Genomic DNA, 71,275 nt, shown 5'->3' with positions numbered 1-71,275 from the left:
TGTGATGTCCTTAGGTTAGTTAGTTTTAAGTAGTTCTAAGTTCTAGGGGACTAATGACCTCAGATTTTAAGTCCCATAGTGCTCAGAGCCATTTTTTAGGACTCGAACACGGATTTTCCGCTTATCGCGAGCGGTCTCCTAAGCCACTTCGGCTATCCTAGCAATTTTCCCGTCCAACCCAAAGTCCCACTTGTCGCACACTACGTACATAGTGACCAACGTCCATTATTCTCAGCCGCGCGTGATTAGCCGCACGGTCTGGGGCGCTGCAGTCATAGACTGTGCGGCTGATCCCGACGGAGGTTCGAGTCCTCCCTCGGGCATGACTGTGTGTGTTTGTCCTTAGGATCATTTAGGTTAAGTATAGTGTAAGCATAGGGACTGATGACCTTAGCAGTTAAGTCCCATAAGATTTCACACACATTAGAAATTTTTTTTGAACATTATTCTCATGCCTTACAGCCTCCCGCAAGAGGTCGAAAGACGGTGGCATCCACACTGAAGTTATTATCATTTGTCGTCAAGGCGCATATATTTATATGTGTGGTGTCTGTTACTTCGGACACGTTCGACAGAACAGACACTACACCTGTAAACAGTATTCTATGTTAATTTAAAGACATATTATCTTTGTATGTATGTTACAATAAGTTACAATAAGTTACGATTGCAAGCTTAACTTACATCGCCACTTTTAAAACCAGTGTAAGTTCTTACCTACCGAAAATTAATCACTGCTTTTACTTACATCGAGAAATGTCGTATGCTTGTAAAATTTTTGAGGTATTGTTTCCTGTAGCACTGATGCTTTGTGCCTAATCTCAGTTGATTTGGAGCACTAAAGATTTCTTGATGTGTAATACGACTACAGTCTAAACTCTCTTCTCTCTCTGATTGTAAAACTGATTAATCACCACGTCTGTTTCCGGATTAGTTCGTACAGTTTCACAAAAGTTTGTGAAACTTGTCACCACCTAGCATGATCTACGCTACCTCCGAATGAAAGAAGTACGATCTAAATCAATATGCTCTCCTCATGCTGTGTATTTTAACTCTGTTAGCAGGAGTACACTATGAGGTCGCAGACACCTTATGATTCTCTATAACACGTTGACACCATAACACCGCACTGACTGACTACTACTCGAGATGGCACGTCTCTTGTGTCTACTTCCACTCAATACGGAACATGAGCGTTCCACTCAATACGGAACATGAGCGGATGTATTAATTCAAATATCGGGCAGTTAGCTTAAATCCTTACAAATGACTGATGTGATTAACGCGACATACAGATTCAGCCACATTTACAGGAAAAAGAATATTATGACACATACAACAGATAAAATACACTAAGTATTATAGTTGCTGCTGAAGCGTTGTCAGCTATCAGTTAGCAGTAGGTGCGAAGCTGTAGGCTGTGGCTAAGCCATGTCTCCGCAATATCCTTTCTTTCAGGAGTGCTAGTTCTGCAAGTTTCGCAGGAGAGCTTCTGTAAAGTTTGGAAGGTAGGAGACGAGGTACTGGCAGAAGTAAAGCTGTGAGTACCGGGCGTGAGTCGTGCTTCGGTAGCTCAGTTGGTAGAGCACTTGCCCGCGGAAGGCAAAGGTCCCGAGTTCGAGTCGCGGTCGGGCACACAGTTTTAATCTGCCAGGAAGTTTCATATCAGCGCACACCCCGCTGCAGAGTGAAAATCTCATTCTGGAAGTTACTTCTTCTCTTTAATCAGAAGCAACCGGGACTCTCTACATTGCCTAGCCGTGTGGCAAAAAGTGGTTGCAAGTGAAGTAGATCCTCGAATGATCCAGCACAAGACACAGAATGCGCGAGTAAATTACACTGAGTGCAATCTGTACCATTACTCCAAAATTGAGAGAAATCGACAGGTTCTCCTGGTTTCGTAAATGTAACTTTCGTAATATCATGCCCTATAAAGTTCGACCCCATTATTACCACCACATTACAACAAAATAGTCTCTCTCACCCCAATGACGACACTGCTGGCTTTCGGGCGGACGATGTGCTGTGAGAGTGGCACACACACCCTCCACTGCCGATTCCTACAATGTCGGCCCTCCTGACACCATTCTGTATGGATCACTCTGTAGTGACACTTCTGTGTGGGGTGCTGCGTGTGTGGTGATCCCATAGGTGGTGAGGAGCCAGCGTAAATGCTGTGTACAATTTAACAATATAACTATATTGTTGTTGTTGTTGTGGTCTTCAGTCCAGAGACTGGTTTGATGCAGCCCTCCATGTTACTCTGTCCTGTGCGAGCATCTACATCTCCCAGTGCCTACTGCAACCAACATCCTTCTGAATATGTTTAGAGTATTCATCTCTTGGTCTCCGACTACGATTTATACCCTCCACGCTGCCATCCAGTACTAAATTGGTGATCCCTTGATGCCTCAGAATATGCTCTACCAGCCGATCCCTTCTTCTAGTCAAGTTGTGCCACAAATTTCTCTTCTCTCCGATTCTATTCAATACCTCCTCATTAGATATGTTATCTACGCATCTAATCTTCACCATTCTTCTGTAGCACCGCATTTCGAAAGCTTCCATTCTCTTCGTGTCTAAACTGTTTATTGTCCACGTCTCACTTCCATACATGTCCACACCCCATACTAATACTTTCAGAAACGACTTCCTGACACTTAAATCGATACTCGATGTTAACAAATTTCTCTTCTTCAGAAACGCTTTCGTTGTCTATGCCAGTCTACATTTTATATCCTCTCTACTTCGACCATCATCAGTTATTTTGCTCCTCAAATAGCAAAACTGCTTAACTACTTTAAGTGTCTCATTTCCTAATCTAATTCCGGCAGTAGCACCCGATTCAATTCGACTACATTCCATTATCCTCGTTTTGCTTTTGTTGATGTTCATCTTATATCCTCCTTTCAAGACTATTACTTTATTATATCTTCAATTCTACGTGAGACAGGAACCCTCTTCTCATGAACTCTGGACGGTGCCGCTAGCGTCCGCTACTAAGGCAGTGCTGGGGAATACAGCATCAGGACTCTGGCCTTGCGGTAAAGACAAGGCCATGGTGAGTTGTCACACAACGCTTCCCAGCGGAGCGACACAGCAGACGGTGGCCCTGCTGCTCCTCGCGCCATGGTTTCGTAAGCGGCTGTGCGTGGGTCTCAATCCGCACCCCTCGGACAGGTGGCCAAATGTGGCTGGCGTTGTGATGCCGAGTCCGTCCTTGGACCTCAGCGTCAGTGGCAGCAGGCACGGACTGCAGGACAGCGGGACTGTGGTACTAAGTTTCGTGAAGGACCCAGTGTGACAGCAGACGCAGCCTGGTCTCCTACCGTACGCTGCTGCTGGATCTGTCCAATCGTCTCGCCATATGGCGGTGCTCCAGTATGGTGGTGCAGCTACCAACCTTAGGCCGGAATGGGAGCACGTTACATGGCATGCATTGCCGTCCATGGTACACTTGACTCAGAAGCAAGTCACGCATTTTGTAGTGTCCAGGGTGCCAACGCGAATCGTGGTACTGCTGTCTAAGTATGGTCTATGAATAAAAGTGTCATTTCTATTCGTATCATTGCGTATTTCCTTGAGTTACCTTCTGTTCGACACTATAGAATTTGTTTATGTATGGTCCAAGTTTCATAGAAAAAGGTCACATTCGTCTTTTAGCTTTTCACACCACGCTAATTATTGGTCGGGTAATGGCAGCATTCGAAACGAATGATAATACACTATGTGATCAAAGGTATCCGGACAGCTGGCTGACGCCGGCCGGGGTGGCCGAGCGGTTCTAGGCGCTACAGTCTAGAACTGCACGACCGCTAAGGTCGCAGATTCGAATCCTGCCTCGGGAATGGATGTGTGTGATGTCCTTAGGTTAGTTAGGTTTCAGTAGTTCTAAGTTCTAGGGGACTGATGACCTCAAAAGTTAAGCCCCATAGTGCTCTGAACCATTTCAACACCTGGCTGACAATGACTCAAAAGTTCGTGCCTCACTCCATCGGTAATGCTGGAATTCAATATGGTGGTGGCCCATCCTTTGCCCTGATGACAGCTACCACTCTCGCAGGCATACGTTCAATCATACGCTGGAAGATTTCTTGGGGAACGGCAGCCCATTCTTCACTGAGGAGAGGTATCGATGTCGGTAGGTGAGGCCTAGCACGAAGTTGGCGTTCCAAAATATCCCAAATGATTCTTAAAGGATTCATGACAGGACTCTGTGAGGGCCAGTCCGTTACAGGAATGGTATTGTCGGGTAACCACTCCGCCACAGACCGTGCATTGTGAGGAGGTGCTCGATCGTGTTGAAAGATGCAGTCGCCATCCCCGAATTACTTTTCTACAGTGAAAAGCAAGAAAGTGCTTAGAACATCAATTTATGAATGTGCTCAGATAGTTCCACGCAAAACAACAGGGGGTGCAAGCACCCTCCATGAAGAACACGACCACACCATAAGACCACCGCCTCCGAATTTTACTGTTGGCACTACACACGCTGGCAGATGACGTTCACAGGGTGTTTGCCATACCCACACCCTGCCATCGCATCGCCACGTTCTGTACCGTGATTCGTCACTCCACACAACGTTTTTGCACTGTTCAATTGTCCAATTGTTTCCGCTCCTTACACCAAACAAGGTGTCGTTTGGCATTTACGGGTGGGAGGTGTGGCTCATGGGCAGCCGCTTGACAAAGAAATCCAAGTTTTCTCACCTCCCGCCTGTCGTAGTACTTGCAGTGGATTCTTATAGAGTCTGGAATTCCTGCTTGATGGTCTGGATAGATGTTTGCCTTTTACACATTACGGACCCCTTCAACTGTCGGCGGTCGCTGTCAGTTAACAGACAAGATGGGCTTGTATGCTTTTGTGCTGTACGTGTCCCTTCGCGTTTCCACTTCACTATAACATCGGAAACAGTGGACCTATGGATGTTAAGGGGTGTGGAAATCTCGCGTACAGACGTATGATACAAGTGACACCAAATCACCTGACCACGTGAAGTCCGTGAGTTCCGCAGAGCTCCCCATTCTGCTCTCTCACGAAGTCTAATGACTACTGAGGTCGCTGATACGGAGTACCTATAAGTAGGTGGCAACACAATGGACCTAATGTGGAAAAAGTATGTTTTTTGGGAGTTTCTAGATACTTTCGAACACATAGTGTACCTTAATTGTCTGCAAGACATCATTCATAAAATTTGGCGATTATAGCGAACTCATTCAAGTAATATGTGGTTATTCAGGTAAATTATTCAAATTAATTTGTTGTTTCTGAGACTGAGTAGACGGCCAGAACAGACAAGAACGAGTCAGCCTATCACTACTTATGCGACTGGCGAGAGATAGCTTGTCTGCGGCTGCCAGTCTCGAAACATTACATGAATATAGAGATGGGCACTTAGGCAGTTATGCCCAGTCCAATCCTCTAATTTACGATAACTTTGATGATCTGTTGAGTTTTGCCCTAGCTGATCCACAGGCCTATACACTGAAGCTCGATTCCAAAGTTTACTCTGTGATTGTACGATACCAAGTATGTCATGGTATACCATGTGTCAGTTACCTTGTACGTGATAGTAACAGTAATTTTAAATATCTGGGAGAAAGTTCTTGCTCAAACTTATACACTCTGTAATCGCTCTATAAATACCAAGTCAAGAAGGGTTTCCAGAAAAATAAAAAAAATTGTCTAAGTTGCGTAACATAGATGGAGACATGGAACACCAGTCACTTTCACCGGTTGGGTATGTGGTCATAAACATTCAGAAACCGCTGATGTCACGGTTGCTGGTAGCGAATGTAAACAAAAGGCAACGCAGTCACGCACCATCCTTAAGCAAACAGTCCCAAATGCAGTACTTAGATGACACCAGGAGAAATATTTCGCAGAATTCCACCCAGCGGAAAAGTACCCAGGAAGACATCGAAATCAGCATCTCAGATGATTACCAGCCGACAGCAGGAAATATGTGAGTGAGAAGAATTATACTCGGTTGAACTTGTACACTAACAATGCCTTGTAACATTTGTCTACCTCTACCTGTAGGCTGTAGTAAACGCTTTCCTTAGTAGATCTGCCTATATGTACCTATACCGGGCCGCCAAACCGACTGCAGTGTACATCGAAACGCAAGGAGGCACTATTACCTGGTTCATTTCATCATTCGTGGTCTGAAATGTCTGACGTCATTGAGGGCACCGTGGTCTTAGTAGAGCGTTTGGCTAAGGTAGCTGTTGTTTTCAGTAATGGGTTGGAGCATCTAACAACAGTGTAAGGCTTTAAGCCTCATCTCTGTTCTACCCTCGCATTGATCCGGACTAGTGGGAGATGAGTATGGGGATGCGTTTGAATGTCACTTTCGTATTTTTCCCCTAGGTTGGTTGGTTTATTTGGGGAGGGGACCAATGAGCGACTACGTGGTCTTCTATGATATCAGTATTCATTCTCCTGTCAGCGAGTATATACGCTTGTATTCATATACGCTTGTATTCCTATACGCTTATATTCCTTATTCATTCCCTTTTTTTCTTCTTCTTCTTACAGTCAACAATTCATTTCCAAATGTCATAGTTCGTTTGACATCCTTTTGTAAAACTTAGGTAGAGTTTCCCTCCCACTTTATTTTAGAATGTTGTACACATTTTCTGTCAACGTAATTAAATCTATCGTTGTTCTTTTTATGTCCATTTCTGTCACGAATGAGATAACATTTATTAAGAGATTGAAAGAATTTATGCTTCCTATTTTCTGATCATTACTATTTTTCTGGAAATTGACTTCCAGCACTTGAAAGATATGACTCGAACGAGACAAATATGTATCTGAGACATATGCCTGGGAACAGCGATCCCTCAAACCGATCGAAAACCAGAAAATCGCTGCACCCAACGCTATACCAACTTGATCTGAAAATATTATGTATCCCAGCTACATCAGTGCCCTGTGAGTGTATCTCTCCAAAAACAGGACGGTTGTGCTCTGAGATAAGAAACCGACTCACTTCAAGTGAAATACATTAAACTTAATTTATAAATCATAGCACTGATGAATATTTCCATTTTGGGTACATATATTGTCATAGTGATAGTAAATGAAGACTGTAGATACTTAAATTAATTACAGTTATTATGTGTATCTTATACTGCATTTACTCTCGAATAAGGTATGAAAACATAAGAAAAATTGCTCTTAGCATTAAAATTTTTTTACTGGATGAAAAATGTTTAGGATTTTGTTGTAATATTTTAAATTTTTACGTTAGAGGAAATGTGAATGATTTAAATCTCAAAACTACTAGGGACTGAACATAAACCTACTACTTCCCTTTCTATGACATTTGAAATCAGGACCAAACCACATCATTCCAGCGAGTGGGCAGTTCTGATCCGATCTCTGGTTTCTGCCCATCTCTACAACATAGCATGGAAACACGGCCCAAAGCTCTGGAAAAGGGGGAAAAGTTCTATAATATGAATCTGGCTTCCTTCAACTTTTGGTGCAAATAAAGATGAAATTAAAGAGATAATTGACTATTATAACTTAGCATTATCACTATCGCCAAGCCAAAGACATAGTGTGCTACAGAAACTTGTATTATGGGAGTAGCATGAAGTAGGGGTACTCGTACTCGATCTTACCACGGCTTGTGCATATTTGTTCGATTCGATGACTATGACTCATAAAGGACTTTGTATTTCCAACTGTGTGTATTATTCTCTAGTAGACAAAAGAGTGCCGAAAGTACGACAGAATGAGCAACTCATATTGACAGATCACAGCACCAACGCAGGGAAGCCATCCAGGAAGTAATAAGAAAATCAAATAATCTAGGGAGCCAAGCTCTAACTGGGAAACTGGCGTAAGTAGAATCCTCACGTGGAATCGAAGATGAGAGGACTAAAACAATAAAGAGGGCAAGAGGACAGGGTTTAACGTTAGCGCAAGCGGTGTATCTTGCAATGGCAGAAGAGGCCTCAGGCCCCTCTATTGAGGTGAAGTTTGGCAAACCCGGTCACCTGAGAGATTACAGTTGTAAATGTAAGAGAGGAGGCCTTCATGCAATGAATCGTACTATGGAGATACACGTCAGGAAAATCACCACCATGAAGTAGAGATGTAGGGGAGCAGAGAAAAGGATACCCAGGCACTCGCTGAGAATGTTAGATAAAACACTATGCAGGGGTCTTCAGAGTGAAACCGAAGTATATGACCGTGTGTCGTCGCTGAAATCATCAAGGACAGAGCCGTGTGATATAGCGAGACCCATTATACACTGAAGAGCCAAAGAAACTGGTACACCTGCCTAAAATCGTGTAGGACCCCGCAGGCACGCAGAAGTGCCGCTGTATGAAATGGCATGGACTCGACTAATGTGTGAAATAGTGCTGGAGGGAACTGATACCATGATTTTTGCAGGGCTGTCCATAAATCAGTAAGAGTATGATTGGGTGGAGATCTATTCTGAACAGCACGTTGCAAGGCAACCCAGATATGCTCAATAATGTTCATGTGTGGGAAGTTTGGTGGCCAGCGGAAGTGCTTAAACTCGGAATGGACATGAATAGATACAGGTGATGGACGGAATGCTTACGTACATGTCATATGTCAGAGGCGTATCTAGACATATCTGGGATCACATATCACTCTAACTGCACATGACCCACACCATTACAGTACCTTCGCCAGCCTGAACTTTCCCCTCCTGACATGCAGGCTCAATGGGTTCATGAGGTTATCTCCTTACCCATACACGTCCTTCCTCTCGATACAATCTAAAACGAGACTCGTCCGACCAGGCGACATGTTTCCAGTCATTTAGTCGTCAACAGTCCAATGTCGGTTTTGACGGTCCAGCGAGGTGTAAAGCTTTGTGTCGTGCAAAGATACACGAGTGGGTCTTCGGCTGCCAAAACCTATATCGATGATCTTTCGTTGAATGGTTCGCACGCTGATATGTGTCGATGGCCCAGCATTCAAATCTGCATCAGTTGGCGGAAGGGTTGCACTTATGTTACATTGAACGATTCCTTTCGGTCGTCGTCGGCCCATTCTTGCAGAATCTTTTTTCGGAAACAGCGATGCCTCGGAGATGCTGTGTCCCATCGCATGTGCGCCGACTATAACACAACGTTCAAACTCACTTACATCTTGATAACTTGCCATTGTAGCAGCAGTAACGGATCTAACAACTGCGCCAGATCCTTGTTGCCGACCGCAGCGTCGTATTCTGTCTGTTTACATATCTCTTTATTTGAATACGCATGCCTATACCAGGTTTTTTGATCCTTCAGTGTATGCAGCGTTTGTAAAGAACCAGTTGCCCCACAGTGCAAAGCCAATGCTAGGCTAGTTAGTATGAAGACACAGAAACATGGAAATGTCAGAACAGGGTGAGTATGCAGTTGATCCATGCCGAAAGTTGTAGACTGTAAGGGCATGAATTACTACGTTAACAATAGATGCGCTCAGAGAAGTGTGAGAATCACAAATTTCATAATATCTCATTGCGTTCTGCTTAGAGCAATAGTGGACTCAGTACTGAAAAGAACGATGGGCAGTAACACAGATGAAAGAATAAAAATAAAGGCATCGCGAAAGAAATAGTAGATATATGTAGAGCTGCGATACAAACGTTGACAGTAGACGACTACGTGTGTTTGGAACGCAAGCTTCATGTAGTAGGGTATGAGTTGGGCGTCGCATATGAAGCAATCTTAGGCAGAGTTTTCTGCGAGATTTTACAGGTAACCATAGATTATACAACAAATATTCTGTGGTTCTAGGATAGACCATTGCAGATGTTTACAGGCAGGTTCCGCACCGTCAAATCTTCCAGACCAGGTCGTAGTACAAAGAGAGAAGCATTGACTCGTGGAATGGACATGACGCACCCAAGAGAAACTGGTGGCTATGGGAAATATGGCACCGAAATCTTCAGTAGGAATCCAGGTGTAATCGGAAAAAGATCCGGAAGAGAAGAGGTAACACCGGAGTGTGGAACCGAAAGATATAATAAGCAATAGCGCGCTAGATCTAAGGAAACAGAGAAATATAGTTGTGCAGCTGACAGAAAGGAGAGAACTTGAGTGACTTTATACTCAGAGGGACATGAGAGAAAAAATCTCCAAGGATTAAGGTGCAGATCTGACCGTATGAATAACAAAGGTGCCACAGTTGTCCACACACGTGAATACACCTGCAGCATTGGTGACCATGCAGACATGATCTTGCAACTTGTGTTTTCTGGATACCACAGAAGATGAAGTTATATAGGAATCACCCAAGAAGAAGAAAGGCACAGCACATATCATGGGAGAAGACAAGCTATGCCACATGTATAGTACAGTTTGAGTGGATACAAGACTAGTCGCAAATCAGCAGATCAAAGGAAATGGTCTGAGTTGACTACTGAACACTTTGACTACCTCACGACGTATGTGTCCACGATAGGAACCGATTGGAATTTGGTGCTTGTTATTGTTATGTGTCAGTGTCCCACTAGTAAAAGGAAGCCCACTAACGGTTACAAGAATTATTAGAGTTGCTAACTGCACCTGCACGTTGTACTGTCCTCAGGTTGCACAGTCTAAAGTTGTAGGTTGACAAATTTGAAGACTATGGAAGAAAGTAATTTACGTAGTGCACTTAAATACGATCCAAATCCAGAGAAGGAAGGCGCGAAAAAGAATGTTTGAGACCTTGTACTACCAAGCAGATGAAGAGGTTCTTAGGGATAGTGTCATTTTATCGATGGATTTTGAAGGACTCCAGCTGGATGGTGAAGCTGTTACATGGCGTATTGACGAATGGAGGAACTACGAGCGGTCAACGTAGCAAGAATAAAAAAAGATTCTTAGCCCCAGATCTTATAGTTTCCTGATTTTACGAACTAGTTCATAATTACAGTGGATGTGAGCAAGGAAGCTACTGGTTCCTTACTGAGTCAAGGATGTTTAGGACAGGGTTAACTAGCAGTCTTCGTGCCTATAACAATGAACCACACTGACAAGGGATATAGTAAGATTAGTAGGAGAATTCTTAGCCATAGAGAGGGCAGTGAAGCACTAACGACTTTAAGAATATAGAAGATAAATTTATTATACACATTGATCGCACAACCTTGAATTTGTTGGCGCATATCTGTCATTAAGATGAATGAAATTCAGGATTAAGCCGGCTGAATACGATGTTGTGATACGTACAAAAAGGGACTGCAGATCACATTAGCAGTTGGGTTGTAGCGCGGACCAGAAAACCCAGTTGTAGTCAATACGACTGTTGAGGAAGCGCACAAGGAAGAACAAGATCACCAGCACTCAGTGCTTAGTGAAGAAGAGAAACAAGCTATTTTGAAACAGTTTCATGATTCGCCCACAGGTGATCACTAAGAGGTCAGCGCCCATATGACAGTCTTAAAAGGTGCAGATCATGAAGAGGCATGAAGAAATACATAGAAGAATACTTTCTAAGTTGCAAGTGTTTTCAGAAGTACAAAATTACGCACAACAGGTAAAGATGCTTTTAGTACTGATAGAAATACCTAAAAGGGTATTCTCTCATTGTGACATCGACGTGGGTAGTCCACTTTGGATAACAGAGAAACGGAATAGATACATTCTAACATTTCATGATACCCTCATGAAATTGATTGTAGCAGAACATATAGATCAACAATATGACGACAAAAGTGAGAAATGTTGGTACAGAAGTTAAGTTGCAAATTCAGGATTAGCAGTCCTGGAAGAAAGAATATTACGGAGACATGGCTTAGCCAGAGATTGGGGGATGTATTAAGAACGAAATTTTTACTCTGCAGCGGATGCTCACAAGAAACTTCCTCGCAGATTAAACCTGTGAGCCTATAAAGTGTTTGTCCTATACTGAAGACTGGGAAGATTCAATTTTGTGCATACCATATGCATACAAACGATACACTCGAAAGAATGCATCAAACAATAGCAAATTATCTACCCCATTATTTAAGAAAGAAGCAGGAGAACGAGGAAACAGCATTAATCTACTGGGTCCACCCCATTGAGCTGTTTTTTTTTTTTTTTGGGTGATTGTGCAAGATTATCGGGACCCTATAGTGGGATCTGGCCATAGTACAATACAACTACGATGATTATGCAATAGAAGTAAAGGAGGAAATGAACCAGATGCTTCAGATCGCAAGGAGTTTTAATAAATAATATAAGAAAAAATTATGGAATATAAAGACTGCACGCAAATCACCAAGAAAAATAAGGCAGGAGATAGAGAGTTATTACTTAATGGAAGTGTCAAGAGAGGGAGGTCAAAAAATTTAACAAGTTCCTCGATAGGAACTTCCCGTGTTGTAAGTACCCAAGGACCAAATGTAGGTTCCAATTAATGATTTTTGAAATGTAAGGAGAAATAACAGGCTAAATTTCATGTTAAATCTGGCAAAAGTGGATTTTACATATTGGAACACCAAGGATATAAGTGAGATAGACGTCCTCATTGATTCTCAAAGACATACGACCTCAGGGGACTTTGCCTCCATCTGCCTACGCCTGGCAGCATTGGTGTAAAAAACAATGTATCTCTGCGCGTACATGTTTACACCAAAGTAAGTTGTTATTTGAAGGCTTATAACAGAAGTGTTGTCAATCAGTTGCTAAGATTTGAAGATAGATCTTGTTCTGGGGCACGAGGGGTTGCCACATTAATAAAAAAAGAAAAATACTTGTGGTAAACCCGGTAACTTGAATGGAAGCAAACAGCGCCACTCGCTTTCGCCAATTTAGTACCAAAACAAATAGGCTTAAACGCATTATACAGAGGCCGCTAATAGACAAGCAGGGCAGAATTTCAGCCAGCTGCAAACTACGACTCCAGATAACATTAAAACTGGAGCCTCGGATGATTATCAATCAACAACAGGAACTATGTCACTGAGAATAATTACTTCACTGTGTGTACCTAATTTTAAAGGGTGGTGTATTCTTTTGTTCCAATTACTGTTGGGAGTCTCGAATAAAAGCGTGAGGCAAGAAGCCCCGTCTATGTTTTACCCTTAAGTTGATTGGGACTTAGAAGCCTAGTGATAAACCACAGACTTTTTTCTTCGGTATGTCCAATAAGCAAGTGATAAAGCATTAAAATCATACCAAAGCCCAACGCAGAGTCTCGTTTCCTGTTACCATCATATATGACTCCTCAGCCATATATCAAGTCATTTTATATTGTGTCCAGCAAAAGAGACTTGAACAATCTCAACTTGACATTGTCACCTCCTCACCTTCTCACAAAGCTGTTCGCATTGTAAATATGGATGACCCAAAATTTCAAGTGACCTGCAAGCTAGACGTGAACTCAAACAAAGTATGTTGCGATCCACGTTGGAATAGGACAACTACCTCTTTTGCCTAGCAGATTTATGGTGAATATATTTTTAATGGCAAGGACGTACTATTCAATTAATGTTTCTCTATGGCAGTCTGTTCCGACCGTCCCGTCCTCCACCTTCTGAGGCTTATAAGTGATGAATAAACTGATGATTAAGACGCAAAACATCGAATAAAACTCAACAAACATGAAGCACTAAAGAGATGTTCTCATCACGTTATTTTGTCAACTGGCGTAGCGTAACGAATGTGTTAGTTTTTGAGCTTCGCGAAAAATATTTTGGTTACAAGTGATATTCACTCCATATCAACAACTGTAAATACGAGCTGTTATCTTCTGGATAGCCGCTTTCAGTACGATCAAGCTATTGATTATGGAATGATGCATTTTCTTGAATCTACACTGGAGTCAAACTGATTCGACAAGTCAGACGCACAATAGTTTCCGCCACAATCCTAAGTATTTTACACGTAGATAGAATAAAAATGTACTATTCTGCCCTCGTTTCGTGGAACGAAATATAGTAATTCTACGCTCGTAATATGGAGCTACATGCTTCTGTAAGCCGCGGACCTTACAATCGTAATTTTGAGTTGTGTCGCGTGTCATGGATATCGCCGAATCCAGCTACAGCTGTATCTGTTGTTCTTCTCACATCCAGAATAAATGTCTCGTGACAGATTTGTCTGTTATCCAACTCTAAAACCTAAAGTGCTGATTCTGGTTTGCAGAAATAGTTATTGCAGCGAAATACACTGACAATATCGGGACAACAGGTCGAGGTCTCGTCACAACAGGGACACCCTTCGTTTCCTCTGTATCATAGTGCATCGTGCCTCTCCCAGAGATACATCTACAGATCTTCCGCATTGTTCGGTGGAACGGTTGATTATACTGAGGAATTCGAACAGTAGTCTGCTTGATCTCCTTTAAGACTCCGACGTTTTACCCTTACGTTGTCAGTTTGTTTAAACGCGAGCGTCTGTACAGTGTCTATTTATGCTTTGTAGGGATACATTACGGCATATGGATTGAAGGGAAAGTAGTTTAGGGAGTGAAAATATTTAACCAAGTTTCGTTTAATTTACGTCTATGGTCAGAAACTTTTTGTTAACAGATTACCGGTTTCGGTCTATAATGACCAACATCAAATATGTTTTATAAAAACAATGTCCTAATGTATTGCAGCCATAGTGACTTTGTTTTTATAAAACAGATCTGATGATAGTCATTATAGGCCGAAACCGGTAATCTGTTAGCAAAACGTTTGTGACCATAGACGTAAATTAAACGAAACTTAGTATATATACGTGTCACTGATTTATTCGCCACAACATCGCAGCTTGTGGATTATTTCAACACTTACCTTTGAGCAGTATCTTTGTTGCAGTCGCTCAACGACCTATATCTTTTGGATCTCCTCTTTCACAATCGAACGGTCCCTGCTCTTCACTGCAAATCTTAAATGTATCCTTTACTTCTAGGATCAAGAATGCCATTCTTGACTGTTACAGCTTTTGAACATTCTTCTACAGTTGATAAGACGGCACATGGATTCGCTCTGATTATGGTCGAACGTTTAAGATACTGTATTTCCAATTTAATATTATCCGTTTCAGTTTTCGACTCTGTCCGAAATCAAAATCTACCTCACACAGAGCCGGGCGAATAACAGAGACGTATCTCTGGATGGGCATACTGTGCAATGATGGAGTACACTCTCGGTGGGACCAGCTGAGCGTCATTATTCCGCATCTACTATAGCTGTACTTCATTTCCGCTTCGGTTCGGTGTAATAGAACTTAGACACTAAAGGAGTTAAAACAATGACTACTTAGAGTGTATAAAGAGCGCTACTAAAAGCAACTAGAGGTACTAACAGAAAGAAATGAAGAGGAATGGGATTTTATGGAGTAACATAGACCAGGAAATACTGGGAACAAGAAGAAATATTTGATAGGGGTGAAGAAGAAAGCAGTGCTGGAAAATAATATATGAGATGAACTCGTGCAAACTTGTCTCGTACCTTAAACAATTATAAGACTCTTATGTGTTTTAGTCTATGTTGCTACATACTTGGTATTAAATTACAGTTTGTGATTACAAACAAATGTCCAGAAACCAGTGGTTTTTTCAGTAAGACATATGCACAAGTGCATTCATCACTGTTTTATAACACTATTAATGATTATTACGAAACGCTGGAAGTACAGAGTAAGCGAGGCGTAAGTGATAAATTCCCCTCGTTTGACTTTATCGTCGTACTAGTAAATAGCGTTGCAACAACAAGTAGGAGTATATTGGTCGAAGCTAGACAGTACGTTGCTGTTGTTGTTGTTGTTGTTGTTGTCTTCAGTCCTGAAACTGGTTTGATGCAGCTCTCCATGCTATTCTATCCTGTGCAAGCTTCTTTAACTCCCAGTACTTACTGCAACCTACATCCTTCTGAATCTGGTTAGTGTATTCATCTCTTGGTCTCCCTCTACGATATTTACCCTCCACGCTGCCCTCCAATGCTAAATTTGTGATCCTTTGATGCCTCAGAACATGTCCTACCAGCCGATCCCTTCTTCTTGTCAAGTTGTGCCACAAACTCCTTTTCTCCCCAATTCTCTTCAATACCTCCTCATTAGTTATGTGATCTACCCATCTAATCTTCAGCATTCTTCTGCAGCACTACATTTCGAAAGCATCTATTCTCTTCTTGTCCAAACTGTTTATTGTCCACGTTTCACTTCCATACATGGCTACACTCCATACAAATACTTTCAGAAACGTCTTCCTGACACTTAAATCTATACTCGATGTTAACAAATTTCTCTTCTTCAGAAACGCTTTCCTTGCCATTGCCAGTCTACATTCTATATCCTCTCTACTTCGTCCATCATGAGTTATTTTGCTCCCCAAATAGTAAAACTCCTTTACTACTTAAAGTGTCTCATTTCCTAATCTAATTCCCTCAGCATCACCCGACTTAAATCGACTACAATATGATGGGCTTAAATATCCCCTGACTTGGAATTGTTGGATATCCTTCTGTGGTGATACGTAACAGATTTGTAGCATTCATGGATTTTTGATAATGTCGATCAACTCTCGGAACGCACTGTGAGTGATTTTCAATGCTTGCGCAACCCACCTGCGATTTTTGAACGTTTGCGGGCGTCGGTGTGGAGATATCTGAGGCCAGGCTGCATATGAACGGCGGCCATGTGGTACGACTGTTTTATCGTGCTCGTCCAGAAGTGCAGTCTGGATCATCAGGACTGTGCTATAAGGTGAATATGTACTCAGAGACAGTCGTACGTCATAACGGGAAAACAACTGGCTTCTGAGCCCATGACTGTTTCGCTGTACTCCATTCGCGCATTTCGTGTGTATCCATAACATATAACGTAAACTCTTAGCCAGGATTCTTGAGACAGATATGTTTTTACCAACGTGTTGTTTACGACTTCATTCACAACGGTAAGGAGAGGTGGCCCACAGGATGGTGGAGCAGCTCTCGTCGGAGGAAAGCTAGACAGGAGGAGAAATGATTAGCGAGCAAATTAACACTGTAAACAGAACATTTACTTAACTTGAATTTCCGGTGTACAATGAATCATTACAAACAAGCAGCAAGAAGTGAGTCAAGCTATTGCAGTAGCAACAAGGATGCGGCTCTCTGAACAAAAGCACGAAGCAAGGTGTCAGAGCCACGCCAAGTAGCAACAAGGATGCAGCTCTCTGAACAAAAGCACTAAGCATGGTGTCAGAGCCACGACTAGGCAGCGTGTGCTTAGCGTCATATAGTGAGTACGAGTGGGCTGAGTTCTGTATCGCGCCGGCAGAGGGCGCTCGTGGTATGGATACATTGGAGGTGTGGCTTAGTGGGTGTGGACCATTGGATCCACAAAATCCCCCGCGACTGCTATTAGCGTCTGACGGAAACTTGCAATTTCATTGACAACTTTATGACACTTGTGGTTTGGTACCAATACATGGTACTACAAAACGGAAGTAAATATTCTTTATCTTATAGAACATGAAGGTTAATATTTGGTCAGATCTTCATCTAACTTTCATATCCTCTTCGAAATTTTATTACTATCATACTCAATATTATTACTATAAGTACGTATTATTTTTATCATAACATGTGATAGAGAATTGAATTCTGCTCCAGTATTACGATTAGGAAAGATAAATTTTTGGGCAATGGAGCAATTCTGTATTTACTACAGTATACAATTTAGGAACTCATTACGTAATTGATATGGACAGAAAACTAGCCAGAAAGAAAGAAAGAATGTGAGACTCTCACCTGTTCTCAACGTCATAGCAATAACAGGTCAGTTCTTGGCTCTTATAGAAAATAAATCAAGAAGGAAATGTCATCCCCGCCTTGCAGACTTCTCTCTTCGTCTATAGTGGATTACCAAAATCAAGAAAATCTTAAATCAGTTTTACACGAGATATCACAGAAAAACCTCCCTTAATAACGTAAAATACACTTTTTCCGGTACAGTGGTTTTCGCTATATATGACATAAGATATCGTTGATGTATAGGACAGAAAAATGAGTAAGAGTGAGTACAGATGGAAGCTGGCATAAGCTGTCGATTGGATTTATGGAGCATGGTCTGCAAACTCTGCGCTTATTGCACCGAGAAAAAGAATGTATCTTTGATAGTAACAGTATTGACATCAAACAACACAAATGCAACAGGATCAGTAACATGAAGATATGGTAAATGAAGAGATGTAAATTATTCGATTAGTAGATGTGTCTTTCATAAATGGCAATGAAAATATAAGGTAGACACTGTTATTGTAGTTACACTCCGGTAGTGTTGGTAACCCAAGAGCGAAGTTCGCCGACGTTTGTGAACACGGCGCCGCTCTCCTGGCACGGAGTATTTCCCCAGGACACGATGCCGATCTGCGTCGAACCACTGACGAGCGGACCGCCAGAGTCCCCATCGCAGGTGGACTTGCCTGCTTCACCGGCGCACACCATCCGCTTCGTCACCATGTTGACGCCTAAGAAGGTATCCTGGCAAGTAGTGCGGTCAATGACATTGATGTCCACCTTCTGCAGGACTGTCGGGGCGCTGCCACCGCTGGCTATCCGTCCCCAGCCCGTCACAGTAACTGCAAGGCCACTCGGAGGGTCGTATCCAGCCTCTGGAAGGCTCACTGGCTGCACGTTTGACCCCAGCGGGAACGGCTCAGCAGGCTGTGAAAGTAGACACCGCTGCTCAGTTAACTTACCAGTGCCCATACCTCCCAACACTTTACTACAGAAATGACACTGACAGCAATATTCGAGTGTCACTTAAAAGCTATTCCCTGAAAGAGAAGGATGTACTGGTGTGTGTGTGTGTGTGGTGGTGGGGGCGCGGGGGCGGGGGGGGGGGGGAGTTGGGGAGGGGGGGAGAATGCGGGAGGGGAAGTTTCGACAAGTACCTGTTTTATTCAGGCTTGCAACACACCGTATTATCCTCCACTCTTTTGGTTACAAAATCCTATTGTTCAATATAATCTCCATGCATTGCGACGGTTTTACACCACCATACTTAGAGGGCCTGTATGCCCGCATGGTACCACTCTCCTGGACGACGTCACAGCCAGCGTCTTTCTGGATCAATAACCTCTACATCATCAAAGTACTGCTTCCCGAGGAGTATATCCATCATTGGGCCAAACGGATAGAAGTCGCAAGATCCGAGGTCCGCGCTGCAGAGTGGATGAGGAGTAACAGTCCAAGAAGTTGCTGTTACTTACTCGTGGCCTACACCACTGTAGTGAGGCATGTTTAGACATAGTTTTAAAATTTTGACTATATCTGTAACGAATCAAGAGGGAAAATGTTTTAGTTGTGGTTTCAACGTCTTGGCTAGAGCGATGTCGCTCATATCTTCCTTTTAACCACATGTAAGGTAACAGTTTCTTCTGAAGAAGGCGATCCTAGTTCGCGCTGGAAACTAGTTAAGGAATGTTAAATTCTGTTTGCAGCCGGTTGGCTGAAAGTTTGTAACACTGTAATTAATTACGGTTGCTGAGAACAGCCACGTTCAAAATATTCAGTCCAAGAAAGTTTAGTGCGCTCCTCTCTGGCACGCAGACTTGTGTAAGGCCTTGTACTGTCATGGAAAAGGACAAGATCGGTTGCGTTTTTATGATGACGAATACCCTGAAGTTGTTTATTCCGCTTTCTGAGAGTAGCACACTACATTTCAGAGTTCATCATTGCACCGTGAGGGAGGACATAAAAATGAATAACTTATTTGGAGAAGACCGTTGCCATGAGTTCAGTTTTTTCCTTGCTTAGTTAGTTGTATGTTTAGAAAATGGCCCAAAATACAATGTCAACACACACATTGGACACAAGACAGTGTAGAACCATATCACAGAAAGTGAATACATCATAAATCAAGAAGAAAGAAGTAGTAAGCCAAACCTCAATGCAGCTTTGACGAGAGAAATAGTTGTAGAAAAAATAAGATGCGTAATAAAGCAAACCAAAAACAAAATATTGACAGGAATAAAAAGTGAATAAGAAAAACCTCCAAAAAATAAAGAACATTCTTAGAAACAACGGGGAACTCATTCCGAGATCAAATGCAGCACCGTGACAATAAGAAAATGATCAATATAAGTACAAAACCTTAAAATTTCTAGAAGACAGTAACATAACAAAGCTAACCAGCGACGCAACAGAAAGATACCAGAAAAACCCACCAACACTTCTAAAAGGTGCCTCACGCATATACACAAAACAGAAAGTGAAACGGCTGAAACAAAAGAATTCCCTAGCATTCACAGTGAACAGCCTACTACAACTCCACAAGGAGGGCATTCCGATACGCCCCGTTGTTAATTTCAGAAGTGCACCAGCATTTCATTTAGCCAGAGAAATGTACACAAACTTACAGAAACTTAACATATAGACAAATGACAGAAGCATACACAACACCGAAGAGCTGATACAAAAAATCAAAGACATCAACATACCCATAAAAGCCATGCTAACACCATTTGACATCACGAACATGTACACCAGTATCCCCACCACAGAAAGCATCAAAATCAGCAAAAAAACAATCAGAAATGTTCAAATGTGTGTGAAATCTTATGGGACTTCATTGCTAAGGCCATCAGTCCCTAAGCTTACACACTACGTAACCTAAATTATCCTAAGGACAATCACACACACCCATGCCCGAGGGAGGACTTTAAAGTCCGCCGGGTCCAGCTGCAAACAATCAGAACAGGCAGATATTCCCAAGTCCCACATAAAAGAAATAGCTAGATTTGTAAAACTAATCACAGAGCGAAACTACTTCTTATTTGACAGTCAGTTATACACACACTCCGAGCAAATGTTTTTCTCAATCACATTGAAAATAAAGTATTTGAAACAACAGTAAGACTCACCGAATACCAGATAATATATTGGTATCGTTGTGTAGATGACATCATATGCCTCCACATTAAAATCCCAGCCGCATCCACCAACTCCACAGTGACATAAACAAAGTCCAACCAAAAATAAAAATCACCATAGAAACAAAAAAGACAAAATATTATATTTCCTTGACCTCACAATATACAGACTCAACGACGAATACCAGTCCTCCGTATTCAGGAAAGTGACCACCACCATCACAGCCATTCACAAACATTCTGATCATCCAATTGCGCACAAACTAGCCAGTTTCTAATATATGCTGCACAGACTGAGCAAAACTCCACTCACTGACAACAACTATAACAATGAGTTACAAACAATGAGACAAATAGCTGCAGAGAAAGGATACGATACAAACGCTATAGATAAACAGAACCACAAAAAAAAATTAGGAAGGACACCCGATACACGAAAACAAAATCTTTCTCACCAACTTACAAACACACAGAAAACACATGAGCACATATGAACATGAAACAGCCACAACAACAAACAAGTGGTTCATTCTCATGTACAACAACAAAGCAACCAAAGAATAGGCAACATACTAAAAAAAACAAGGCCTAAAAATTACCTACATGATAGACAACTCAATGCAGAGAAAATTATTGGCTCTGTGCACTATGGGACTTAACTTCTGAGGTCATCAGTCCCCTAGAACCTAGAACTACTTAAACGTAACTAACCTAAGGACATCACACATATCCATGCCCAAGGCAGGATTACAACCTGCAACCGTAGCGGTCGCGCGGTTCCAGACTGTAGCGCCTAGAACCGCTCGGCCACTCTGGCCGGCAGAGAAAATTGAGGACAACCAACACAAGCACAGAGAAACACAACACATTTGGTTCTTACTAATTAACATGTCAGTACTGCAAATCAGTTTATATAGGACAGACAAGGAGAAACTTTAATACCAGATACAACTGAACACAGAAACATTAAAAAGTAAGAGCTGTCATTCCACATTCGCTGAACACCTTATGGACAACAAACATGTCCCTACAGACATCAATACTGACTTGAAACTTCTGAAATCCAGCAACAGTCCCCCACAAAAAACTAATAACTAGAAAAAAGCTATCAAATATAAAAAGCAACAGGTGAAGGAAAGCAAATAATGAATGAAAACACAGTTCTCTGCAATGGATCTCTGTTCTCTGCCTTCAAAGAATTATAACACCGACGTACAGAACCGCCTCCCCCCCCCCCCTAAATCACCACACGCACACACACACACACACACACACACACACACACACACACACACACATACATCCCTGAAAGATTCGAAACAACTGCCAGGAACACCTTCAACTGTTCCACTGTCCGCCATCTTCTTTTTACAGCTGGTAAATTGTGAAACAGTGGCAGTGACAGCTCGAAATACATTTCTAGTAGCACTATTCTTACGATAGCAGGTTTGGATGGACCTTCATTCACTGCCTGCAGCAATTCATGTCTGGAAGCAGTTTTGATTCACAAGCCCTTAAAAGCGTCTCCTGCAAGTCTTATTCACGTTTTCTTTCGAGCACAGTTTTGACTTCGAGTCTCGTGGCCACGTGCGTTACATCACTGCTTGCTGACACTTTGACCGCTCCACCGCGCGAAACTCCAACAAATCCAGCTCCTTCACGCACCGTGTGGCTTTGGGCACGGCCAAACGTGGTTACGTCTTTTTGCCACTCTGTCACGTCGTTACATTTACGCATATTTACGTGCAATATCAGCTTGAAAGATGAATGTTCCAATGATTGCTGTTCCGTTCTACTCCTACAGAGGGAATGCGAGCGGGGTCGGACGTGTAACATGATCGCTGCGCCATCTACAAAGGCTTAAGGATTCGTGTGTGCGTGTGCACTGGGCTGGCAAATTTTTTGTCAAGGAGCTTACGTTCCTCAGCTTTGTATGCGCCCGCACCGGTACCAGGGACCATTCAATCTTGCGATAGGTGGCAGTTACAGGGTTTTGGCTCATGATTGTACCAATAGTCTCAAATTTCTGAAGTACAAAGCTCCTATAAAATACTCTCGGCAAGCTTAGTGCGCCTAATTAGAGTAAAAAAAGAAAAAAAGGATGTTACTTGTTGTAGATTCACTTAAGTCGATCCTATCCTCAGAAAACGGAAGGAAGTATTACAGGACCTGTTGAATGGTAAGTCATCCGAGCACATCCTGTGGACTGACGAGGAGAATAGAGCAAGTGCCATAACGCCATTTCCCAGAAACGTCGCTCAGTGGAAGAGAAGTCAAACTGAGCGAACAAGTGTCTCGGCTTACCCGTACATACTCGACCGTTTCTGAGAAAACGACGGTCAAAGTAGTCGACGTAATATAGATGCCTTGTAGAGCTACAGCTCTGCCGAAATGGTGCAGAGTGGCTAGCGTTGCGCCCAGTGTTGGGAACCATATTATAATTTTCCATTATTTTATTTGTTTCAGTAATATACCAACGACAGTATAAATGTTTGTTATCAAGTTAGAGCGTAAAATGACCCTCAGTTTATTGCAAAATTACTTTGATTTTCACAATATACACTCCTCGAAATTGAAATAAGAACACCGTGAATTCATTGTCCCAGGAAGGGGAAACTTTATTGACACATTCCTGGGGTCCGATACATCACATGATCACACTGACAGAACCACAGGCACATAGACACAGGCAACAGAGCATGCACAATGTCGGCACTAGTACAGTGTATATCCACCTTTCGCAGCAATGCAGGCTGCTATTCTCCCATGGAGACGATCGTAGAGATGCTGGATGTAGTCCTGTGGAACGGCTTGCCATGCCATTTCCACCTGGCGCCTCAGTTGGACCAGCGTTCGTGCTGGACGTGCAGACCGCGTGAGACGACGCTTCATCCAGTCCCAAACATGCTCAATGGGGGACAGATCCGGAGATCTTGCTGGCCAGGGTAGTTGACTTACACCTTCTAGAGCACGTTGGGTGGCACGGGATACATGCGGACGTGCATTGTCCTGTTGGAACAGCAAGTTCCCTTGCCGGTCTAGGAATGGTAGAACGATGGGTTCGATGACGGTTTGGATGTACCGTGCACTATTCAGTGTCCCCTCGACGATCACCAGTGGTGTACGGCCAGTGTAGGAGATCGCTCCCCACACCATGATGCCGGGTGTTGGCCCTGTGTGCCTCGGTCGTACGCAGTCCTGATTGTGGCGCTCACCTGCACGGCGCCAAACACGCATACGACCATCATTGGCACCAAGGCAGAAGCGACTCTCATCGCTGAAGACGACACGTCTCCATTCGTCCCTCAATGCACGCCTGTTGCGACACCACTGGAGGCGGGCTGCACGATGTTGGGGCGTGAGCGGAAGACGGCCTAACGGTGTGCGGGACCGTAGCCCAGCTTCATGGAGACGGTTGCGAATGGTCCTCGCCGATACCCCAGGAGCAACAGTGTCCCTAATTTGCTGGGAAGTGGCGGTGCGGTCCCCTACGGCACTGCGTAGGATCCTACGGTCTTGGCGTGCATCCGTGCGTCGCTGCGGTCCGGTCCCAGGTCGACGGGCACGTGCACCTTCTGCCGACCACTGGCGACAACATCGATGTACTGTGGAGACCTCACGCCCCACGTGTTGAGCAATTCGGCGGTACGTCTACCCGGCGTCCCGCATGCCCACTATACGCCCTCGCTCAAAGTCCGTCAACTGCACATACGGTTCACGTCCACGCTTTCGCGGCATGCTAACAGTGTTAAAGACTGCGATGGAGCTCCGTATGCCACGGCAAACTGGCTGACACTGACGGCGGCGGTGCACAAATGCTGCGCAGCTAGCGCCATTCGACGGCCAACACCGCGGTTCCTGGTGTGTCCGCTGTGCCGTGCGTGTGATCATTGCTTGTACAGCCCTCTCGCAGTGTCCGGAGCAAGTATGGTGGTTCTGACACACCGGTGTCAATGTGTTCTTTTTTCCATTTCCAGGAGTGTATGTGTCTCTGGTACTTTCAAGGGTAGAAATCTTTTTAAATTCTCATGTTCCATTCTTTTATCAATACTTATATTAATACCTATATTTCACCTTTATCTATATTCTTGAGGAAGAAATGGTGCATTTCCTTGCACGATACCGATCGTAGCAACATTCGAAAAAAAAAAGAAACATCATCATTAACATTGATGAAGGTCTCACACGTCGGTAATAATGGCGCGGCAGACCACGCGTAGTGGACCACATTACCGCAACTATTGCTTGTAATTAATTATGAATTAAAATTTATGTGTAATGGTGTGTAATTCCTGTAGTTATTTTATTATATAGTGGCAAACGTATATGTAGGAATCATCTACGGAGATGGGCAGGTAAATGAAGAACAAAAATAAATACAATAATCGGGCTTAGAACACGGGACGCAAAAGTGTGACGTCGCGATGCTAGCCACGGCGTCCACAGCTTCCGTTAGACTATTCACTCCCTAAAAGGCGTCTGAAGTACTTCGATAACTTGGACCGCTATTTTCTCAGAAATGGCCGTGTGCTTACAAACAAGCCGAGAGATGCATTCACTCACTTTGACCCTTCTTCCGCTGAGCGAAGTTTCTGGGAAACCGAGTTGTGGCTCCTGCCGCGTTCTCCTCATTATAGCAAGCCAAGTGAAGATGGAATTATTGAGCAAATTCTGCAGTGAGGTTTTCGATATACGTAGATTTAAATTTAAGGACAACATAATATCCAAAGTGAAGGAATTGTGACTCTTTAGAAACAAAAGAGCGCATAACCGAGGAAGCAGCTAAATGTAATAAAGAGAGCATGTTTTGTCTAAAGAAATGTGCTAGTATAGAATACGGCCGCCAGCCTGCGGAAGGAATATCTGAAAACGTACTTTTGCAGCACAGTATTGTGTAGAGGTGGATCACGGACTACAGGACAAACAGGAAGAAAATTTTAATCGTATGATATAAGGTAAGTGGTGCCCTGAAGGATGCCAAAAATTAAGGAGCTGATAATAAGGGAGATGTAATCGGCGAGGAAAGGAAGACATGGAAAACACTGACCAGCAGGAAAGACAGGAACGTGAGAAATTTGTTGAAACGTCTGGCAATAACTTCCATTATGCTAGAGGAAGATAACTGAGAAAACCTTCGGCAGATGAATATACTTTGATACATGCAAAAAAACGTTGAACAGGTTGTGGGCAAGTGCTACTCCGGCAAAAAGAGATGGACATGGGGACAAAGCCTTGTCAGGCTCCAACAAATCGGTCTGAAAACTGACTACACTAAAGGGAAAGTGATAACTACTCATCATTCGAAGTGGGCATAGACACGAACGGGAAACAATGAATAGCGTAATACACTCCGAATCTGTTGGTGTCCATAATGGTGAAACTCTAAACTGGACGCAAGAGATTGTACAACTTCTGAAGCAGATGGCGTCAACGAATTTTGATCTACACTTATATCAGCCAATGACTGTTTGATATTTCTGTCATAGTTAGCGACTTATGAAGAAAATATTACTATCGCGAAAGCGAGCAGCAAGGTAAAAGGGTAGCGTTTAGGCAAAGAAAACTAATAGGCGTTTTTGCAAGGAATCAGACATTCAAAGTAGACTTTCGTGTTAGCGAAATTTTTTGCTCACAAGACATTACAAATTCTTGAGGGCTAGTAATGTCCACAGCCACAACACCACAATTTACAGTTACCTTCGGTACTCAGTTTTAAAAGTTGTCCTTGACTCAAAAGGGCTTCAGTTTGTAGCCACAAATATATTTGACCATTTTTGTATAATACGTAATGTCTGACTAGTTTTTAATCTAATCTTATACAATTTCCTGTGGACAGCACCCGCTATTCCGTTGACGAATATTTCACTAAACAATGGTAAAACGTCAAGTATATCATATACGGATTCCTAAATTGGATTTCGCTTGGACGAAGAGTTACATTCTAATTTTCCTTGAACTCAAGCCGCTCTGTCGTTTAGTACTCTGTAATGGGCATCGTGAAGCCGTACACAGAATCAAATCGTCTGCACATAACATGTACGCCGAGTCGTTCCACATCAACACCAAAAATGGATCAGACAGAGGGAAGCGTGATTTAAACAATGTTGCTTTCCAAGACACAATATGAGCATCGTACTCATAGGGAATATCATTTATGTCAACCTTTACAGTTCATCAGTGTACGACACATAAAATGTATTTATTTATATTCACCATTAAATTTTAATATTACCTGTGTGAAGAGTAACTGAAAATATTGTCTATAAAATACGTTAACAATGATAATTCCTCATACAGTTACATCAGGCACATTTCTTTCCAAATACGAAATTAGAAAACGTCGAAGCTTAAGTCATTAAATTACAAAAGTTATATTTGCAAAACTATGGAAGAGACCTAAAACAGGATAGATAGTTAAGCCCTGAAACAAATGCGCCATATGAAGCACCAAGTTACTCCCAGTAAGTCTTTTATACATAGAACCAAAGATAGTGGATAAGTTTTTAATGAGTTGTGATTCTCCAACAGAAAGGGGTTTCCACTCAATGGTCTGAAGATGACCACAGCAGTGGTCGAAACCGGTCACCTTATAAAATAAATTGTGATCAAGACTGTTTTTAATAGTAATTATTTACAATTTTATTGATCACTGCTGTTCCCATAATGCATTCAAAAGTAAAGTTTTTAATAAATCAAGTAATGCACTTCATAGACTCCAGATATCTCCATAAAACTCAATGCGGTTTCACCTGACAAACAGACACGACTGACGTGTTATTGAGAACAAAAAATTTGTATTTAGCAGTCTCACTGCCATAATGTGTATAATCATGGTGATGTACAAGGGACCTCTGGCGCAGCTTGGTGGCCTAATATTTTAAAAACGTAGCGTGAGTTTTAACGTCCTGAAAATCCGTACAACGAGACATGCATCTTTTTTAGCAAAAGAACTCCAACATTAACCGTCAACAACTTTCTAACAGACAAAACAGCAGCCAAAGCATGTCCAGTAGGCTCTTGTTGCGGTCCAAGTCTATCGAATATCACCAGCTGCAACATAGACGCGAATATAGACAGTGGACTAGTTACCTTCAAGTATTTTTTCCTTACTCCAGTCTTTGATCACAATATAAAGTCCTTCGACGATGACCGGTTTGAGTCAGTAATGACCATCTTCATATCTGTTCTACAATTACGGCTTTATCACATTAGGACATGGTGTAGAACAGATCTGAAGATGGTCATTACTGACTCAAACCGGACATCGTCGAAGGACTTTATATTGTGATCAAAGACTGCAATAAAAAAACCTTTGTATACCGAATATATTGTGTAACTTACGGCTAACCTTGCCTCAAACAAGATATTCCCTCACATTTCCTTTTGTGGATGGTCGAATTCTAATAATAAAAGGAAAAGCGGAAAAACGCTCCACCAAACCACACCTTCAAGTTGTATGCACTGCTTTGACACTAGTAATTTATGTAGTTCTCCTATCAGCGGAGCTATGCAGCAGAACAGTAGCTTAGATTAACGAACTAACAACCACTAATTTCTTTCAAAATGAAGCGGCAAATTTCTAAAAGAAACCACTAAAATATGTCATTTTAATAGTCACAGTTACACTCGACTGTAAAAGCAGATAATTTCGAAATCTGTAGTAAAAATGGTTCAAATGGCTCTAAGCACTATGGGAATTAATATCTGAGGTAATCAGTCCCCTAGACTTAGAACTACGTAAACCTAACTAACCTAAGGACATCACTCACATCTATGGCCGAGGGAGGATTGGAACCTGCAACCGTAGCAGCCAATGGTTCCGGTCTGAAGCGCCTAGAACCGCTCGACCACAGCGGCCAGCCAAATCTATAGTAAAAGTATGTCATCTCTCGCTTATACACAATAGTAAATAAACTGCGTCATTTACTTGTAACAACGGAGTGAGATTACAACTCGGAAATCACCTGCTGTAGCGAAAGGATTGCACCTTGGTGTATGAAAACTGTAGGTACATCACAGCGCAGCCGCAGTACATGCAAATCTACAGCAGGAGTCCACAGTCTTTGACTGTGAAGTTCCAGAGGAGAGGATCCGAGGAGCCTATTGAACTAATTTTTCTTCGATATTGGATGAGGGCTTCTCTATAGTCAAGACAAGCATAAGTTCTCATCATGATACCTACACTATTATTTCTACAGGGCCTATTCTGGATCTACTTTTGGACAAAAGGAAGGAAGATTAGGATTTATCTATCGACTGGAGACGAAAGCTCTCAAGTAAGAGCTCATGCTCTGAGTGGGGAACGATGGAGAACAAACAGCTCCGTAGCTTTTCAAGAAACCATCCCGGAACTGCAAAAAGCGATTAAGAAAATTTTGGAAAACCTGAATCTAGGATTAAAGCGAATGCTATTCCAGAGTGATACTAATGGCCACCTCCTTTGGATTACTTTCGGAAGCTATCTGATAATCAGCCAACGCTGTCTCAAGACAAGGCACCAAATGACTGTTGAATTTAATTTTATTACAATCAAATAGAGAATCTTGGATCGTCTACCGCTTATCGCTTGAACTAAGTTATGAACTAAATAAGAGTACATAATTTTCTTATATAGATTCGTATACATTTCAACAATTGAACGTGGAGGAATCCCTGAACACCTGATCCAAGTCACAAAAAGCCTGTGTTTGAACACCAGAAGGAGAACTGACGCAGGTGAAGAGATAATACCTGAAATACAAATTAATCAAGGAATAAAATAATAGTGTAGCTTTTCACGAATATTAGTCAATCTCTATTTAGACGACATGCTCAGGAAATTTATAAGTGAGTTAGAACACCATGAAGTATGAATATTGGGAGGAGAAAATATATTAACACGATGTTATTCGCGGATTTTGAAGTTATCATACAAGACAGCGATAATAAATTACAGATTGCATTACTCGTAAACAGTCAGAGGTGGAGATGTGGTTAGCGCAGTAGACTCGCTTTCGGGAGGACGACGGTTCTATCCCACGCCAGCCATTAGCATTTACGTGTTCCGTGATATCCCCAAATCGCTCCAGGAAAATTCCGGCATTGTTCCTTTGAAAGGACACGTCTGATTTCCTTCTCCATTCTTGACGCAATCCAGAAGAAGAAGAAGAAGAAGATACAGTTGAAGTGCATTTTAACCGAAGCAAGATCTTTATATCTTTTACTCTTGTTTACATATAGATGTATCCCTGAATCTCTAACGCTATGAAACTGTTTGGATCATAAATAAATATTTATCATAAAGCTGAGACGGCTTTTTCCATCATCATCTGTAAATACGCCTTGCCATAAATAATATACTCTATGCGTCATTCATCGACTAGACGAACGGTCTCAGGCAGCACCTGATGAAGATCCGAATAACGTTGTCGAAATATCGAGCATGAACGGCACTGATATCGTTCAGATTCCCGACAGCTCAAGACGTCAAATACTCTGAATGTTAACTACGAAAATTTGAACCACATATGACAGTACTTCGATAATCAGTAGTGTTGATGTTCTATACTGTCGTGTTTGCTGTTCCTGTGTGAGATTCGTTATCTCACACTTGATGTAACCTTCGGACTCCTATCTGAAAAACTCTAGCCAACTGCAGGCGAGTGGCCGAGCGGTTCTAGGCGCTACTGTCTGGAGCTGCGCGACCGCTACGGTCGCAGGTTCGAGTCCTGCCTCGGGCATGGATGTGTGTGATGTCCTTAGGTTAGTTAGGTTTAAGTAGTTCTAAGTTTTAGGGGACTGATGACCTCAGACATTAAGTCCCATAGTGCTCAGAGCCACTTGAACCAACTGCAGGCCACTACCTGTTTCTGTCGCTGGGATGTTAGAATTTATTATAAAGAGAGAATATTTCTATAACGCAAAAACAAGTCCAAACAAAATCGATTCTTCGTATGTAATCATAATCCAGCTAGACTAATTTTCCGTCCGAGACTCATCTACTTAGCAGTACCTCTAGAAGGAAAACAAGAGGGTGATTAACTGAAGAAACGGAGAGCCGAGAATGAGTGGTAATATTTCTCACAAATGCAAGGAAGACTGGTGTTTACGATGCTATTGAGCACAACGTTGTTAAACATGGAGAAAGACATCATGATGAGCATGTAAAACATCAATGTTATTTTCAGCTGCGCGGGATTAGCCGAGCGATCTAGGGCGCTGCAGTCATGGACTGTGCGGCTGATCCCGGCGGAGGTTCGAATCCTCCCTCGAGCATGTGTGTGTGTGTGTTTGTTCTTAGGATAATTTAGGTTAAGTAGTGTGTAGGCTTAGGGACTGATGACCTTAGCAGTTAAGTCCCATAAGATTTCACACACATTTGAACATTTTTTGTTATTTTCAAAGGAAACATTCAAACATATTCCTTGATTATAACATATTCCTCAACGATTTAAGAAAACAGAGGAAAAGCTACACGTATCAGTATGAGCATATGTGGTTTCTAGCTCCAGTCTTACCGTATCCCAACCTAGTGCCTGGACGATTGTGTTTTGTCCTTCACTTTATGTAACGAATGTCTACCCCCGATTAAAACTTACTTTTTTCCTGCATGGTGGATTCCGACTCAAATTAACTGCAGCATGACAGCAACAGCTGCGAAAAGTAGAAATAATCCTTCTGAACACGGTGAAGACCCGAGAAAATCGCCAAAACGTTGCATAAAAGAGTGTCTGCTGATGAAAAACAACGATTCCAGTAGGAACAACTCATACTGCATTGCATGTTATGTTATCAAAAAAACGGAGAGAGTTACTGAATTAATAACTGTTAGATTTACAGTTAAATGGACTCACTTATTAAACCATTCCGAGCTATTATACCGAGACCAAAAGAATTTCATGTAAAAACCCAACGTTTTGTCCCCGCCTGCGGAGGATACTTTCTTGGATGGTTCTTTGTAGGGCTGAAAGAATATTTTCCTCCTAGGAATTTATTTGAGCACCGCATAAAATCATGGAATATTTTAATATCATTTACAATTAAGTGGCACAGGAAGTCTTGTCTCACCTGCAGCACTGCAATGTCGTAGTCAACGTTAATTGCGTAGTACAGTTTGTTTTTGATGGCCTGTGCAACATCGAGCACAGTTCCGCCACTGTTTCTGTACGAGGAGCCAGCACGCACGGTCAGCATTGACGCTGAGAGGCCGTCGATGCAGTGGGCGGCAGTCAGTGCCCAGTTGGAGCTGATGATGGAAGCGCCACACCTGAGGGAACCTTCGAAGATGACAGACAGCTGCCAGGGGTACTCCGTTATGGTGGTATCCGTGCCACCGACTAAGCGGTCCTCTCTCCTGGACCACAGCCTTAGAGAACTTGGCACCGCAAAAGCTGGCACCAGCAGGCACAATACGAACACTGAAAACCTCATCATCTCAGAACCATGTATCACACTGCTGGACACCAGCACCTCTTTACAACTACTGCAGCCGCCTTCGTTGTACCAGTGTTGATATCGTTGGCATGCACATGGCGTCAGCAACTGATCTCAAGGAGAAAATTTACGCAAGTACGTTGGTTCTTCCAGAGGATGAAACCCCTCCAGTGAAGGGTCGCATTACTGTGATCGTGATTATCAGCAGCATCTCTTCTGGATAACATATGCTTCGTAGTGGCGTCGTATGTTTCGTGACAACTTGTTCCTAAAGGAAACGCGAGTGCTGTTTCTAAATGAGACTGAGAGCGATAAGTAGGATTTAGTATCTCAACAAATGCAGAAAGTACTCTCATGCCATTTGACAAGCCGATCTTTGTACGCCCGTTTTATTCGATAAGATTAGAGTTTTAAGTACAGTGTTGCTCGTAATCTGGCAGCGTGCATAAAATAGCACACACGGAAACTTCTGTTTGAAACAATTATTACACACTGAAATTCCCCATTGACAGTAATACCAACGCTATGTGGAAAATCGAGAACTACAGTTACAGTAAGTATGAAGATTTCTTAGGACAAAATCTGGAGCCTTATTCGGTAAGAAGAGATACTGTAAGTTGTCAACGGGAAACACATCTACTCTGTTCCAGTATCAGCATGACAGAGGAACTGATTCTGTGCGTCCAAATCTCGCCAACAGGAAAGAAAATACTGGGACACGAATGCCAATACCAGAGAACAGAACTTGAGATTATCTCCAAGAGCGTACTGGTGCCAATGCAGGGCAATAAATGTTCTTATCGCGTTATATTGAGTAAAAGGCATCACTAATAAGAAAGCAGACCACCAAATCAAAGTCAAAAAACTCATACTGAAATGTGTGTTAGACAACAAAACAAGTCTGAAATTTTAAATTTTTTTCAATTGGTTTCTGAAAAATAGGTGGTTTTGAAAAATGTGTAATCCTGAATGCGAAAATTACGTTCTTGCGGTTTTATCTGGTCTCGATTTTTAATAAAATGATATATCAGACTTCACTGATTTAAGATATTACAATGAAATTAAAACAAGGTCAGCATTTTCATGGCTCTTTTATATTTTTCAGTCACATACTCAAATATTACAAATAGTGGTCTTAGCAAACGCAGAGTGCTCATCTAATTTTTTAAATTTATCTTTCTGTTTTCCTTCACTTTTACTGTCTCTCTTTAACATCGAACAATAGTCAGCCACCACTAGAAGAACAATGAAATAATGTAGAAATATTTTTTTATGCACTAGACATGTTACAAATTCCATATGAGGGTAATAAACTGAATTTATACTAAGTTGACAAAAGTTATGGGATACCTTCTAATATCGCGTTTGACCTCCTTTTTCCCTGCGTAGTGCAGCAGCGCCAAGTCTCATGGACTCAACAACTCGTTGTATGTCTCGAGCAGAAATACTGAGCCATTTTGCCTCTATAGCCGTCAATTACTGCGAAAGTGTTGCCGGTGTTGAGTTTTGAGCATGAATTGACCTCTAGTCCGCAGCTCGTGGTCGTGCGGTAGCGTTCTCGCTTCCCACGCCCGGGTTCCCGGGTTCGATTCCCGGCGGGGTTAGGGATTTTCTCTGCCTCGTGTTGACTGGGTGTTGTGTGCTGTCCTTAGGTTAGTTAGGTTTAAGTAGTTCTAAGTTCTAGGGGACTGATGACCATAGATGTTAAGTCCCATAGTGCTCAGAGCCATTTGAACCATTTGAATTGACCTCTCAGTTTAGTCCCATAAAAATTGGGTGGGATTCATGTCGGGCGATCTGGCTGGTCATATCATTCACTGTCCAGAATGTCCATCAGACCGATCGCGAACGACTGTGGCCCGATGACATGGCGCATTGTCATCCATACAAATTCCATCGTTGTTTGACAACATAAAACCCATGAATTGCTGAAAATCGTCTCGGAGTAGCCGAACATAACCGAGGATCCAGTCCATTCCACATAAACACAGCCTACACCATTAGAGAGCCACCACCAGTTTGTAGCCGGCCGAAGTGGCCGTGCGGTTAAAGGCGCTGCAGTCTGGAGCCGCAAGACCGCTACGGTCGCAGGTTCGAATCCTGCCTAGGGCATGGATGTTTGTGATGTCCTTAGGTTAGTTAAGTTTAACTAGTTCTAAGTTCTAGGGGACTAATGACCTCAGCAGTTGAGTCCCATAGTGCTCAGAGCCATTTGAACCAACCAGTTTGCACAGCGCCTTGTTGACAACCTGAGTCCATGGGTTAGTGGAGCCCGCGCCACATTCCAACCCTACCATCTGCTCTTACCAGCCTTACAAGGACTTGCCTGACCATTCCATCGTTTTCCAGCTGCCTAAGGTCCTATCGATATGGTCACGAGACCAGAAGAGGCACTGCAGACGATGTTGTGCTGTTAGCAGAGGCACTCGCGTCGGTCACGTGCTGGCGTATTCCATTAACGGCTAATTTCACCGCGTTATCCTAACATATACGTACGTCCCACATTGATATCAGCGATTATTTCACGCAGTACTGCTTGTGTGTTAGCACTGAAAAACCTACTCAACCGCCGCTGCTTTCTGTCGTTAAGTGAAGGCCGTGGTGACAGATAATGGCTGGTATTTGGTATTTTCGGCCCACCCTTGACACTGTGGGTTTCGGAATATTGAATTCTATAACGATTTACGAAATGGAATGTTCCATGCGTCTACCTCCAACTACCGTTCCCCTTTTATACGTTATGTACCCGATAAATCCACCATTTGTATATGTGTATATCGCTATCCCATGACTTTTTGTTACCTCAGTATATTTAAGAAATAATTAAGACACATGATCAAGGAAGAAAAAAAATTAGAAGCCGGCTAATCACAAGAAGAAATCCCTTGTGACAATGAAGATGCCATTCTTCAACCATCGTTGAATCGTCCCGATAATAATCCCTCCCAGTGATAAGATACGTCGTCTACAGAAAGACAGACACGCCAAGGAATCGTGGTTTCGTTACACGCAGTCGCCTGTGGGACTGTGTGCCATTACATGGTTTGTACTACTCCAAGTACAAAGGAAATGATGAAATGTGTAGTTTTACTTCCTTTTACCGTTTACAGCTCTCTATACTCCGAGTGCCGTTCGAGAGGTGTTCAGCAAGTAATTCTGAAAACACGCTGGTTTGATTCAAATTCCTAATACGCCACCGATTTTTCTAAAAAAAGCCGCCTTCGGGCCGTTACACTCTGATGGTATCAACTGTGTGTGTCCGAGTACTTCTAGTAGAATGATGGCGTTGACGCAACGTCGAAACTAGTAGCCAAATGAACATGAAATCTTAAGTACAGCTGGAGGAGTTTCATTTTTACTAAAACTTATACCAGCTGATCTCCCACCACTGTCCAATTTAAATATGGATGTACGAAGATTAATGTACAAATATTTACTGTCTTATCAGGATATTCTCTGCTATCTGTTCTTTGTGCAGTAATATTTGAACGAAAGGGAAGCAGCGGTTGGGAAGGGAGTAAGACAGGTTTGTAGCCACTCTCCGATGTTGTTCAATCTGTATATTGAGCAAGCAGTAAAGGAAGCAAAAGAAAAATTCGGAGTAGCTATTAGAATCCATGGAGAACAAATAAAAACTTTGAGGTTCGCCGATGACATTGTAATTCTGTCAGAGACAGCAAAGCACTTGGAAGAGCAGTAGAACGGAATGGACAGTGTCTTGAAAGGAGGATATAAGATGAACATCAACAAAAGCAAAACAAGGGTAATGGAATATAGACGAATTAAGTCGGGTGATGCTGAGAGAATTAGAGTAGGAATTGAGACACTTAAAGTAGTAAAGAAGATTTGCTATTTGGGGAGCAAATTAACTGATGATGGTCGAAGTAGAGAGGATATAAAATGTAGACTGGCAGTGGCAAGGAAAGCGTTTCTGAATAAGAGAAATTTGTTAACATCGAGTATAGATTTAAGTGTCAGGAAGTCGTTTTCTGAAATTATTTGTATGGAGTGTAGCCATGTATGGAAGTGAAACATGGACGATAACTAGTTTGGACAAGAAGAGAATAGAAGCTTTCGAAATGTGGTGCTACAGAAGAATGCTGAAGATTAGATGGGTAGACCACATAACTAATGAGGAGATACTGAATAGGATTGGGGAGAAGAGGAGATTGTGGCACAACTTGGCTAGAAGAAGGGATCGGTTGGTAGGACATGTTCTGAGGCATCAAGGGATCACCAATTTAGTATTGGAGGGCAGCGTGGAGGGTAAAAATCGTAGAGGGAGACCAAGAGATGAATACACTAAGCAGATTCAGAGGGATGTAGGCTGCAGTACGTACAGGGACACGAAGAGGCGTGCATAGGATAGAGTAGAGTGGAGAGCTGCATCAAACCAGTCTCAGGACTGAAGACCACAACAACAACAATGTGAAAGAACGGACAGAGGTCGGCGGGATACAAGCAGAGAAAATAATGTCATCGATATGAGTTGTTAACGTGCCTTCACACTAATGTTGATTAGGCTGTCTTGTTCTAATGATGTGTCTCATACTGTATAGCAATAATGCAGTGGAGTACGTTATAAGGGGAACCCCAATCAACGAGAGAAATTGAGGCGTTGGCGCACAGTATTCTGCTGTGAAACTGCGTTGGTAACAAGTGAACTTTTGTGAGCGAAAACTGCTGTTCCTCTGGCGACGTGTTTGTCATTGCTAATCGTATTGCATTACAACCCGGGAAAGCTGTATCTCGATAAAAAATAATATTGGATCATATTCAAGCAATGGTGCAGTTTCCGCGCTATTGCATAACTTGGACAACACATGCCTTCTTTGTAAGACCTGCCGTTGCAAGTGGAACCTAAAAAATATCACAGTTTGGGAAGAGTGTAGCAATCTGCAGCAAGGTCAGTGCCAAAGTTCACTATGATATCAACAGATTAAAGTATTCTTTTCAATAATTGGCTTTAATAAGCCTTCATTACATGCAGTATTATTTGTGGTAGTATTTCTTAAAACTGAGTAGCTAAGTTTTCTTCAGTTTGTGTGTTATATATACAGGGTGTTTCAAAAATGACCGGTATATTTGAAACGGCAATAAAAACTAAACGAGCAGCGATAGAAATACACCGTTTGTTGCAATATGCTTGGGACAACAGTACATTTTCAGGCAGACAAACTTTCGAACTTACAGTAGTTACAATTTTCAACAACAGATGGCGCTGCGGTCTGGGAAACTCCGTAGTACGATATTTTCCACATATCTACCATGTGTAGTAATAATATGGCGTAGTCTCTGAATGAAATTACCCGAAACCTTTGACAACGTGTCTGGCGGAATGGCTTCACATGCAGATGAGATGTACTGCTTCAGCTGTTCAATTGTTTCTGGATTCTGGCGGTACACCTGGTCTTTCAAGTGTCCCCACAGAAAGAAGTCACAGGGGTTCATGTCTGGCGAATAGGGAGGCCAATCCACGCCGCCTCCTGTATGTTTCGGATAGCCCAAAGCAATCACACGATCATCGAAATATTCATTCAGGAAATTAAAGACGTCGGCCGTGCGATGTGGCCGGGCACCATCTTGCATAAACCACGAGGTGTTCGCAGTGTCGTCTAAGGCAGTTTGTACCGCCACAAATTCACGAAGAATGTCCAGTTAGCGTGGTGCAGTAATCGTTTCGGATCTGAAAAATGGGCCAATGATTCCTTTGGAAGAAATAGCGCCCCAGACCAGTACTTTTTGAGGATGCAGGGACGATGGGACTGCAACATGGGGCTTTTCGGTTCCCCATATGCGCCAGTTCTGTTTATTGACGAAACCGTCCAGGTAAAAATAAGCTTCGTCAGTAAACCAAATGCTGCCCACATGCATATCGCCGTCATCAATCCTGTGCACTATATCGTTAGCGAATGTCTCTCGTACAGCAATGGTAGCGGCGCTGAGGGGTTGCCGCGTTTGAAGTTTGTATGGATAGAGGTGTAAACTCTGGCGCATGAGACGATACGTGGACGTTGGCTTCATTTGGACCGCAGCTGCAACACGGCGAACGGAAACTCGAGGCCGCTGTCGGATCACCTGCTGCACTAGCTGCGCGTTGCCCTCTGTGGTTGCCGTACGCGGTCGCCCTACCTTTCCAGCACGTTCATCCGTCACGTTCCCAGTCCGTTGAAATTTCTCAAACAGATCCTTTATTTTATCGCTTTTCGGTCCTTTGGTTACATTAAACCTCCGTTGAAAACTTCGTCTTGTTGCAACAACACTGTGTTCTAGGCGGTGGAATTCCAACACCAGAAAAATCCTCTGTTCTAAGGAATAAACCATGTTGTCTACAGCACACTTGCACATTGTGAACAGCACACGCTTACAGCAGAAAGACGACGTACAGAATGGCGCACCCACAGACTGCGTTGTCTTCTATATCTTTCACATCACTTGCAGCGCCATCTGTTGTTGAAAATTGTAACTACTGTAATTTCGAAAGTTTGTCCGCCTGAAAATGTACTGTTGTCCCAAGCATATTGCAACAAACGGTGTATTTCTATCGCTGATCGTTTAGTTTTTATTGCCGTTTCAAATATACCGGTCATTTTTGAAACACCCTATATTACTGAATAATAATTTCTTTCTAAAAGTTGGATTAACGCACTCTGTTCTGATTCTGAACAACTAATTCAATATAGCGTCCATTTTATAAACTGTGCTAAACCACACCCAATTTCCAGTGGTTCCTATGCAACTGGATGCTATAGCAAGTAGCAACATACGCTGAATAAAACATGTACACAAATTCTTGTTTAGCTTTGTTCTCGACAATATCTTCTAGCGTATATTATTGCAGTAGATCGAAGACTATGGGTGTTGTGCCACAACTTGATAATAGGGTAACGAGTATTTAGTGATCGTAACTGCAACAGTGACAACTGGTGGTACAAGTAAGGTAAATATTGTTTGGTAATCAAATAATTTGCAAGCCGCCACTTTGCACACTGTGTTTTCAGCACAACGCAAGCTAAGTAGTACATTCTTTATGAATTTGTCAATTGAATTAAGAGCCTTCAGATTATGCAAAATCCGTTGTTGTCATTTGTTTTTAAAAGTGCATGAAACAGCAAGGAATTCGTGCCTTCAGCACATTTACAATCAAAGGGTAATGTAATGTTATGAACCTTACTACGTTTAATCGTACTTTGTGTAATATTATTCTACGTATTGTGAAATGGCATGTTTTCAGGAACTCAGGTACCTATTTATGTGGTAACAAATCCTTAGGTTTCTCCCCTTGTCCAGCCATCTCAAAATGATTAGTCGTTAGTCAAGTCTGTTCCAATCCTCGCTATTGCCCACCAAATTATTAACTCTTTTACAAAGTCTACCGCGTGTTATCTGAGCGAAATTAGCAAAAATATTCCGCCATTACACCCTAGGCCTCTATCCTGAAATACAGCTAAACATGGTTATATGTAATAGCAGTTACTTTAGGGTGGAGCATCGCATTACATTTTTCCATGACAGGATTCGCCACCTTTAGCCAGTTTGGTGGCGTTTGATTGCCAAGTGACGGCCTTAGGAGAAAGGGACATCAATCTTAGTTTCCTGAAGTTTGCAACTAAATAGAGTACATTTTTAGTTGATTAACAGAATCAAAACTGTACTTCAAGGTGGACGATAAGCGAAGGTTATTAGGCGATACAGACTATACAAAACAATATGGCAGACTCCCAAGCAGCAATGGTGCAGAAGATAGCACAGTTGAACCAGAGATACACAGTATTTAAGAATAACGCATTATTTGCTTGAAAGGATCCAAATATTAGAGGTGCAGAAGGTGATCTACTAGTTACAGAGAAGGTTAATTACGTAACCATACAGCAGCACCTAGAAGATAGCGACCAAAGCTACTACAAACTAACACCTTCATATCCAGTACAGGAAGTAAAGATAAAAATGGAACCTGAAGTGAAAAAAAATGGGGAATACGACAGGCAATATGTTTCAGACAGTGACTCAGACGATAACAGATACAGTAAATAAGTCAATGAACGGAGAGACAGGGTTAATACGTGGATACATAGGGACAATAAATGGGAGACAGGGTCGTTGAAAGAGGAAATTAATGGAGATATCGGCTCACTAGGTAGGAGAAGTAAAAGGAAAGATAGGAACGATGACTTAAAAAATAGATTCAGTAAAGAAAAATTTGGAAAGATCGGTAAAAGCAATAAAACAGAGAATATGTGAGTCCAGAGAACATGTGACTTTAGTTGAAAATAATATAGAGCAGGTAAAGCGTGAAGTTGAAAAAATGAAAAAAAGGCATAAGGTAACTAAAGATACAAGACTGAACTATATAAATTTGCATTTGGATTAGAAACTAAAATTATACAAGGGCAATCAAACACCGAAACTGAAATGAAAGAAGTAGCAGATGCAGTAGATAACAAACTGGCCAAGACTATTGCTGTTGTAAAAATTGATGTAAATGATGCGAATAAAATGTTAGCTACACATGTACAGCAACAAATTTCAGAACTAATAGTAAGTGAGGTAGTAGAATTGATAACAGTTACTTCCAAAATCGCTCATAGGGTTGAAAGTGTGGAAAATTTTAAGATGTTAGTTACTGTATACCTATTTGGAGTGGTATGGCATAACCAAATAGTTGGTGAGTTATAAAAATTTCACCCAAAAGGTAAAATAAATCTAGTAACATTTACGAAAGCCTTTATGAAATTTATACCCAAAGAACTTCCTGAGAATGAGAGAGTAATGATTGCAGAAACCAAAGTCATTGGGGATGCTAGGAATTGGGTAAGTAGAGCCACAGATCACAGTGTGAAACAAAGCGAGATTTATCAGGATTTCTATCCAGCTTCATTCAATCCAGGAGATAATAAGACTATTCTAAGAGAGTATTCTGAGAACTTATGTAGGAAAGTTGAACATGAAAAGGATCTTATGACTGAAGAACACTTATTGCATGTGTTACTTAGAAAACTACCATAAAATATACAACGTTACATTAGTTTGGGAAATTATGATAAAAAAGTTACCTTGATTGAAGTAGATGAACTTGATGTTTGGAGCAGAGCTAATGAAAATAGGTCCTACAAAATTAACCAGTATGGAAGAAAAATGATTGAAGCGATTTCACAGCTCTACAATAACTTTATCATTTGAGATAAATTCACAATGCTTTGCACACACATACAAAAACTCAAAAAGTTTTTTTAGGCATTCACAAATGTTCGATATGTGCCCCTTTAGTGATTCGGCAGACATCAAGCCGATAATAAAGTTCCTCCCACACTCGGCGCAGCATGTCCCCATCAATGAGTTCGAAAACATCGTAGATGCGAGCTCGCAGTTCTGGCACGTTTCTTGGTAGAGGAGGTTTAAACACTGAATCTTTCATATAACCCCACAGAAAGAAATCGCATGGGGTTAAGTCGGGAGAGCGTGGAGGCCATGACATGAATTGCTGATCATGATCTCCACCACGACCGATCCATCGGTTTTCCAATCTCCTGTTTAAGAAATGCCAAACATCATGATGGAAGTGCAGTGGAGCACCATCCTGTTGAAAGATGAAGTCGGCGCTGTCGGTCTCCAGTTGTGGCATGAGCCAATTTTCCAGCATGTCCAGATACACGTGTCCTGTAACGTTTTTCCCGCAGAAGAAAAAGGGGCCATAAACTTTAAACCGTGAGATTGCACAAAACACGTTAACTTTTGGTGAATTGCGAATTTGCTGGACGAATGCGTGAGGATTCTCTACCGCCCAGATTCGCACATTGTGTCTGTTCACTTCACCATTAAGAAAAAATGTTGCTTCATCACTGAAAACAAGTTTCGCACTGAACGCATCCTCTTCCATGAGCTGTTGCAACCGCGCCGAAAATTCAAAGCGTTTGACTTTGTCATCGGGTGTCAGGGCTTGTAGCGATTGTAAACGGTAAGGCTTCTGCTTTAGTCTTTTCCGTAAGATTTTCCAAACCGTCGGCTGTGGTACGTTTAGCTCCCTACTTGCTTTATTCGTAGACTTCCGGGGGCTACGCGTGAAACTTGCCCACACTCGTTCAACCGTTTCTTCGGTCACTGAAGCCCGACCCGTTGATTTCCCCTTACAGAGGCATCCAGAAGCATTAAACTGCGCATACCATCGCCGAATGGAGTTAGCAGTTGGTGGATCTTTGTTGAACTTCGTCCTTGAAGTGTCGTTGCACTGTTATGACTGACTGATGTGAGTGCATTTCAAGCACGACATAGGCTTTCTCGGCTCCTGTCGCCATTTTGCCTCACTGCGCTCTCGAGCACTCTGGCGGCAGAAACCTGAAGTGCGGCTTCAGCCGAACAAAACTTTATGAGTTTTTCTACGTATCTGTAGTGTGTCGTGACCATATGTCAATGAATGGAGCTACAGTGAATTTATGAAATCGCTTCAATCAACTGTAATAGCCCTGTAATAACAATAATAATAAATTTATAAATGAAATAACCAAGAATGAGATCAATGAGAATCAATAGAGGCAGGTGAGTCCGAAGAGTTTATGGAAGCAGTAGCACTCACAATGGCACACTGTGGCACCAGTCAGAGAACAAGGGTCCACCACAGTAAAATGCTGAGCTGGAGCAGAACATAGGGGTGGGCCTCAAAAACAGTATCAAGAGAACCAACAGTATCGCCAGAATAATAGTTTTCAAACCAATGGGCAGTACAACAGACGTAGAGTGAACTGTCGTAGTAGAAATAGGAATAGTTAATAGTGTGCTTGGTGTGAGAAAGATATAAATCAAAAAGGAAAAAGAGGATGGGAGTATAAATTAAAGTGGATACAAGGTTTACCAGAATTTTGTCGAGAAAAGGAGGTGGAGAGGTACTATAAGTTCAGAAAAGCATATGAGGTAGATGGCGTTGATATTTAGCCATTTTATGAGTGGGAGGAACAGAGTAACCTTACCAATAATAAAGAGGGAATGCCCAAAGAGGAGAAGGTTGCGACTAGCAAATCTGTAGGGAAAGCAACTGACAGTAAGACAGGAAAAGAAATACTAGAGGTACTTATAGAGAATAACTGTCATGAAAATACAAGTGAAAAGTAAGCATATGGTCAATGGGTGAGTGAAAAAAATGAAATGATCGTATGGCATTCTTGCCCGGGAGGCCCCATGCGGGGAAGTTCGGTCCCCGTATTGCAAGTCCTTTTTAGTTGACGCCAGTTCGGCGACTTGCGAGTCAATGATGATGAAATGATGATGAAGAACACACAACACCCAGTCATCACGAGGCAGAAAAAATCCCTGACGCCCGCCGGGAATCGAACCCAGAATTCCGCGCGTAGCAAGCGATAACGCTACCGCAAGACCACGAGCTGTGGACAATGGGTGAGTGACTTATGGGAATTAGCCACAGGTGTAATTGAGTATAGGATGAAAAAAGGAGAAGATGTGCGAAGTATAAATGAAAGGCACGAGAAAAGGGGTAATAATAAATTACAGATGCATACTGAGAATTTTCGTAGTGAGGAGGAAGGATCAATAAGTAGTTCCAGAGATCAAAGTGATGATAATGAAACGAAATGAGTGCTACTGTTGTTACTATTGACATGTCTAGTGAGAGTATTCACAACAGGCAGGAAACACAAGAGGAATCTTCAAATGGGTATGATTCAAGTGAGGACCAGGACTATCAGATATGGCACAAACGGGTAATGAAAGCGTCGGGTTCGAAGGGCTAGAATTCAATAATGATTACGATTGTGCTATAGTAGAAGGTGAACCTACGAAAGAACAGAAGATATTAGAGGATGCCCGGAGATCAGAATTAGGCCAAAGAGATGATCCCATAAATGTTGAACAAGAAACGTAGGTTTTTCTAAGTGTAATAACGAGACTCAAGAGGATTAAGACATGGTAAGTGATATGAAGATTCAGCATTGAGTAGATTTGAAGTAGGAGAGACAAACAAAGAAATACTCGGGCAACAGTTTGTCTCAGAAAGGAAGGATTAGAGTATCAAGCTTGTCCAAGGTATGTTATCAGTTTGGAGTAAAGAAGATATTGAACAGGACCTTCTAAGAGAAGAGGAAGATGGATTCTCAATTAGGTTAGGTCAACCATTAATTAGAATACAGTTATATCGTATGAGTGAACATGCATTTCTACATACTGGTACTGAAATAACATGAATTTCTGAATCTTTGTGGAAAGACATAAGTAGCGAACGTGAAATTCAGAAATGTCTGTATCTGGACTTAAGATAGTGTATACCACAGGAAAATTAAGTAAACCTGTGAGGAAACAAGGGCTTTTGTCTTTCAAAATTGGGAACTGTGTGATGGAAAGTGTGTTTTTCGTAGTTCGTAATTTAAGTATAAATATTTTAAATAAATATTTTATAGACTCAGTCTTGATGATAGAAAACCAAGTAAATATTGAATGAGATGAAAGACTAATAATATTTAAGTAATTAGGTGTGGAAAACCAAGTCAGTTTTGTAAGACATGTGATGGATGAGAAAGGAAAACTAACTAAAAGACAGATATTAGACCAACAGAAATCTAAAGAAATTACTTCAGAAATTTGCAAGTCGTTTCATATATATGCGTCCAAGGCAGCTTACATACCTCAACCCAATGTATATTACTGTTTTCTAAATCAAAGAAAAAGTATGGGGTAGGTAGCACAGAAGATTCTATAAAACAGGATACTTTAATTAAAAAATAAAATATTAATACAATGAAATAGGGTTCATAACCTTGGCAGGATCCAAAAAACAGTTCTTCAGCTGACAAAAGCACGGAGGAAAGCTCATTAGATGCTACTCCCCCCGGCGGTACAAGGCCCACCGTCGTCTTGGACGACGCATGCAGATCTTCGGAGTCTGGGGAGCCTGCACCAACGGGCTTGGAGGTATCAGAGACTCCTGCAAAGATTAAGCACAAACGCCCAAATTACTTTGCCACATTTAACGTCAACTCATTTCTGAAGGCAGGTAAACTAAAAAAAAACTTACAGATGCCTTGCAGCAATAGAAGATACTAATTTCAGCGATTCAAGAAACAAGATTCACAGATGAACACCCCTTTGAGTCAGAGGGCTGCAGAATATTCAAAGGTAAAACTGGCAGACGCGTTCTAAAAACCATTCCTCATGTTATCATGGGATTTATACTCAACAAGAAAACTCTAGATTCCATCATATACTTTATCTCACCAAATAGCCGAGTACCTACTATTTCTTTCCGAAGCACAAACAAAGTTTACAGCATTTTAAATGTTCATGCACCAACCAACCAGACAAACAAGAGAGATCCTAAAGGAACAGACGAATTTTGGGAAGAACTAGAGGACCTCCTATCCAAGATCTCAAACAAACACATCAGCATCCTGGTCGAAAATTTCAATGCGCATCTTGGCAAGCAGAGCAAATTCCATGACATTGTTGGAAATTACCCAGCACATAAATGGACCAACTGCAATGGAGAGAGACTGGTGGAATTGTGTAAAGCTTCTATCCTAGTCATTAAATCAGCAGCATTCAATCACTTGCCAAGAAAACAAAAAACTTGGCCATGCCTACATCCGAATCTTGAAGAATATAAAACTGATCACTTATCATCACCCGAAAAGCACAACGAGAGATCCAGAATGTAAAGTTCTGAGAATGCCAATCGGGATTCAGATCACTATCTTTCAAAGATTAAAATGAAGCTAATTCCAAAAAATTCCAGAATAACACAGGCAAGGAAGATAGACAGATCTGACAAGGAAAAGCTGATGTCCAATCGAGAATTCACTCATAAACTTGAATCCTTAGATCCAGTGTGCTGGGAAGAATTGCAACACGCCCTGGTCAGAACAGCAAAGGAAACAGGCAAGGAAGATAGACAGATCTGACAAGGAAAAGCTGATGTCCAATCGAGAATTCACTAATAAACTTGAATCCTTAGATCCAGTGTGCTGGGAAGAATTGCAACACGCCCTGGTCAGAACAGCAAAGGAAACAGGCAAGGAAGATAGACAGATCTGACAAGGAAAAGCTGATGTCCAATCGAGAATTCACTCATAAACTTGAATCCTTAGATCCAGTGTGCTGGGAAGAATTGCAACACGCCCTGGTCAGAACAGCAAAGGAAACAGGCAAGGAAGATAGACAGATCTGACAAGGAAAAGCTGATGTCCAATCGAGAATTCACTAATAAACTTGAATCCTTAGATCCAGTGTGCTGGGAAGAATTGCAACACGCCCTGGTCAGAACAGCAAAGGAAACAGGCAAGGAAGATAGGCAGATCTGACAAGGAAAAGCTGATGTCCAATCGAGAATTCACTCATAAACTTGAATCCTTAGATCCAGTGTGCTGGGAAGAATTACAACACGCCCTGGTCAGAACAGCAAAGGAAACAGGCAAGGAAGATAGACAGATCTGACAAGGAAAAGCTGATGTCCAATTGAGAATTCACTCATAAACTTGAATCCTTAGATCCAGTGTGCTGGGAAGAATTGCAACACGCCCTGGTCAGAACAGCAAAGGAAACTGTTCCGCTTCTGAAACCGAAGAAGCATGCTTGGTGGAACAGTGATTGTGAGGCAGCAGTTAAGCAAAGGTGGCATGCGTGGCAGAGATGGAATGCCAAGAAAAATGAAGCTAACAAAACTAACTTCCTAGATGCTAGAAAACACGCCGCAAAGATGATACGGGAAGTGAAGCGTACATTTGAGAAAATACAGTTGGCACAAAGTGAACAAGACTTCCAGAAGACAAATACAGGCAACTCCAACAGATCTTTTAAGGCCAATCTCTCCAAGTACAATACTCCAAGCCTACACTTTAAAGCTTCAAACAGAAAGCTAGTTCACAATGACAAATTACTTTAACCTCCTAACTCCACATTTCCCTTTACAGACTATTGAGAAGGCCACCTGAATTCATCACCACCCACGAAAGAGGAAATCAAGATAATTATTCATTCGCTCAAGAACAACAAAGCACCATGGGAAAATTCCATTATTTCTGAGCTTGGGAAATATGCAGAGGATAAACTAACAGAAACTATCAGCCAGATTTGGGAAACTGAATGACTCCGATATGGCTGGAATTTATCTCTAATTCGTCCTCTTCATGAAAAAGGTGATAGAACAGATGTAAATAACTATCGTGGTATCTCTGTCATATCAACAGCATATAAGATTCTGTCGAATGTTCGGCAAACTAGGACAGAAGAACAGCTAGACCCACAGCTGGGAGAGTATAAAGGAGGTTTCAGGAACGGGCGATCATGCATCGAACAGATAATGAACCTTAAATGCATCCTTTGGAACCTGAAGCTCAGGAATAGGAATTTTGTTCTGACCTCTGTGGATTTCAAAAAGGCATACCACTCGATTGATCGAAAACCCCGATCAGAGTTCTAGAACAACTTGGCCTAGACAAGAAGACCAAAGCGATAATCCAGCAGACGATAACCAACACAATCTCAAAAGTGAAATTTAGAGGAGAAACTTCAGAAGCTTTGAAGTAAAGATTGGAGTGAAGCAAAGAGATGGGCTCTCACTTCTGATCTTCAACTGTGTCGCCGCACGGTGTAGCCGCGCGGTCTAGGGCGCCTTGTCACGGTCCGTGCGGCTGCCCCGGTCGGAGGTTCGAGTCCTCCCTCGGGCATGGGTGTGTGTGTCGTCCTTAGCATAAGTCAGTTTTAGTTAGGTTAAGAAGTGTGTAATCTTAGGGACCGATGACCTCAGCATTTTGGTAGTATAAGATGTTACCACAAATTTCCAAATTTCCAACTGTGCCCTCAAAATGGTGATTCGTGAGTGGCGCAAGGAACTGAAAAACCCAGAAATTAAAAATGGTGTCACGCTGGGTTACGAGAAACAAAATCTTCAAATCGATTGTCTCGCTTTTACAGATGATCTTGCAATTTTTTCTGATTCCATGGAAACAGCTGAGAGACAGATTAATGAGGTTAACGTACAAGCACAGGAGACTGACCTTCAAATTTCATTTGAGAAAACCGAGTTTATAATGAACATATATGCACTACGAAGGGAGCTTGTAGTGGGTCAAGGCAAAATTAAGCGAGCTGAAATGGTTATATATCTTGGAGAATGGATAACAGCCACCTTTTTAGAGAAGGAAGCGTTCATATCACACGTGAATAAAATGGAAATGGCATTCCATTTAACCAAAACATCTACAACGAAAGATCAATATCGTTCAATGTAAAGTTAAGGCATTACTGCAGTCTTATCCGTCCGGAGGTCTTGGACGGTTCTGAATGCCTAGTAATGAACAGAAGAAGTCTAATCGAAAACTGGAGGGCCAAGGAAAGGAGTATTTTGTGAAACATGTTAGGTCCCATGAAACAGAATGGGGAATATAGAAGACGTCATAATCATGAACTGTATTCCCACATAGAGAAGATAACCGATACCATCCAGAAAAGAGGGATTATGTTTTATAGACATATGACCTTGACATATGAGCCGAATGGGCCCTAGAAGACTCACCAGTCGTATGATCACCTACTTTCAGGAGAAGAAAACAAAATGGTCGCAGTCTACAGAGGTGGGGAAAGATCTTAAAGAAGTGGGGATCACCCATGACGACATCTTGGAGCGTGTCCCAGTCAAGGAGAAACTTATGGCGTGGCAGGATTTTCCAGAAAAGCCAAAACTATAAACAGGAAAGGCTTGGACCCAGGAGAGGAAGGAGCAACACCGAGGACGAATGCGGGAGCACTGGGTAGACATCAGAACACGTAAAGCAAGACAGTGGAACTAACGTGGTCCAAAGATTGCCTATACGAAATGAATGAATGAAATGTATCAAAAATTCATGGAGAGTTGGTGCTTGGAACACCAGTAAGAACTGTGGTAGTATAAGATAGATTTGGTATTGTGGTGGTATTTGTAGATAAAAAATGTATTGTAATTATTTTTGAAATAGAATTATTGAAGTTACTTCTAATTGTTAATGGGATGGGAGAGCGGTTTGAAGTAAATCAACTAAAAAATTGTCTTGTGGTTCAGATGCTTGATGTAAAGGAACTACGAACATTTTCTTACTGTTAACCATGATGAAAGTTTTACACTAGGTACACTCTGTTACAGAAATATAGTGTAACTATTATACGAGTTAAGATGGTGTTTCATCTCGTGTATCTTTCAGTAACCCGTAAAGAAGTAGAGGGACATATGTAATATGACAGTGTCATTTTCGAGTAATTCTCTAAAGATAGAGGAGGTGAAATGTTGAGTGGTGGTAACTCGTTCAGAGCTGCAAAAGCATGGTGGGGAGCAGTGTATGCTCCCGAAATTTACCCGTGTGAACATGAGTCACACTAGAGCAAGCTGGTGGCAGCTGGTACACGAAACCACAGAGGGGCAAACCGCCTGCTGAGCGATGCCAGCTAGTGGCTAAATATTGAAACTAATAAACTATTTCATATGTTGTGTACAAATAGATTCTTGTAATAATGTTTGAATATGTGGAAACAATATCAGTCGTTATTATTAAATTAACTAACTCATTAAAGGTATTCAGATAATTTGGCTTGACGTAAAGAGAGTGTATTATACGGGGAACCCCCATCAATTAGAGAACTTGGAATGTTGGCGCGCAGTATTCTGGCGCAAAGTATCAGACGTTAGAGTGATTTTTTTTCACAGAAGCAGTAGGTACCACGTGCTGTGAGGCTGCGCTGCTAACAAGCGAACTTTCGTGAGCTAAAACTGCTGTGCCTCGGGTAACGTGTTTATCATTGAACTTTGTGGAAGATTTACAGCTGAGACATCTCCTTTCGTCTACGTACTCCAGAAGACCTCAATCGTAGGTAATTCTTGGAGAAATCCTTCCTTACGTTTTTTTCTGCACCTGTTAGCAACGCGGTGAGTCGCTCGCGTCTAAGGACATTAACACGCGTCACTGGACGTGAGTCAGAAGAGCCAATGTATATTTGTTTCGGAAATTATTGTAGGTTCTGAGGCTAACCTGTCGAAGAAGGCCTCGTCTCCTACAGTTCGTCCCATGATGCCCCCATCCAGCAGTTCACGTCACATTTGTTGGACGGCAGACTAGTAATTCAACATATGTTGAATGCAATAACACACGCAAACGCTTAGGTATTAAGGGAGGATGTAAACGCTTGCAGTCGAATTCTGTTTGTCAAAAAACTTACCGCCTTTGTACAAGATATCTGTGGGTCACAAATTTATCGTGTTAATTAGGAACAAATCTCGGATATAGATATTGTGAGACTCACAGCAAGCGTATAAGTAAAAGAATCCCTCATCATTTGAAGCATCATCGGCGTGTCTGTCGACATTAAAACGCCCACTCAGTTTACTGCAACACGAACTCTAAAATTTTAAGGAAGGCATGTAGGAGGAAAAATCATACCAGACCACTTTGGGTTCTTTACGACAATTACGTAGAACCATCCGTCACGAGACTACAAAAGATTTGCTCATATGCATCACAGTACAGACGCGACGAAGTTAAAAATCCCTTGATTTTTCCGAATAGTGACCAAGACGTTAATGTTTGTCTCTACAAATTTGCGACGTGTAAAAGAAATGAAAAAGCATCTGTCACTAATAACGTAGGCCATTCTGCCATCGTGCCTAGCAAACTTTAATCATCATGATAGAGACCACAACTAATGTTTCCTCCAAGCTGCACAAATACGGGTAATAGGTACTGTCTGTTTAATTGAATTAATGACATGTGTGTTAGACGGCAGCGGACAAATAAGCTCCAGCAGAACGTCACTGACAGACAACTAGCAGCCAGAAATAGTCTGAGCTTCTCAGTTCCTGTGAAAGTGCCATTGCCACTGATAATCTGAGCATACTTAATAACTGACTGTAAAATCAATTTCCACTAACTCTACTACGTAAAAATAATCATCTGGGCTCATACCACTAACAGTAGAAGCAGTAATGACCCGTGTAGCCATGGCCTAAACGTCGGATTTACCCATTTTACAATGGGATGCGGCACCATAGGGAGAATACCTCCATGTTAACTGACTCTGGGTGACGAAGAATATGTAATGATAATGTCAGTATACCACCAACAACTGTTTAGTGTTGTTATTCTTGTGTAAGTCATACATTATTTTACTAAATGTTCTATTTTAGTACCTGTTACAATATTATCTCTACAACTTGAGTTCTTGACCGTGATTTCTCCGCCAATTTGTTTCATTTGAACAGTATCGCATGATGTGAATAAAACAGCAAGCCCGTATTATGATGAAACGACGTACCCTCGTGTTTCTAAATGACTGTGCAGGACGTAGCGATGTTGTCATCACATTTTTTGACAAACGTTTATCAGCTGGCACAGCTTGTTACATATGTATGTGACATAAGGGATGAGTTACTAATAAACTTAGGATTAAATTTTCATAATTATAGAACTGAAATAGAGATGTGTAGACAAGTTAGAGTAAAATTCAGTAATAAATATCTGAATGTTAATTAACAGACATATATTTCGACATCTTTGAGTTATTTTATTGTTTTCTTGTTCAGATCACCTGATGATCTTGTTATCATAAAGAAAATCGTTAAAGTCATTAATTTTTACCATTACAGTACGAATGCATTAGCTGTGAGTTCTTGTTATCAAGCGTAGGGGAGGTAGCTTTCTTTGCTTTGGTTTGCGAAGTGTGGTGTACACATACGTATAACTTAGTAACTTTCTAACCTATTTAAAAGAGTTACATAACACTTGACACACATAAGAAGCAAAATAGTGCGGTTTCAAGATTAATCTAAAATCCTCAGTTTCTCAGACAACTGCGGCCTTGGCCTGATTCCGAATTAATCCGATATGAATCACTTTGTGGGAAAACTGTGGAAGGAGCAGAGTTAGGCAGGCGGAACATTACTTCTGTTCTACATACAACTAGAAAAAATATTTTGCCGGAAATGGGCTTCTAGTTTCGACAGTGTTAGTAAATGCATGTGACGTAAGGTATGGGTATCTTGGCTGGCGATAGAGGAAACTGTAGAAGTGCGGGATAACCTGACAAATGCCATTAGTCATGAATGGAGAGAAACATGAATTTTTTGCTCAGAGCCATTTGAACCATTTGAGCCAACTATGAATTTATTACAGAGAGAAAATAAATTACAACACTTTACTTTCAGAATAATACAATTAATGGTAATACAAAAGTGCCACCTCTAATATGAACAAAAGTGTAACATATGCTACAGATGGAAAGTCAGTGGCGGAACTGTCCTTCATGTTAAACTCCCGTAGTATTGGTGACCCACGAACGGAGTTCTCCAACGTTGCTGTACGCTGCGCCATAGCCTTCGCATGTGAAGCCTCACCAGGACACAATGCCCACCTGTGTGGTACCACTGACGTGAACCTCCTGAGTCCCCGTTGCACACAGACTTGCCTGCCTCACCGGCGCACACCATTCGCTTCGATACGAGGCTACCCATGTTTTCCTGGCAAGTAGACCGCTCAATAATATTAATGTCCACCTTCATCAGTGCGGATGCAGAAGTTCCACCGGCCGCTGTCGTTCGCCAGCCCGTCACAGTAACGGCGTGGCCGGTCGGAGGATCATATCCGGCGTCTGGAAGGCCCACGGGCTGCACATCAGACCCCAGCGAGAATGACTCAGCGGGCTGTGAAGGCAGACAACACACTTTAGTGGACTTAAACTGCATAATATTCAGTTCTCAATTAAGTTCTTAGTACTTCACTACTTATTTGAACCGTCATGCTAGTTGCCATCTGTTGGCGGGACGACTACGTAAACACTTCTAAATATGGGACTCAGGTGAGAGTTCTACTGTAGTACAATTGCATGTAACAACGTAATATACAGAAATTACATGGGACAATGTAACCATTCTTGGAGAAAGCACAGGGGCTACGAAAATTTAGAGACACCGTGAGACATTCATGCTTCAACATAAATGCAGATGCTAACCAAACCAGGACGTTGCGCTATTGCATTTGGAAATGAATGGCACATGTGTGATGTCCTCAGTGTGGAGCAAGTCAGTCCTGGTCAGAATAGTGTTCTGTACAGTTGTAAGTACTTTACGTCGAAGCTAAATGAATCCTGACGTCGGGACATTGTTGGAGTTCGTATGAGAGGTGTTTCCGCAATCAAGATAGCCAAAGTGTTCGGTATTTCAAGGAGTACGCCAACGACTATCTGTACTGCATACGGGGAAAGCGGAAAAGCATCATCCTCTGACTCAAAACACCGACGATGTTGTGTGTTGATTGATCGTGGGAAACTGTCTTTGAAAAGCAATGCGACGAAAAGCAAGAGGAGGACAACTGCAAGAACATCTGCACAGCTAAATGTCGCTTTCGTGTCCTCTGTCCGCAATAAAGCAACAAGAAGGGAGCTCAATATTCTGGGAATTGCAGGGAAAACTGGAATTCAAAAAACACACTTGTGCGATCCAAATGCAGAAACGATACAACCTGGACTAAGAATCAATAGAAGGAACTCATTTCTTCGGGTGAGTTTTGTTGCAAGCTTTTGCCAACTTCCCGCCGAGTTCACTTCCCGAGAGCGGAACACGGCGGGCGCTGGGTGATGATATAATAACGACGTATTTCATGGCCTCCGTGACTACTCCGCAAGATGGCATTACCGCCGCGGATCATGTGACCATTTTCGCTAATGAGTTTCATCCCATGATAAATGGTTTTCCGCTACTTGAGGTTCCAAGGAAACAAGGCCCCTGTTCCCACAGTTCGCATCGACCTAGACTGGATTTGTAAGCATGAGGACAAAATTTCGTATCTCTCTGTTGACAGCTGACTCCAGATCTTAATACTATTGAGCCTTCATGGGGTACTGTGGATGTTTACTATCCACCTCAGTCACCTTTACCTGAAAATGGCTCTATTTTGCAGGGAAATTGCTATAAGATTCCCTTGGAAATCACACAGCACCTGTATACATCCATTAGGGGAGACTATAAACTGTTTCGAATACTGGCCGCTTTCTTACACAGTATTTGGCATGATACGTATCGTGGTTTCGGTGTTTCCTAATTACTGTCGATCTGCTCAAATTAAATATTGAAAAACCTAAATAATCCAGTGTAGCTCATAACTGGCTTATATTTTTAGTTAAGACAAATTAAGTCGAAAGAGACAAAATTTAGTAGAATTTCAATCTGTAAGTCCTTAACATAATGTGAAAGAAATAACTAGAAAACAGAATTGTTTCACGCAACTAGTGGTGGGGTGGAAAGATACGAATAGTATATTAATAAATTATAAGAAAATCCTATTTGCTAAAACAGATGAATTCCTTCAATGCTGACCCTGAATAAAGATCCTCTTCATTGAGGCTCACAGCACACCACTGTTCGGAGATAGAAGGCTAATGATAACAAAACCAGAGATGTCGTATGTAATATTATTGGAAACTGAGTTTTCTGAGTGGTTCGTGTAGTGTGAAATTAACAGGTAAGGTACTATATGTTGACAAATTAGAGAGAGCAGGTGAGGGAGCTATGTATGGAATAGTCTTACCGGAAGAAAGTTCAGTTTGTTAGCGGAAAATGTAGATTTAGTGGTAGAAGTAGCTATGGGCAGAAAAAACATAGCATTGTGTTTTATATAATGGAATACCAATGCAAAAAAAAGCAGAAAACGAAATAAATAGAGTTCTTCACTCTGAAATGGATTAACGCTGGTATGTACCGGAGTACGCTCCTACAACAATTTTCCTCATCAGTGAGTGTTTTAGAGACATAGACAGTAACAGCGTATGAGGTGAAACCATGTAATCGGCTCATAAAGGTACTTGTCTTGCTAGCTAGCGCACTGTGCATTACGCTATGCGACCAGGAAGTGTTGAATGTATTTCCTTATTTATTATAAGTTTATATACGTGCCAATTGGGAAAGACGGAAATCTAGGTCAAAACAAGGCAGTATAGTAAAATCAGAATAAATATGTAAACAACTTTCAAACGTCTCGAGACAAGATTATCAATTACGACCTTCAAATAATGTTCAACGTAATGAGGACGGAGCATAGAATATGCATCATAAAAACATCAAAAGCAATGAAAAGTTTTCAAATAGTACCTAATAACCCTAATAACATAATACCGCGACAAAGGCTATGTGTATCGATAATCAATCGAAAGAAACGGTGTTAGTTGCTCACTTAAAGGGGCTCCTATGTACTGACAATGCTCGTTTCGTTATAAACACCGCAGTGGACACCAAAAGAGTGACCTCACCTGCACCACCGCAATGTCATAGTCGGATATGGAATACAGTCTGTGTTTGATAGCCTGTGCTAAATAGAGCGCAGTCCCGCCACTATCTTTGTACGTGGAGCCGGCACGCACGGTCAGCAGAGATGCCGAGATACCGTCGATGCAGTGGGCAGCCGTCAGCGCCCACTTGGAGCTAATGATGGAAGCTCCACACCTGTGGGACCCTTCGAGGAGGAGAGACAGCTGCCAGGGGTACTCCGTTATGGTGGTTTCGGTACCCCCGATTACACGGTCCTGTCTTCTGGACCATAGCCTGAGAGAATTCGGCGAAGCAAAAGCTGGAGCCAGTAGGCTCAATACGACCACTGAAGTATGTAACACAAATGCTGGACTTCAGCACCTCTTTAATATTCCTGCAGCCGCCCTCGTTGCCCAAATGTTGCCGTCGTTGGCGTGAACGTTACGTCAACAACTGATCTCAAGGAGAGAACTTACGCAAGTCGAGACTTCAAGAGGATGACAAGGCTACTAACGTGTTCACTGAGAAGGCTTATGTCTTGCATCACAATTATCACTATCGCCTCTTATGTATAACACGAACTGGGATGTGGAGTCGTATGTTCTGCGACAAGTGACTGATAATGGAAACGTAAGCACTGTTTCTATTTGCATGATATCTAGACAAAACATTCTGGTTTTGTTCCTCAGACTGGAATCGCAGACTTTTATAAACGACTTCAGAAAAATCTCACGCACGTGTCGATAGCCAAGCTTTACGCTTTTGTTTTATCTAATATGTCTAAAATTTCGTGGACTGTCTTGAAAGTCATCAAGTGGCATGCGTAAAATAGTACACATGTAAGTCATTGTTTGAAACTATTATTACAATATGTGGTGTTACATGAACAGTAACAGTAATGCCATGTATAACTTCTCACTAGAGAAATAAACAGCAGAAACGACCTGCCATAAATTTTCTCCTACATCTCACACACATTATGATTACCGGAACACTGTTAACAATCGATTTTCTGCGTTGCTATTCAACTAGGTAATAGCAGGACATTTTTACTTCACACAAGGGCAACAACTCTTGCAGCAACTAGTAAAGGTTATTTTGTAAAAATGTAGAATCTCATTTGGGAGAAATGCACGTTCTGTTCATTCACAACTGGTAACAAAAGTCCAAATCAGTTCCAGTATGTGACAGACAGCGAAACCAATGTGGTACACCCAGTTCTTGTGAATATAAAAAAAGAGCACTGAGGTCGAATGCTAATTGCAGAGAAGAGAACTTGAAAATAATTCCAAGATTGTACTTGTGACACTGAAGTACAGTGATAACTGAGAGTGTGGTTCATATGTGCTATTACCCAAGACGTATCACCAACCGGGAAAACAAACGTCCAAATATGTCTAGAAAAATCTGTACTGAAACGTGTGTTGGCGTATAAAAATGTCTACAGTTTTCAAAATCTTCTTTGACGATTTCTCAATAACAAGTATTCTAGAATGAAATTTTAATGCGAATTCTGATAATTTCGTTCATCTGGTATTATCAGGTCAGGACCTTTCATAAAACCACGACTCATTTTCCAGCGATTTAAGGTGTTGAAACACTAATCTTACAATAATATTCAATCGTGGTCAATGCAATTATAGCTACTACTTACAGGCATTTACATATATGTGAAATTAAGTTGTCTTAGAAGCATTATGAGTTGTTGTTGTTGTTGTGGTCTTCAGTCCTGAGACTGGTTTGATGCAGCTCTCCATGCTACTCTATCCTGTGCAAGCTTCTTCATCTCCCAGTACCTACTGCAACCTACATCCTTCTGAATCTGCTTAGTGTATTCATGTCTTGGTCTCCCTCTACGATGTTTACCCTCCACGCTGCCCTCCAATGCTAAATTTGAGATCCCTTGATGCCTCAAAACATGTCCTACCAACCGATCCCTTCTTCTAGTCAAGTTGTGCCACAAACTCCTCTTCTCCCCAATCCTATTCAATACCTCCTCATTAGTTACGTGATCTACCCATCTTATCTTCAGCATTCTTCTGTAGCACCACATTTCGAAAGCTTCTATTCTGTTCTTGTCCAAACTGGTTATCGTCCATGTTTCACTTCCATACATGGCTACACTCCATACAAATACTTTCAGAAATGACTTCCTGACACTTAAATCTATACTCGATGTTAACAAATTTCTCATCTTCAGAAACGATTTCCTTGCCATGGCCAGTCTACATTTTATATCCTCTCTACTTCGACCATCATCAGTTATTTTACTCCCTAAATAGCAAAACTCCTTTACTACTTTAAGTGTCTCATTTCCTAATCTAATCCCCTCAGCATCACCCGATTTAATTCGACTACATTCCATTATCCTCGTTTTGCTTTTGTTGATGTTCATCTTATATCCTCCTTTCAAGACACTGTCCATTCCGTTCAACTGTTCTTCCAAGTCCTTTGCTGTCTCTGACAGAATTACAATGTCATCGGCGCACCTCAAAGTTTTTATTTCTTCTCCATGGATTTTTATTTCTTCTCCATGGATTTTAATACCTACTCCGAATTTTTCTTTTGTTTCCTTTACTGCCTGCTCAATATACAGATTGAATAACATCGAGGAGAGGCTACAACCCTGTCTCACTCCTTTCCCAACCACTGCTTCCCTTTCATGCCCCTCGACTCTTATAACTGCCATCTGGTTTCTGTACAAATTGTAAATAGCTTTCGCTCCCTGTATTTTACCCCTGCCACCTTCAGAATTTGAAAGAGAGTATTCCAGTCAACATTGTCAAAAGCTTTCTCTAAGTCTACAAATGCTAGAAACGTAGGTTTGCCTTTTCTTAATCTTTCTTCTAAGATAGGTCGTACGGTTAGTATTGCCTCACGTGTTCCAACATTTCTACGGAATCCAAACTGATCTTCCCCGAGGTCCGCTTCTACCAGTTTTTCCATTCGTCTGTAAAGAATTCGCGTTAGTATTTTGCAGCTGTGACTTATTAAACTGATAGTTCGGTAATTTTCACATCTGTCAACACCTGCTTTCTTTGGGATTGGAATTATTATATTCTTCTTGAAGTCTGTGGGTATTTCGCCTGTCTCATACATCTTGCTCACCAGATGGTAGAGTTTTGTCATGACTAGCTCCCCCAAGGCCATCAGTAGTTCTAATGGAAACTGGGTTTCCATCTGAGCTCTTGATATTCATACAAGTGGTTCTCTTTTCTCCAAAGGTCTCTTTAATTTTCCTGTAGGCAGTATCTATCTTACCCCTAGTGAGACAAGCCTCTACATCCTTACATTTGTCCTCTAGCCATCCCTGCTTAGCCATTTTGCACTTCCTGTCGATCTCATTTTTGAGACGTTTGTATTCCTTTTTGCCTGCTTCATTTACTGCATTTTTATATTTTCTCCTTTCAGCAATTAAATTCAATATTTCTTCTGTTACCCAAGGATTTCTGTTAGCCCTCGTGTTTTTACCTACTTGATCCTCTGCTGCCTTCACTACTTCATCCCTCAGAGCTACCCATTCTTCTTCTACTGTATTTCTTTCCCCCATTCCTGTCAATTGTTCCCTTATGCTCTCCCTGAAACTCTGTACCACCTCTGGTTCTTGCAGTTTATCCAGGTCCCATCTCCTTAAATTCCCGCCTTTTTGCAGTTTCTTCAGTTTCAATCTGCAGGTCATAACCAATAGATTGTGGTCAGAATCCACATCTGCCTCTGGAAATGTCTTACAATTTAAAACCTGGTTCCTAAATCTCTGTCTTACCATTATGTAATCTATCTGATACCTTTTAGTATCTCCAGGATTCTTCCAGGTATACAACCTTCTTTCATGATTCTTGAACCAAATGTTAGCTATGATTAAGTTATGCTCTGTGCAAAATTCTACAAGGCGGCTTCCTCTTTCATTTCTTCCCCCCAATCCATATTCACTTACTATGTTTCCTTCTCTTCCTTTTCCTACTGACGAATTCCAGTCACCCATGATTATTAAATTTTCATCTCCCTTCACTACCTGAATAATTTATTTTATCTCGTCATACATTTCATCAATTTCTTCATCATCTGCAGAGCTAGTTGGCATATAAACTTGTACTACTGTAGTAGGCATGGGCTTTGTGTCTATCTTGGCCACAATAATGCGTTCACTATGCTGTTTGTAGTAGCTAACCCGCAGTCCTATTTTTTTATTCATTATTAAACCTACTCCTGCATTACCCCTATTTGATTTCGTATTTATAACCCTGTAATCACCTGACCAAAAGTCTTGCTCCTCCTGCCACCGAACTTCACTAATTCCCAATATATCTAACTTTAACCTATCCATTTCCCTTCTTAAATTTTCTAACCTACCTGCCGGATTAAGGGATCTGACATTCCACGATCCGATCCGTAGAATGCCAGTTTTCTTTCTCCTGATAACGACGTCCTCTTGAGTAGTCCCCGCCCGGAGATCCGAATGGGGGACTATTTTACCTCCGGAATATTTTACCCAAGAGGACGCCATCATCATTTAATCATACTGTAAAGCTGCATGTCCTCGGGAAAAATTACGGCTGTAGTTTCCCCTTGCTTTCAGCCGTTCGCAGTACCAGCACAGCAAGGCCGTTTTGGTTAATGTTACAAGGCCAGATCAGTCAATCATCCAGACTGTTGCCCCTGCAACTACTGAAAAGGCTGCTGCCCCTCTTCAGGAACCACATGTTTGTCTGGCCACTCAACAGATACCCCTCCGTTGTGGTTGCACCTACGGTACGGCCATCTGTATCGCTGAGGCATGCAAGCCTCCCCACCAACGGCAAGGTCCATGGTTCATTCTACACTTAATTGAGAAACTTTCTCTGTTTGTTTTCCTCATTAAGATGTTCATCCTTGCTGTCCCTCTTCAACAATAGGAGGCCACCAACTTTGATTCCATCCTCCATGGTACCTCTTCTCCATCTCCTTAACCTTTTGTTCTTCACTATAACATCTGTAAGTGAAAGGGAAGTAGTCAATACATGAATGTAGGAAGTGGACTTTCGAACTTAAGTGGTAAACCAGCTTCCTGATAATTCTCTACAATGTTTTACGTTCTTATGAATTAAATGTTTTTTATTCCCTATAAAGTTTTCAGAAACGGACCTGGAGAAAATAATAGTATCTTTTCCACCAACATTTATTGCAGGCGCAAGTTCCTGCTAGTGCATCTATTTCTGAATTTGAATATCAACAAAAATTGAAACTATCAGCTTTTCTTCACTGATGAATGGAAATTCCTTATGAATGCGTTTAAAATAGATTGCATCTTATGGAAAACCCTACATCCTGCTTCATTGATCGTAATTTGATGTGTAGTGGTGGAAAAAATATTTTTTTTTTTGCTCCAAGTGGTTCATGCATGATTTTTCTAGTCCCAGGTATAAAATTTCTACAAGCTGGCCGAACCTATACAATCCAATCCTGAGCACTATAAATTCATGGGTTAGAGAACAAAAGCAAGAGACCGCTGATCAGGAGAGGAGTCTCCGTCTTCTGCTACAGTTTTTACTCTTTATGGCTCCCTGTAGTACCATGGAAGCTGAAAGAAGGCAAGTCGTTCCGCTCGTCCCTTTTCAGTTATTTAGCCCATAGTTACGGAACCGGAAGGGAGATGAGTTAGTTTACCAGAAGTCTTGATATTGCTGTGAATGTGGAGATGATTTCACGGCCTCTTCTGAAACTTCTGTAATATAAGACGCTACTGGGTGTATCAGTTTGCTCTATAGATGAGGTTTGGAAGTGAGGAGAGAGACGTGAATATGAGACCGACGATTTATAACGAGGCTCAGTGAAACAAGCCATGGGGACCCGTGGGAACACTGCTCTTGCCGATACATGGGGAGAAGGAGTGCCGGTAGAGCGTCCTAGGAAATACAGATGAGGTGTGGATGGGAAATTGCTCAGCCTAATGGTGAGCTGGCAGAGAGGCCATTGTGTTGGTGATAGCATGGCCTGTAGGATGGACGAGGTAAAAAGCCATTTTTCCTGGAGACAGAACGCAGTTAGCAAGTGTTCGGCCCTAGGAGCTTTTTAAAGAAGTATTTGAGCAGATAAGCATATTCTTTCTTTCTTAGAAAACATGACAAAAAAGCTGTGTTCTATATATAATATTCGGTAGATGCAGCGCTGTTAACGACAAGCCTTATCGACGTTATTCTTTAACATTTTCACACATCCAGTAATGGCTGGTGACTGTTGACAGTTATGAGGATTCGTAGATGCTTTCTCGTTTGTGGGAAGAAAGGAGCAAGCTGCTTTTTGTCTATTTAGAAAATATCAGATTCCAACAAGTCTCACATATGAGATCCTTTCAGGAGCTGCAGCTGTGCTCTCAAGTGGCTGAGACATGTGGGGTCCATTATCCGTGTCTTCAGCTGATCACTCTTAGCGCAGAGCTTCAGACCATTGGGCCAGATTCTCTGCTCCCTTTACGCTGACGTTTACAGCTCTCTCATTTGAGGCCAAGCGAGATTATAGTAAATCAAGTTCAAAATAGGTTTCACTGTCTCAAATTCATCAGTGCTTAATCAGTTCTTTTGAGTTCTTACTTTGTTGTTGCAGACAAACACTGTGATCGTCATAGTCAGGCTGCAAATCAGTCCATAGAGCGAGATGTGAGATTATTATGAAATTCCACTTCATTTAGTTCTTTTCCACCTCAGAGTTGTCGTTGGAATCCACATTAGTTTAATGTTTAAATTTTTATAGTTGTTTTTTAATGCTTTAAAATTCCATCTGTCTTTTGTAAGAAACTACGGGGTCGCCGAAATATTAAATTTATTACCACTTTCACGCCCTTTCAAAAAATATTATGTGATTCCCCCTCCCCCATTTTCAGATACATTGCTAGGGCCTAGATTACTGATAGCATTAGTAAATCGGTAGCGTATATTAAATATTTTCATGTTAACTGACTCTGGCTGAAGGAGCCTATGTAATGTTAATTTCACTTTATCACCAACAACAGTTTAGTGTTGTTATTCTTGTGTAAGTCATCGAATATTTTCCTAAATGCTCGGGGTTTTAGTATCTCTTTCAATGTTCTCTCTACAATTTCAATTCTTGACCATGATTCCTCTGCCAATTTGTTTCATTTGACAGAATCGGTTGCTGAGAATAAAACAGCAAGAACGCATTATTATTTCGAAACGACGTCCCTTCTTGTTTCTACATGACTATGCAACACGTGGGTATGTTCTCATCACATTTTTTGTAGACGTTTACCAGCTTTCACAGCTTGTCAAATATGTACCTGACCTGTGGATGGAATTGCTATTAATCTTAGGATTAAATTTTCAAAATTATAGAACTGAAATGGAGATATGTAGACAAGATAGAGTAATACGCAATAAGAAATATCAGACTGTTAATTGATTGACATTTAATTGGGCATTAGTTAGTTAGTTTATAAATTTTTTTTCAGATCAGCAGACGATTTTGAATTTAATAATGTTTAATATTACAACACGAATGCAAGAGCTGTGAGTTCTTATTACTTGGCGTGCTTTGGTTTGCACAGTATGGTATACTTATAAGTATAGCTTAGTAACTTTCTAGTTTATTTAAACGAGTTACATAACACTTGACACACATAACAAGCACCATAGTGGGATTGAAAGATTAGTCTAACGTACCGCAGTTTCTGAGACAACTGCGGCCTTGCCCTGATTACGAATCTATCCGATATGAATCACTTTGTGGGAAAACCATGGAAGGAGCAGAGTTAGGCGGGTGGAACAATACTTCTATTTTACACAGAACGAGAAAAAATATTTTACCGACAAATTGGGCTTCTGGTTTCGACAGTGTTGGTAAATGCATGTGATGTAAAGTATCTGTATATTGGCTGGCGATAGAGGAAACTGTGCAAGTGAGGTATAAGCTGACAAATTTTATAAAATAAATAACGTCACGTATGCAGAGAACTATGAATTTATTTCAGATAGAAAGGAAATTATAACATTTCACATTGTGAATAATACAAATAATGGCAATACAAAACGGCCAATTCGAATATGAATAAAAGAGTCACATACTCGTATAGTACAGTACATGTCTCATTTGTTGTTTACCCCAGCTGGAAAATCAGTGGCGGAACTGTCCTTCCTGTTAAATTCCTGTACTATTGGTGACCCACGAACGTAGTTCTCCAATGTTTGTATAAACTGCGCCATAGCCTTTGCATGTGAAGCCTCCCCAGGACACGATGCCCACCTGTGTGGTACCACCGACGAGTGGACCTCCCGAGTCCCCATTGCAGACAGACTTGCCTGCCTCACCGGCGCACACCATCCGCTTCGTTATGAGGCTACCCATGTTTTCCTGGCAAGTAGAGCGATCGACAATATTAATGTCCACCTTCAGCAGTGTGTTTGCATAGCTTCCACCGGTCCCTATCAGTCCCCAGCCCGTCACAGTAACGGCCAGGCCTGTTGGAGGATCATATCCGGCGTCTGGAAGGCCCACGGGCTGCACATCAGACACCAGCGGGAATGGCTCAGCGGGCTGTGAAGGTAGACAACACACTTTAGTGGTCTTAAACTGTTTGATATTCAGTTTTAAAAGAAGTTCATAGTACTTCACTACTAATTTCAATTGGCGTGTTAATCATCACCTGTTGGCGAGACGACTAGGTAGACACTTGCGAATACGGGACTCAGTTGAGAGTTCTACTATAGTACAAGTGCATGTAACAGCATAATATATAGAAATTACATAGGACAATGTATTCATTCTTGGAGAGAGCACAGGAGTCCGATGAAAATCTAGAAACAACGTGAGACATTCATGCTTGAACATAAATGCAGTTGGCAGCAAAGCCTGTATTTGGCCACGAATGGCACATCTGCGATGTCCTCAGTGTGCTGCAAGTGTCAGTACTGGTCAGAGTAGTATTCTGTATAGCTGTAAGTGCTTTACGTCGAAGCTAAACGAGTCCTAACGTGGGTACATTGTTGGAGTTCGTAAGGAAGGCGTTTCGTACTTAAAAAAGTACGGCAACGACTATCTGTACCGCATACGGGGAAAGCGGAAAAACATCATCCTCTGATTCACAACGCCGACGATGGAGTGTGTTGACTGATCATGGGAACTGTCATTGTAAAGCAATGCGACGAAAAGCAAGAGGAGGACAACTGCAAGAACCTTTGCACAACTAAACGTCTGTTTTGTGACCTCTGTCAGCAATAAACCAACAAGAAAGGAGCTCAATATTCTGGGAATTGCATGGAAAACTGGAATTTTGAAAGCAAACTTGTGTGATCCAAATGCCTGTAACAGGAAATCTTGGTGCCAAAACAATATGACAGGGACTAAGGAGCAATAGAGGAAACTCATTTCTTCGGGTGAGTTTTGTTGCAAGATTTTGCCAACTCCCGCCCCCCAAGTTTACTTTCCAAGAGCGGAACATTGCGAGCGCTCGGTGATGATATGGCCAGGAATAACGTGGTATTTCATGGCCTCCATGGCTACTCCGCAAGATGTCATAACTGCCGCGGATTGTGCGATCATTTTGGCTAATGAGCTTCATCCCATGTTAAATGTATCTCCGCTACGGTAATGCTCTGTTCCACGGAAACAAGGCCCCTATTTCCAAAATTCGCATCGTCCAAGACTGGATTTGTAAGCATGAGGACAAAATTTCGCAACTCTTTGTTGACCGCTGTCAAAAGATCATGATATTATTGAGCCTTTATGGGGTACTTTGGATGTTTAATATACACCTCTGTCACCTTTACCTGAAAATGCCACTCTTTTTCAGGCAAAATGGGATAAGATTCCCTTGGAAATCATACAGGACCTGTACGTATCCATTAGGGGAAGACTGGAAGCTGTTTGAAATACTGGCGGGTATCTTGCGCTATGTTCGGCATGATATATATCGTGGTCTCGGTGTTTCCAAATTTCAGTCCACCTCCTCTAATTAAATATTGAAAAATCTGAAGAATCCAGTGTTCTGCATAACTGGCTTATAATTTTAGTTAAGACAAATTAACTCAAGTGGAAAGAGATAAAACTTGGTATAATTTCAAGCGTTAAGTCCTTAAAATTTTGTGAAATATACAATGAGAAAACAAAATTGTTTCACGCAACTAGGGGCGAATTCCTTAAATGCTGACCCCGACTGAAGATCTTCTTCATTCAGCTTTAGAGCACAACACTGTTTGGAAATAAAAGGCTGACGATAAGGAAACCACAGATGTATGTAATATTACTGGAACCGGAGTTTTCTTAGAGGTTTGTGTAGCGCTAAATTAACGGGTAAGGTACTACACATGGACAATTTAGAGAAAGCTGGTAAGGGAGTTATGTATGGAACAGACTTAACGGAAGAGAGGGCAGTTTGTTCGTGTAAAATGTAAATTTAGTGGTAGAAGTAGCAACGGGCAGAAACTACGTAGCATTTGCTTATATAATGGTATACAAAAGCTAAAAAAAAAGTTGAAAACGAAAGAAGTACAGTTCTTGACTCTCAAATGGTCTTACGTTCGAATGCGCTGGACTACGCTCCTACAACAATTTTCATTATTGATTTAGAGATATAGACAGTAAAACCGTATGTTCTAAAACCATGTAATCGGCTTTTAAAGGTACTGCTCTAGCTAGCTAGCGCACTAAGCATTACACTATACGACCAGGAAGAGTTTAATGTATTTCCTTATTTATTATTAGTTATATACGTGCCATTTGGGAATGACGGAAATCTAGGTCAAAACAAGGCTATACAATTGAATCAGAATAAACATACAAACAACTGTCAAATGTCTCATTACCAGATGGTTCGTAGATTGAGAACAGAGAATATATTGTGCATTATTAAAACATCAGCGGAAATGAAAACTTTTCAAATAGCTCCTAATAACCTAATACAGTGACAAACAATACGTGTATCAGTAATCAATCGACAGAAACTGTGTTGTAATAGTTCATTTAAATAGGCATCTATGTACTGACATTACTCGTTTCTTAATAAATACCTCAGTGGACAGTAAAAGAGTGACCTCACCTGCACCATCGCAATGTCATAGTCGCCAACCGGGCTGTAGAACAATTTGTTTTTGATAGCCTGTGCTACATCGAGCACAGTCCCACCACTGTTTCTGTACGAGGAGCCGGCACGCACGGTCAACAGAGATGCTGGGGCACCGTCGATGCAGTGGGCAGCCGTCAGCGCCCAGTTGGAGGTGACGATGGAAGCTCCGCACCTGTGGGACCCTTCGAGGAGGAGAGACAGCTGCCAGGGGTACTCCGTTATGGTGGTTTCGGTACCCCCGATTATACGGTCCTGTCTTCTGGACCATAGCCTGAGAGACTTCGGCGCAACAAAAGACGGAGCCAGTAGGCTCAATACGATCAATGAAAACTTCATTGTCTCAGAAGTATGTATCACAAATGCTCGACTTCAGCACCTCTTTATGTTTCCTGCAGCCGCATTCGTTGTCCAAATGTTGCCGTCGTCGGCGTGCACGTTACGTCAATAACTGATCTCAGGGAGAGAACTTACGCAAGTACGTGCATCGAGAGGATGACGAGGCTACTAACATGTTAGGTGAAAGGGCAGATGTCTTGCAGCACAGTTATCACTATCGCCACTTCTGGATAACACGAACTTGGAAGTGGAGTCGTATTTTCCGCTGCAAATGACATAATGGAATCGTAAGCACTGTTTCTATTTGTATGAGATATAGACACGACATTCTGGTTTTGTTCCTCACACTGAAACCGTAGATCTTTAAAAACAGCTTCAGGATAATCTCATGCACGTGTCTATAGCCAAGCCATATGCTCTTGTTTTATGTGATAAGTTTAAAATTTCGTGGACTGTGTTGAATGTAATTGAGTGGAGTGCATAAAATAGTACATATGCACGTCATTGTTTGTAACAGTTATTACAATATGTAGTCTTACATGAACACTAACAATAATGCCATGTGCAATTTTTCACTAGGTAAATAAACAGCAGAAACCACCTGCCATAAATTTTCTCCTACATCTCACAATTACTGTGCAACTAGGTAATAGAAGGACTTTTATAGGACAACGAATCTTGCAGTAACTAGTAAAGTTTATTTTGGAAAAATGTGGCGTTTCATTTGCGAGGAATGCACGTTCTGTACATATACAACTGGTAACAAAAATCCAATTCAGTTCCAGTACGTGACAGACAGAGGAACTAAGAGAACTTCAAAATAATTTCAAGAGTGTGCTTGTGGCACTGAAGTGAAGTAATAACTGAGTATGTTGTTCATATGTGCTACTCCCGAAGACGTATTACCAACCAGGAAATTAACCGTCAAACAAGTCTAGAAAATTTGTACTGAAACGTGTGTCTGGCTATAAAAGAAGTCTACAGTTTTGAAATTTCTCTTTGATGATTTCTCAATTACAAGTATTCTAGAATCAAATTTTAATGCTGATTCCTAAACTTTCGTTCATTTTGTGGTATTGGGTCAGGACTTTTCATAAAACCACGACTCATTTTTCAGAGATTTAAGACGTTGAAACACAAATCTTACAATAAAATTCAATCATGGTCAATGCATTTATAGCTATTGCTTTTAGGCATTTACACATAAGTGAAATTCAGTTGTCTTAGAAACATTATGAGTATTCTATACTTAAGTGTGAAACTTTCTCTTTCGTGTTTTCCTCATTTAGGCGTTCATCCTTACTGTCCCCCTTCAACATCAGTCTACCACCAGCTTTGATTCCATCTTCCATGGTACCTCTTGTCCATCTCCTTAATCTCTTGTTCTTCACTATAGTAACTGTAAGTTAGAGGGGAGTACTCAATATATGAAAGTAGGAAGTGGACTTTTGAATTTAAGTAGCGTACCAACTTCCTTAAATTTCTCAACAATGTTTTATGTTCTTATAAATTACACGTATTTTATTCCCTAGAAACTTTTCAGTGACGGACCTGAAGAAAGTAAAAGTATCTTTTCCACTACCATTTATTGCAGTCGCCAGGTCGTGCTCCTCCATCTATTTCTGAATTTCAGTATCAACAAAAATTGAAATTTTCTGTGTTTATTGACTGATGTATGGAAATTTCGTGTAAAGGCGTTTAAAATAGAACGCATGTTATGGAAAACCATATATACTGCTTCATTAATCTGAATTTGATCTGTAGTGGTGGAAGAAAAATTTTTTGATTGTCTCGATGCGGTGCATGCATGATTTTCCTAGTCCCACGTTCAAAATTTCTACAAGCTGGCCAAACCTATACAATTCAATGCTGGGGACTAAAAATTCGTGTATTAGAGATCAAAAGCAAGAGACCTCTAATCAGAAGGGCATTCTCCGTCTTCTGCTGCAGTTTTTACTCTTTACGGCTCCCTGTAGTACCATGGAAGCTGAAAGAAGGCAAGTCCTTCAGTTCGTCGCCTTTCAGTTATTTAGCCCATAGTTACGGAACCGGAAGGGATCTTAGTTCGTTTACCAGCAGTCGTGATATTGCTGTGATCGTACAGCTGATTTCACTTCCTCCTTTCAACAAAGTCAGAAGAGAGACGTGAATATGAGACCAACGATTTATAACGAGGCTCAGTGAAACAAGCCATGGGGACCCGTGGGAACACTGCTCTTGCTCATACATGGGGAGAAGGAGTGGTGGTGTAGCGTCCCTGGAATACAGGTGAGGTGGGAATCGAAAGTTGCTTAGACTACTGGTGAACTAGCAGAGAAGCCATTCTGTTGTGGATAGCATTGTCAGTGGGATAGCCGAGGTAAAAAGCCTTTTCTCCAGAACACAGTTTGCTAGTGTTCGGCACAAGGAGATTATCGAAGAAGTACTTTAGCAGATAAGCGTACCCTTTCTTTCTTAGAAAACACGACAAAAAAGCTGGCTCTATATAACATTCGGTAGATGCAGCGCTGTTAACGAAAAGCCTTGTGGACATTATTCTTTAACATTTTCGCACTTCCAGTAATGGCTGGTAACTGTTAAGTGGATTGATGGATGCGTTCTCGTTGGTGGGAAGAAAGGAGCAAGCTGCATTTTTTCTAAGTCCCAGATATGAGATGTTTGCAAGAGTTGCGGCTGTGCTCTCAAGTGGCGGAGACATGTGGGGTTAAGTATCCACGTCTTAAGCTGATCATTCTTAGCGCAGAAATTCAGACCACGGACTCAGGGTGCCTCCACTCTGCTCCCTTTACGCTGACGTTTACAGCTCTCTCCTTTTAGGACAAGCTACATTATTGTAAATCAAGTTCAAAATAGATTTCACTGTCTCATATTCAAGAGTGCTTCCTCAGTTCTTTAGGATACTTACTCTTTTGATGCAGACAAACATTGTGATCGTCATAGTGAGGTTGCAAATCAGTTCATAGAGCCAGATGCGAAATTATTAAGAAACTCCACTTCATTTAGTAATTTCCCACCTCATAGTCGTCGTTGGAATGCACATAATTTTTCGGGTTTTAAGTAATATAATTGTTTTTTAATGCTTCCAAACTCCATCTGCCTTTTCTAAGAAACTACAGAGTCACCGAAATATTAAGTTTATTATCACTTTCTAACCCTTTCATCGAAAGATATTATGTGATTTTCCCTCTCCTCATTTTCAGATTCATTGCTAGGGCCTAAATTACTGATAGCATTAGTAAATCCCTTGCGTGCATTAAATATTTTCATGTTAACTGACTCTGGCTGAGGAAGCCTATGTAATGATAATTTCAGTATATCACCGACAACAGTTTAGTGTTGATATTCTTGTGTAAGTCATCGAATATTTTACTAAATGTTCGTTGTTTTAATGTCTCTTGTAATGTTCTCGCTAGAACTTGAATTCTAGACTGTGATTCCTTCTTCAAATTGGTTCATTTGAGAGAATCGGTTGCTGAGAATAAAACAGAAAGACCGTATTATTACGAAATGACGTACGTTCCTATTTCTACCTGACTCTGCAACACGTAGGTATGTTCTCATTACACTTTTTGGTAAACGTTTACCAGCTTGCACAGCTTGTCAAATATGTACGTGACATTTGGATGGTATTACTAATAAACTTAGGATTAAATTTTCAACATCATAGAACTGAAACAGAGAAGTTAGAGAAATCTCTGACGGTTTATTCATTGGCATTTATGTCGACATTTTTGAGTTAGTTTATTAATTTTTTGTTCAGGTCACCTGATGATCGTGTCATCATAAGGAAAATTGTTGAAGTTATTAATGTTTGTAATTAAAACACGAATGCTGTAGCTGTGAGTACTTGTTAGCAGGAGTAGGGAAAATATCTTTCTTTGGTGTGTCTTGTAAAGTATACTTTCTATCTTATTTATACGCGTTGCATAACACTTCACACAAATAACAATCAAAATAGTGGGGTTTAAGGATTGGTCTAAAATCTCCGAATTTCTCAGACAACTGCGGCCTTGGCCTGATTACGACTCTATCCGACATGAATCTCTATCTGCAGTCATTTGGGAACATCACGGAAGGAACAATGTTAGGCAGGCGGAAGAAAACTTCTATTAAACATCGAACAAGAAGAACTATTTATCCGACAAATGGGCCTCTTCTTTCCATAGTGTTGGTAAATGTATCACGTAAGGTGTATGTATCTTGGCTAAAAAAGAGAAAACAGTACAGGTGAGGGATATTCTGAGAGATGCAATAAGATGAAGAATGTCAGGCATGCAGAACTAATAATTTATTTCAGGCAGAAGAGAAATTACAACGTTTTACATTCAGAATAATACAAAAAATATCAATACAAAAGTGCCACCTCTAATATGAATAAAAGTGTAACATATTGTACAGTGGGAAAATCAGCGGCGGAACTGTC

The 71,275-nt window shown here is 41.5% G+C and overlaps 1 protein-coding gene across 1 annotated transcript; it reads right to left on the bottom strand.

Moving 5' to 3' along the window:
* Nucleotides 1-18,188: 18,188 nt before the first annotated feature.
* On the bottom strand, nt 18,189-66,852 carry LOC126484797 (transmembrane protease serine 9-like). The gene is made up of 5 exons (XM_050108393.1): nt 66,490-66,852; nt 63,699-63,989; nt 52,634-52,868; nt 31,847-32,196; nt 18,189-18,590 (listed from the first exon to the last, which is right to left on the bottom strand). The coding sequence occupies exons 1-5, from the start codon at nt 66,850-66,852 to the stop codon at nt 18,189-18,191; spliced, it is 1,641 nt and encodes a 546-aa protein (XP_049964350.1).
* Nucleotides 66,853-71,275: the final 4,423 nt, after the last annotated feature.

Source organism: Schistocerca serialis, chromosome 6 (assembly GCF_023864345.2).
Source record: "Schistocerca serialis cubense isolate TAMUIC-IGC-003099 chromosome 6, iqSchSeri2.2, whole genome shotgun sequence".
NCBI lineage: Eukaryota > Metazoa > Arthropoda > Insecta > Orthoptera > Acrididae > Schistocerca > Schistocerca serialis.
The sequence above is the reverse complement of the archived record's forward strand: the minus strand, read 5'-3'. Positions and strand labels throughout refer to the sequence as shown.

Bases quoted from the DNA above. Each gene is read 5' to 3' on its own strand.
- LOC126484797 (XM_050108393.1), bottom strand. From the start codon at position 66,852: ATGAAGTTTTCATTGATCGTATTGAGCCTACTGGCTCCGTCTTTTGTT. The intron at 63,990-66,489 runs GTGAGGTCACTC...CTACCTTCACAG, and splicing joins ATGACATTGCGATGGTGCAG to CCCGCTGAGCCATTCCCGCT. The intron at 32,197-52,633 runs GCAAGTCTGTGT...TGAGGTTTTCAG, and splicing joins GGTGTGCGCCGGTGAGGCAG to TGTTCGTATTGTGCCTGCTG.